The sequence below is a fragment of the Caloenas nicobarica genome, chromosome 1 (assembly GCF_036013445.1).
Source record: "Caloenas nicobarica isolate bCalNic1 chromosome 1, bCalNic1.hap1, whole genome shotgun sequence".
Lineage (NCBI taxonomy): Eukaryota > Metazoa > Chordata > Aves > Columbiformes > Columbidae > Caloenas > Caloenas nicobarica.
The window spans coordinates 65,406,922-65,479,010 of record NC_088245.1 but is presented as its reverse complement, the minus strand read 5'-3'; the positions used below and the strand labels follow the sequence as shown (position 1 = coordinate 65,479,010).

The following is a 72,089-nucleotide window of genomic DNA, read 5'->3' as shown; positions in this document are numbered from 1 at the left end:
GCTGCCCCTCTTCCCAGAAGTCACTCACAGAGTCAACAAGCAGTTTACCCTCTAACTGTTTTGATGTTGGCCTGCCTTCCAGCAATTCTCAGTTGGCACATAGTCTCCTGCAGACTATAATCAGCTTGGCACATGTTAAAACAGTCATGCCAGGGCTATGGCCAGAACGAGTTGAGTCAACTGCTGTGTTGCAGTTACAGTTTGTCTTGTTACAGTTTCAGCAGGATGCTCAAGACCAGATTCTCTGGCTGCCCACATTGTCTAGCACTTTGAATCTCCTTTATGTCAAACTGAGAGCATTGCAGTTTTAATGTCAAGAAATAAACCTTAAGAGAGCTCTCCTGCAGAACACTCTGAATTCTTTACGCAGATTAGACGATCTGCACTCCTGCCAGCACACCCCAGTATTCCAAAACATCACGGCTAACACACCGTAGCCCATCTTGCCCCAATCTCATATCAGACTGCTAAATCCCCATGCCCCTACACAAGTTATGTTCCTTCAAAAGCCCTGCTGAACAGATCCAACTCATAAGGAAAGATTTTTTTTTCCTTTGGAGACAAGATAGTCACAACTGGTTGAAGGGTATGATCATGACCTCAAGGACAAGAAGGTCGACTACACCATTCCTTGAGAGGGGAAATGTAATGAGGCAGATACCCAGTTCTGCAGTTGTGAGGATGCAGATAAAGACAGTGGAACATCTCATCTGTTTTGCCACAGTCTCCTTCCAGCTAAGGCACAAGGATAGCCTTGCTAGGCAGGATCACCATTCGGCAGCAGTAAACAGCCAGTGCAGACTGAACTGTCCACTGTTAATAGGATTAAACACAGAGCAGCACTACTCCAGCACAGATCCCCTGTCTATTCACCACAGTTCTGTTCATATACAGCACTGGGGAGTCCAGGCAAGTGATTTTACCCACATGACCAAGAAAAGAGTACAGAGAGAGCATCCAGAATATCGTCGACACTGGACAGTAAAGTGACTGCTAAGTACAGGTTTCTCAAAGGATTATTGACAGATGTGGAGAAGAAGCTTGTCTTGACTCTTGATTTTGTTTTTTGTAAGGTAGGATGTCATATTTTCACTCATATACAGGAACTGGGATAATGGACATTTTTTAATTAATACTCAGTGGAGAATTCAAGAGTCTCTGTGACAGAGAAGTCTATTAGCACTTACTTTTTGCCCACTGTTCTTCCACAAACACATGTTGCTGTTTGAGGATGATTGTTTTTCTTAAATACTTTGAAAAAAACTTGTCACTACATGGCTTATATCTAAATTTTCTATTTTTTTCCTGACAAAACTGCAAAAAACCATTGACACTGTGAAAGCATCCAAATAAGGCAACCCATCAAGGGCATGACCATGTCACAGTGCTTCTGTAAAAAGTCAATGCTTAATCTGGCTGTTATTAATATGGGTATCTTTTTTAACATAGATTCTGTCTGCATTGGCAAAAAACATTTTCTGTCTTTTGGCAATGAGAGTGTTTGTGTTTAACAACAGAGAAAAAGAAGTTCTGTCTTTCAGGTTTAACTACGTTTAAAGACTTTTCTTCTCCATGTAAGGCTAATAAAAATCTGCATAAATTGGAAAGCAGGAATGACTTTTACGCTTAACCAAAAAACCTAATTTTGCTGTTTACAAAAAGACTCTATTATTTTTGGCCTAATGCCCAATATATGTTGATACAGATGGTGTATTTCCCTTACCTTGCAAGAGCAATATCTACCAAGGTCAAGGTCTTCACTGCTTTGGAATAAACAGTGACAGTCCATGGTGTCACTCCAGGCATTTTGAAGAACTCTACAGTCCCAAGTGATCGTTATAGACTTCTCCACACTGCCAAAGCACTTGCTTCATCTGCAATGCCTTTGTGCTTTGAGTGAAATGGAGGAAAACTCAGCAGATATGTGGCAGCTGTTCCATGTAGCTAAATTACTTGGTCTCATCATATGATAGTACTAAGGATGCTCACAATGTATGCCCAGAACGACCGAAACATAGTTGGCCAGAACTCAGTAAATGCTGTTTAAATATGTTCTTGGTGCAGAAAAGACAAACTCCGACTTGACTAGAACAAGCATTGTCCCAAAATGACACAGTCCTCAGGACACAGTGACCATATGTGCAGAGGGCAGAAGAATGTTTCTTTACTTCTGGGCAGTAGGTTTCATCTCCTTCCTTGGAACCTCCCGCTTCCTTCCTCACCCCTCACCAACGTTGTTAGTCATGGCTAATCAGCACATACGGTCACAGAAAAATCAATTACAATGTTGAAGAGAAACAGTGAGAAGGTTCCTTTATGAAAAGGAGCATGATGGGCCACAGAGTGTTTGTGGTATAGAGTGAAGAAGAAAGCAAATATCATTACAAAATGTGCTATAAGAGACTGTATCCCAAGGACATACAGTGAATATGAATGGTATGGTTGAAAACTATGGGATATTAATTATGGTCTTGTACATGTCCTCTGCCTGAGGTATTCCTATTGTGGAGATTCTCTGGAGCAATGTAGAGGAGCTACATAATTGCAGGATTCTAGGACTCATAAAAAAATTCCTTTCTTGAGTTTGTCCCAGTGTGAAAGAGTTTCTGGGTCATCAAACCTTTTCCTACTTTACTCAGGGAGGGAAAGTGCAAGAATAAGGAATTTCTTCCAGTCTATTATAATGATTAAAGAGGTTTTCCAGCTACTACTCAACATAGATATATACGTAATGTTTCAACACCTCCCAAGATCCTGATTCCTTTCTTTCCTGAAGTTATAACCCTTAAGATCAATGTTTATTTAATATTATGAACAAGCCTGGACATGTCTGTCTAGTAAAAAGTACCCACATTGTCAATGAGGCATTGAATGTCAAGTTTCCCTTGAAGGAACTTTTGAAATGTAAGCAACTAGTAAATAAATGCCTTTTTTGTTGTTGTTGTTAATATAGGTCACTTAATCTTTCAGTTTATCAAAAATCACTCATTTAATGGCATGCTCGAATCTGTGTGTGGTTTGTTTTCTTTTTTCCTTTTGATACTTTTGGTATTAGCTCAATTTCAGAGTTCCTACAAATTTACTGTAAAGGATCTGTTTGACAATGAGAGAAGAAGTTGCCAGCCATGCCAATTATAGTGATTTTGTGGTGTGGGACTTTGGGCCACTGGGAACTAAAGGCCCATGCCAGAAAAAGAAAATACTTTTCTAGGCATGTCTGTTTCTTTCACAATTGTATTCACATATCCAATTCAAGCTATGGCTTACTAGTACATTATCTAAAGAAACAGATTAGGTTTACATTAGGACTTTTCTGAGTAATTGATATTAAACAGGGATGTAGAAGAAGTTTGGGTTTTTTCCCCCCCTCAGGAAAGTAACATCTGGAACAAATAGAGTCTTTAACTGATTATCATTAACACAATTGTGTTGTGTTCTCAAAAAGCTATTAAAAAGTGTTAACATGGTTACATCATGAACTTCAGCTGGTTCTTGTAACACATGAGTCAACTAAAAACAGAAGTGTTCACATAATACATATTTAAAATACTGTATTGTAAACCATGATTTTGAGAATATTTTCATTAATATTAGGATGACTTGCCACTTCCAGCATTTATTTTGAGAATAGTGTTCGCTATCCAAATCACACTGAACAGGTTTTAAGCACAAATGTAAACATCTTTACAGTTCTGTAAGTAGTAAGTAAGCCACCAACTGGATGGAAAAAAACAAAAGCATTTTTCTTTTTATCAAACCATTCATTCTTACCCATTATTTAAACACTGCCTTGAAAAAAGTATCACACATGATCAAAATCAAATACAGACTTCCTTAATTTTGAAATAAATTAATAAATATTTGTAATCAGTCTTGAAGGGTCTATAAGCATGGTAAAAATCTCTCCCTGTATAGACCCCCAGTAGAACATGACAGATTGAGGTGTTGTTGTGTTTTTCTGTTAATTTATTTGGTTTTTTCACTATCCATAGCATGGTGTATCGGTGCAAGACAGGAAGGAAAGAAAACCATAACCATCTGTAACTGCAAGGATAAAATCAAGGACCTAGGACCTATCATTAACATCTGTTACAACCTTCTCTTTTGGCATCAGTGTATACCTTCACACCTTTGTGGAGAATAACAGTATCAGCTAAACCATTTCTTCTAGCAGACAGACCTTAACAGAGGTTCCCAACTAAATGATGAGAACATCTTGGTTAGGTTGACAAATACAGTAGTGGGAGAGCCAAAGGCCACATTCTTGCTGAGCTATGAAAGGATTTAATGTATTTGAAAAGAAGATTGCTCTCGACTTCTCAAGTCACCTGACAGCCATGAAAACTCAGTAGTAGTTAGCAAGTACAAGTAATTAGTACACAATGCATCTGGATCATGTCAGGTCTTTTTACACATGAGGTCATGTAATGGTTGCCTCCAGGAAGACTGAGCCACACTAAAATTATAGAAGGCTGTTTCCCAGGCAGTATTTAGTCAACAAGGTTCCTGTGATTGTACATGGACAGTGATACAGAGAAGCATTTCTAAGTTCCCCAGTCAAGGTGCACATCATGTCCATATCCTGAGCCTTGAGTCAAGACCTGAACACGCACTCTTCTTCGCTGTGGTTTCCAAAGAAAGGTGATGCCTAGGTTGCCTGCCCTGTGAAGTGCAGACAAAGCCTCCGAAAACAACATTGCTGGTATGGTAAGTATGGCACTGAACACAATAATATGGGCTGTTTTTCCTGTCTTTTGGCACTACATGCCATGCGCAGCCATGGAGAAGCAATAATAATTTTACTAAATGGTAATGAGATACTACTTTTGTGGCAGGAGGAGTAGAGCATGAGCAAAATGCGTGACTCTCATGCTAAAAGCCCAAGAAATGGCATGTTTGCTATTCAGATGGATGTTTTGCAAGACTGGAAAGTCATCTTGGAAATGCCAAACATGTGGCCACTCATGTAGCCTTGAGTCCATCCTCTTATTAACCTGTAATTACATAACCACAGAGTACTTCCCCAAATAATTTCTTCTTTCAGGGAAGAATCTGAATGTACAGTAGGGGCTTATGAAAGGGTCCAGGCGAAACTGTAATTTTTTTCTTCATATCATGTGCTTGATTTTTCAGACATAAAATACCCTTTTTTAATTTAGAGGGACAAGGATGTTATTTTTATATAGCAGCGATGTTATGTCTGTTTCTGATGGAAGAAATACTGGCAAAACAGACAAATTTTGTTCCAGTAAAGAACTGAACAGTAAGTTTACACATATTTCAGTGACTAGAATCATATCTATCTATGACAACAAAAAGTAGACAGAAAAGCACCTAACATATATTTTTTTCCATCTAAACAATATATGTTTATAGCATAGGAGTAGAAGAAAATGATAAAAATTACCAGTAAAGATCAGAATAAAAGAAACAGAAACCTAACATGCCTGTCAGAGCACTGTAATCTTCTACAAAAAGATTCAAAGATAATAATTAAAATTTTTTAAAAATGCAAAGGATTCTAAGCCAGTATGTTCCAATCTTGCCAGATTTCATGGTTCAATGGTTAGTACACTCAGTTTTAGGTCTTCTAATACTATATAAAAATATTGCAAGCATACATGACACCAAGCTTCAAATAAAACTCTCTGTACCTGTTAAAATGTGCTGAAGTTTTGACAGGTTAATTTTGTACCTGCAGTCTTTATGCCAGATCACATAACAATTGCCTGCACCCCTCTAATGCTATGAAGAATAAAATACCATGTCTCCTTCTGAAACCAGCATAAAACCACATCCATCCTGAATTCTGCTCTGCCTTGTTCAGCTGAAGTGTCATCATATGTTCACAGCTGATCTGGATCAGACTGTTTCTGAATGACCAGTTAGCTTACAGGTCTGGTGTTAATGATTATAGAAACATTTAAAAAGATTAAAAATCTGAATCATACATCAAAGACAGATAAGTTTAAAAAAAAAAAACGAACACAAAAACAAAACCACAAACATTGCAAAGGATCAGTACATACCATGCTTGTATGTATGCTTTTAGAAATTTATAAAGAGAAACCTTTTAAAATCAAACAATAAGCAAAGATTTTTGTTCCACTGATAAAAATCAGCTACACAGCCTGCCGCACTTTTCAAATCTTAAAGGAGTGTTTTGAAACAACAATGTTTGGAAGCATCTCAAAACTGCACCAATATTTAGTTCTTTACAATAATGATTATGATCTTGTCCATATAAAAAGAAATATTTTAAACAGTAATATTTTCTAAGGAAGCAATAATAATCTTTGATCTAGAAAATATCCTGTGTAACAAAGAAACATGAAAGAAAAATAAAGATTTAGCAAACTAAAGATGTGATAGCTGTAAAAGCAGACACTGAAACAGAAAAGTCCTGTTTAAATAGATAACATGTAATATGAAGTAAATGTGTTCTCCTTCTTTAAATCTTTTGTGAGAAAAGCTAAAATTCTAAACAATTAAATAATTTGGCTTAAGACTCATTTCTCCTCATCATCTAATCATCTAAACCATGATACTTCTCAAAGAACCTGCCCCTCTTTAACAAAGATAAAATATTTTCTTACTTCTTTGTGGGTTTTTATGTGATAAAACCTTTCATATCATGATTTTTTAATTTTGTTTTTCAAAAAAGATCTAGTATTCTACATAATACTGAAGGAAAAGAGGTTAAACTGTTGCAGAAAGGGTAGGTAAGATTCAAATAGATCTTACCAATCTTAAATGGTAACTGCTTATTAGCATCAAAAGAAGTCAAATTAGTGCTGCAGATCCTTATTACAACCAAAAAGCAACCCGGACAGTAGCCTCTTTGCCAGAAGGGTTTTTTTTCTGCACAGGGGCATGGTCAACCCATAGGCAGGTTCAGAGACTGGAAAAAAGCTTCACACTGATGAGTCTACTTGTAGAATCAGGTCGCTATTGTATAAATCAGCCATGTGTACATATTTAGACTTAGGATTATTTACTAAATTGTTCCCTATATATCCCATGTAATACATAGGTAGCCATTGCTGTCTACCATCTTACAGGATGCAATTCCCTTTCCAGTTGTATTTCATTGTTTTCAGATATATTACTCCTCACTTCCATAAGTTTAAATAATAACATTCTCTTCTGAAACAGTAGAGTACTGAAGCATAAACTTTCATCATATTTTATTATTAGTATTGGATAAAGAACAGTCATTCCAAAAGCAGTTTTGCAAAAAAGGTTTTTGACGAGAACACTTGTGAATAGTGTAAGAGCAAAAAATAAGAAAGTAAGTAAAAGAAAGCATTTATTGGGAATTCTTCCAGTTATGCTTAACACTTTCGGAAGATGACAGAGACACAATATGTGCAGGGCTAACAAAGTAACTTGTCACTTCCTATAAACATATAGAGGTGGTTTTTGGTCACAGTGATGTTTTCAAAAAAATACATAATGTGGCTTGCTCTGCTTTCCCTCTATGAGTCTCAAAGTACATTACAAAACATTTCAAAATTATTATTGCTGTCTCACAGACAGGAAAATATGAAACTGATAGGAGAAATGGCTCAAGTGGTTCAAGGAAATACAGTAATTCAGAAGTAGAAATGATAATAAGAGCCAAGTTCTAGACAATCATATTTACGATCTGTTAGAGATCAAAGATGCATTTTTGTTTGTTTCAATGCATTCACATATAGGGTGTCCTGAAATCCAAAACCACAGATTTGCAAAATCAGTCTCAGTGGTTTAAGCCACTGTTGCCTTTCAGAAAACCTAAAAACATACTCGATGAAAAAATAACATTATCAAAGACAAAGCAGATGAAAATAAAAGTTTAAAAATACATCAAGCTTACTAAGCTGATATCCATGCAGGAGTTAAGATAGATTCAATCCTCCTATTTTGCTAAATGCAGACCCTCATTCTGCTACAGGCCAACATACTTCAGATTTTAAGACGGGAAAAGGGAAAGGAATTCTATTTGGTCATTCAATCAGACAATACTTACTGTTTAAGATGGCAGTTGAAGAGAAGGATGCTGTATCCTAGGGTTACAGTATAGATTGAGGCCTGAGCTTTAAATGACATTGGTTAAGTCATCATTACAGAGAAGCACTAGTGAATCAGAATCAATATAGCTTTTATTTGGGGCAACTTTGCTATTCCATGAGTTTAGTAGTTAAACAAATTATTCAGTAGTTTCTTAACGAAAGCATAGTAGACCAAAATCTAAAAATCATGAATAGGTGAGGTTGTTTATGGGTTTGGGTTACTTTTTCGTTACTCTTTAATGTTTTGATCAAAATAACCAGAGTATCACTGTAACTAAAAGGCCAAACTCGAGGCGAGCAATGTATCTGTAAGCTGTATTTGAAGAAAATAGAAATGAAAATGTCAGTGAGGGGGCTTAGTCTTTGAAGGTGCAGAACATACTGGCTTCATCCCACAAAACACTATAAATTTCATGAGATAAGCCCCTTCTGTGTAGTAAATCATGGGAGTGAAGAGAAATGAACCCAGAAGAAAGAGTCCTAAGCAATGCAGCAGGAGACAGATTAATTGTAAATTAAAGAAATTTTAAATTAACTAAGCAGACGTTCTTTTTGTTTAGAGATATCTTATTTTGTCTTGAAAAAGTGTTCATTTCTAAGTACAGATTTCGGAAAGTATTTCTTATTGTAACTCATGCAAAAAGTCTTCCAGGCAAGATAAAATAAATAGGCATTTTTGCCATGTGTTCATACTCTTTGCTTTGTATGGAAATATGCAACCTGCTTGTGATAAAGTTTACAGTATTCATTTGGTTCTCTTTTATAATTCTTTCTGAGTCAGAAAACAAACCAAAAAAAAAAAAATCACACATAGGCATTAACATTCATGTGTCTAACTTACGGAAAAAGCAAAATACCATTAAATATATCTGCTAGACCATATATATACATATATCTGTTATCTATAATAACAGATTAAGTCCTGGGCTGTCTCAGCAAATCAATATGACTCTACATTTCATCTACATGTGGAGGTAAAATTCTAGCAAACGAAAGGAGTATCTAAGGCCATGAATTTTTCTTCCTGTGATGTTTAAGTGACTCATGGCAATTATCCTACATGTATGTAAACCCCAGCCTACCACATTCCCGCTTGTTTTGCGTGCAAGCTTGTTTAGTGCGTGCAAGCATAGAGCTTATTCAGTCATATTTTCCGTTTTCTTTCTTTGTTGATTCTGACTTTTTGCTTCTTTTGGGAAAAAGAAAGCAAGCAACTTTTTGGAGCAAAGATGATCTATTCAGTGCTTAACATTGGGAAAGGGAGAGCAAGACTACAGACAGCTGAAACTGGGAATTTCCAGTTTAATGGAAAATTCTGGTATTCTGATTATTCTGAATCAGAACAAACTATTTCAAAATTTCCCACAAAACAGAAATTAAAAAAAACAAAAAAACCCAAACAAAACAAAACCTACAAAAATGCTTTCAAAAATGTTGAAACACATTTTGCTTGAGCTTTTTAGTTTTGTTTTTTTAATATTAGTTTCATAGTTTGTATTTTTGTTTTACCAGTCATAACTACATGTCATCTCATGCCACTTAATTAATAGTCCAATAGTTGATGTATATTTCATTTGAGTAGGGAAATAAGGTAAATATTCAGCTTTATATTATTTTAGTGGCAATTTTTTCTAAAACCTAAGGGGAAAAAAGTACTAATACAAGGATATTCAAAACAGTGACTACTTTAACTTATACCATAAATTGAAATTATACAATACTTCATTTTGTTCATCACAGCATTCTAACTACACACTTTCTCTGCATCCTAGTTGCAAGCAATTAAGTCCTTGCCTTCTTGTGATCTTAGCGAACATATTATTCTTACTCCAGACAATGCAAAGTACTCAGTACTTTCAGTTTGCAAGTCCATGGATTACTTCTGAACTGTTATTAACACCAATTGTTTCTACCTCTACTACCTGTAAACAGCAATTCTAGACTGAGATTCTCATGAAGCCATCCTGCTTTTGAAACACTCGTGTTTTTCTTGATCAACAAATATGACAGGTTTCGAGTTACTTGATCCTTATTTAATCGTGAAACTTGTACTTTCCTTGTTTTGCCCAAGTGAGAAACTGCTTTTCATGGCACTGCTCTCTCCTTGGTGTCTCTTCAATATTGCCAGCATAACGACAGCTCAAAATGCATGCCCTCACCCTCCCTATCAATTTTGTTATTTGTTTTTCGTGTAGTGATGATGCTACTTGGGCTACCATGAGAAAAGGTGTTTTGGGGATTTTTTTTAATCAGTTCATTAGTGCAAATGGATTAGTAAAATAATTTGTTTCTTGATTTCCCAGCTTTTAACTTGATGAAATGAGTTTTCCACCATGTATTTGACTTATCACTAACTTCACCACAACATTCCATATTAATAAAATACTCCCTTTCACCCCTTTCTCCAAAGTTGTTTCCTAAAAAGAAAGCCAAACTTCTCCAATAGTAAACACATAATATTTCACAAATAATTCACTAGAGACTATAAGAGCTAAACAATAATTTGTGTGTTTCAGGAAATAATACTAACATTGTAAATAACATTTTACCGTATCCAAAAGTAAGCAAGATGATTTATGAAGCAAATAAAAAGAGGCAGCTCCAAACCAAGAGAGCTTAAGCTGGAGGCTAAGAAAAGGAGAATAAGGAAAATATACGCTCGGATTATGCTGAAATTCAATTAAAATTGATGTGTTCTCCACTTTAAAACCTCTTCACAAATGGATCACAAAAATAGTAAATGACAGAAGACAGAGTATCTCTATTTATGAAGAAGCCAAAGGTAATACTGAGGCCAAAGGCTGCACTTACAAGAATTCCAGATCAGCATGCCAGAAGAAGGCCTTATGGTGGGGTTCAGTTACCTGCAGGTGCTGAAGGCCATTTGAGATGCCCTTAAGTATGCAAGCAATCTATATGAGGTCAGCAGATAGGATACAGAGACTTATGAGATATAAGTATCACTCTATAGCGGAACCTGGGGGCATGCTGGATATCCAACAGCACTAAGAATGATGCTAGATGCCTAGATTTAGGCAAATGCATGATGTCTTTAATGTCTGATGTCATGATTGGGACCTCAAAAAAAAAAAAAAAAAAAAAGACAAAAAATACAGTTCCCATTGGCCTAGTGAACTGAATTTGGTAACCAGTCAGTAATCTGAGAGACCAATAAGACTTCATGCCCTCAAAAGGCTCCTCTGCTTTTTGGTGGGGGGTACAGAAAATAGGGGACACATTACCCTTGTCATTCAAGATAATTCAATTGTATTTTCACAGTATATGAGTCTAACTGCATCTGTGTATGTTCCATGCAGGATGAATGCCCTTAAAAAACATAATAAAAGATGATCTTGTCTCTGCTATTTTCATATAATGAAGAACAGCTGTTCACCAGCCACTGTGTTTATTGTCTTCTTCCATCCTCTCTTCTGCAGTGCTCTCAGCTCTCTTACACTCTCAGGTGATATCTATTATACTCGTTCTATCTTGGTTCCAGAAAACTTGTAATCCCAATGTCAGAAAAGAAACAACAGTTACAGGTAAGAAATAACTGAATATAGGTAACAGTGATACAATATAGAATGCAAGAGGATGGCATATTTGTTGCCTTACTAGAGTTCAGATTTTTTCAGGCATTGTGGCAACATTCCTACCTTTTAAGGAAGGATTTAAGGAGGGGTGATATGTTAATTAGGATAATTAATTAATTGTAGTTTTGTTAACTGTCTTCTATAAAATGGAGTTCTTCCCAGAAAAACTGGCAAATAAGCACTACAGTATCATAGCAGTATTAAAGTGCAAAAGATGAGAATCAGAACACATGAGTTCCTTAATATCTGATTACCTCACACATTTAATGTATCTTTGTGGATATTATATCACTCCAGATTATACTTAAGCAGCCAAATGAAGATATCTGTGCTATTGCATTTTAATGTAGAATAGCTATGCACATTCAAACTAAATACTTTTTTTTTTGACCTGAACATCTTTTGTGAGTATTTTGATGACTACCATACAGTCTGTAGTTTACAGGTGCATTTTATTCAATGGTACGTAAGTAACTGCATAAGCACCCCATCATAAAGTAATGTCATGGAGGCGTCCCAAATATAAGTTTAGGTGGACTAGCACTCCGATAACATAAGATAAAGGTTCGGATATTAGGTTAGGAAATTATTTGGGTTGCAGTGAAATAAGAATGAGGATCCACAGCCTGCATATACGCACTCACAAGAAAAACAAACCAGAGCCCTCTCTGCCCCGTTTCGCCCATAAAAGATAAACACTAGCCTATTGAGGCCAGGACTTACACTCATAGCACTAGATGTTTTATAAAGTAAAAGCTATCATATTCAACACGGGAGAAATGAACAAATCTCCATTATTTAACAGACTACTATACTGACTATAATTTTATAATCGGAGTAGAAGCTGTATTTTAGGACAGTGGTGATGCCCGGATCAATACTTCCTGAGGATGGTTCAATTCTCTAAACAAAAAAATAGAATTACTTGTGAGGAAAATCACTGCACTGTCTCACAGTAAGTCTAAAATTTACTATCAAAAACCTCTCTTGAGCCTATACAGTTTTCCTGCCTTTTCACAATACCGCTTTAAAACAAGAACTAAAAGAAATAAGTAAAGTACATTATAAAATTAGGCTGGTTGGGTGGAATAAGGATAGGAGTTCAGAATGGCTCCCTGGAAAGAAACAGGATTGGCAGTTGTGTAGAAACACCACGATTTTCTGGCTACCCTGAAATCCAATAGTTGCATCTTCTATTGCATGCAACTCTCATGATCAGGAGAGACCTAGGGAAACCTAGGAGAAAGAAAGCAGTGAGGAGTGAAACTAAGGTTTGAAGCTCAGGCAGTGGAGAAGTGATGAATGAGTGGATTCCTTCTGTTATTTAGGAAGAAAAAGGCAGAAGTATGTGTACCCATCTGTAGTACTGTAGAAGTTAAAAATAAAGAATATCGAAGTTTAATAATTCATTTTCCCACATTCTTCTATTAGGCTGGTGAAATAAGTGAAACACGTGCTATGGGTTGCAGCAGGCTACATCAAGTTGTGTGCAGAATGGTACCACTATCCAATGACCTCTGAAATACAGAGGGAAAAATAAAACAGACCAGAATATTAAAATACAGTGCCTGCAGTACCAATATGTATTAGAATATTTGAAATATTGGTATCACCTGACCTAAACAAACTTACCCCAAAGCCCCCCGTTATTCTGCCTTTATGCTACATTAGAAGAAATCCTTTCCAAAGATTAATCAGCTTAGCTAACCATACACCATTTAAAACTACACAGAGTATTAGCCATTCATAGAGGATACAATTAACTAAATGTGTCCTTTCTGCCTGGCAAGCACAATATAGCTCAAGGTGGATCTGAAAACTGAGAATGGACCCGGGCCAACATGATCTCAACTGTTATTTTCAATAATAAAATACAGCTAGCACCTCAGTATGCAGCTCTCACTTGAGTGCAAGCGGACAGGGACAAAATGCAGTGTTCTGAAACAGCTTCTATGGAAATCATGCATTGTTTGTGACATGTATTCGGTCTCTGGAGCTCCAGTCTTATTTAATCCTTTAGTTTTAAATGCCATCTTCCAAAACCAAAGGGTAACAAGTACAAACTGTGTCTATAAAACAGCATCACAACTTTATTCTCAATAGCTAAGTATTGAAATGCAAGCATACATTATAAATAGAAAAACAGCTGGCTTGGAGCACATTGCAAGCCACTAGCACAGTTGAGGGATTTGAATGACATCATAACCCGTGAGAGCATGTTGCTGGCCAGCTGGTGTTATTTATAATATACTCATAATTGAGGAAAAATAAAAAGGCAAAAGTTAGGTATTGCAGAACCAACAAAGTTGAATTCTCTCCTTCCCAGCGTCATTTAAATTGTTATCAAGACTAATTATGAAGATTACTACTAAAAAGGGGAAAAATCACTTAATAGTTACAACAGCACATTTAAGGTAAAAGTCATGGAAGCCCTGTCCAAACTGGGCTACTTGTTACCATCTTCACAGAATTGTAAATTCTAGGAAATGATACAACTTCTCCTGCGTGGTTGCTAAAAGATCACAAAGCTATTTTGCCCTATTTCCAAGTAGTGCTCAACAATTCTGTTATTTTTAGTAAATTACAAACTGCTATTTTAGGGTTAATAACACAGAGAGTTGGAGGTTTTAATTGTTACTCAGCCTATAGGCATGCCCAGTTTAGTAACATAAAGATGCATTAAGTAGATAATAGACTGCCTGTCTTTCTCTACTATATGAATAGAATACTTGTGTCTCTATGCATAAATAAGATGTGTACATATATACAAAGGTATGCATATATACAAACAATGCTCTTACTTATATAAGTTTTTATATATTTGAAACACAGACACACACACATACAGACAAATGCACACATAGCTATCTGAAAGTTAACCAGAATACATTTTCTTATTCTTCATTGCAGCACAAGCTTTTTTTGCCTGCTAACCCCTCAGTCACTAATTCACATTCTTTTAGAGGGAAAAAAAAATATGCTTCTGTGCTCTAGTTTTAAAATGCAAAGGTATGATGTTATTTGTCACCATGCCCAAAAAAGTCCTTACTCGGTAACTTTGCCAGAAGAGGGAGAGAGAGAGAAGGCAAATGCTCCCCCAGCTGTTTCCTGTCTACAGTGTCTGTGTAATGTAGATAAATGTGAGGATTTTCTCTAAATCCCTCTTCTGTTTGCTAAATCTCACTGTCACTGCTAAAATCAGAGCAGATAGAGCCTGCGCAATGGAATAAAGTCCTCAATATTGAAATGTGACATTGCTCTCAACATCTCACATCTCTCTGGATTTCTTTTTTCTCATCATTACTGCTAACAAATTCATTTCCAGACTTTGCACTTTTAAGAAGCAATGGAAAAAATCAACAGTCTTTCAACACAATTAGTTAAGTGCTGCTTTTGTGATTTCTTGAAGGTAAATCTTTATTACTATTTCAAATAATTTTTTAGTTTTATTTTACTGTGTATTTTCTGCTTCTGGTTTGAAGAGTATTGTGCACTTTTCAATAACATTATTTTAGAACTAAGAATTATTTATAAATTGCTGAACATGCAATTTTATCTGATCTGGAAAATGGCTGTATGTAATAGTTGCAATTACATAGATAACTGTATGGGTAAACTATTGCAGATACATGTCTTAAATCTCACTTCTATTCAGAGAACTTTGCAATATTTCAGTTATGTCATTATTAAAGGGTCCAATTACGTCATTGTCTAGATTGTTAATTAATGCTTCTGAAAACAAGAACTTTTAGCTATTTTCTGCAGGTGCAGGGTTTTATAGGAAAAAAGGTATTATTCACATGTTAAGTTTCTGCAGTTTTGTTATACACAATTATAGATAAAATGTTCATGCTTTCACAGGGAAACTTTTAAGGGATGTTGTCACTGCAGCAATTTTCTGGCAGCATTGTAGCATTAACTTGGTTTTTTGCTTTCATAAATTAAAAGTAAATGTGAAGTTCAGTTTGTTTCCTATGTTAGAAACCAGCTGCGACTCTTGCTGACCTTGCATATTTCTGTAGCTTAAGAAACTGTACATAAGGAAAATGGAAATTCCCCTACATGTTCATCTCCAAGTTTTCCCTTGTAGGGAGGGCTGTTTCAGGAAAGTTTGCATGTGAAGTTTCATGTTACGACCCTATGATTTCTACACATTAGTATAAACTGTCTTTAAGTAAATTTGGCTTCAGTAGGTACATTGACCTCTGTTTCTGTCAATTGGCTCTAGTTCAACTTTCCATTATCAGCAAATTTATATCCTTCGATGACTTTGTGGGTTTTTTAAATATTTTGCAAGGACACTTATGCAATTCACAGAATTCTCCTGTTTTAATTGTTTAGGGCCTAATTATTTTTTTAGAGTGTATTACACTTAAAACACACTTATCTCATTCCTTAATGTGATTCAAAAGAGCAAGGCTGTAATTGCAATGGATGAAACCATTCTCTTAATGTACAAAAGGCCATCATTTCCAATATGCTTGAAGGTAGTTTTTTTTTTAAGTATTAAGAGACATAAAAGTAATGTGCTGGCTCCTCAGCTGGTGCATCCTGCCAAGCTTCCTTGGAATCAATGGGACATATTGATTTAGGTAACTATGTAGCCCAGATTCTTTAATCAAAGTTATAATAGCAGTATTTAAACCTTGATCTATTCTAGAGTATATATGCTTTATTTATGAAATAATTACTAATTAGTACTGTTATTACATACTAATTTCATACTTCTCTATGGCTTGGTAATCAGGTCCAACCTCTATGTAACTAACGTAATTTTGAGTATAACTCTTGATTTATTTTTGATAACATATACTATCTACAAAAGTGTTGCCTCCTTCAAGATATTTATAATTATTGTAGATGTTCTTATATGTTATTAAAATGGTGAAACGTGAAGAATTCTTATGTACAACTTGTGCCAACTGATAGTTTGTTACATGAAGAGGACATACATAGAAGTATTGAGCAGTACAAGAGATGTAGGCTGTTAATATTCCTCTGTGGTGCCATTCTTCTGGACTATTAAAAGAGGAATGCAGCAAAAGCTGGTTGTTTTACTGAAAAAAGAGGAAATTCCAGCTGTGAAAATATGGTCAGTCATTCTATGCAACTAAAAGAAGTGCTTAACCAGGCTCATCCTGAACCTGTATTCAATTTCCAACTGTAATACGATGCTTCAATAAACTCCACCCACATGCCAATGCATTTTCTTTTACGCTCTCAACTTTCTACTCAAATTGGGGACATTGCAAGCACTCTGCCTGTTTCTAAAGAACCTGAAGCAATATTGGATTACAGCTTTGTATTTTCTTAAGAATATTCCTCTCACAAACATATCGAATCAACTAATGTTATGTTTAATTAAAATGATGAAGTAAAGTTAAAGTTATAAACTATGTTTTGGAGTTAGCTTTGATGAAACAGTGCCTAATTTAACAAGTAATTGACTGAGCCCTAGAAACATGTGAGTCTGTTTTCTTTTCCCAAAGTTTTGACTTGTTTGAAAGTTCTTGACTGTTTTTAAATTTGGAGATAAAGTTAGAAAATCTCTGTGGTTTATACTGTGCAGCCTTTTTGGCTTCCACTAAAGGAAAAACAGTAGATAATCTGTTTTGTTGTAGTTCAGTGCTGATATTTATCTGACAATGCAACACAGCTGAAAAGTCTTGAAAAATACAAAATTGTTAAATGGCTAAGTTTTATGTTTGTTTCTGGCCCAAATGTTACACAGGAACAAACTGTTAAATACATAATGTTCTTGTATGTGTAATGTCTTTCAGCCTTCTGAGGTGGTGTGCTAAACAGCTTTCTGCTTTACCTCCTCAGAACTGGGAACCATCTTAAACTGCAGGTGCATCACATTTATCTTAGAAATGGAAAATTATGGCAAAGGAAGAAAGGAAATTTATGTGGTTAAGATATAGAATCATTACAGGAAATAATGGCTTGTGTTATCATCATTCATTTATAATCTGGTCTTCCTCCATCTGCCATTGAAGTCATGTCCATGCATTAAAGCTGCTTGTTTTTTTCATGGCAAATTTGGCTAAAGAGTCCTGTGAATGCGAAAATAATTATTCTTTTTATGATATAATATGGGATTTAGATTTGTTCATTATTTTCACAGTGGAAATATCAGGAAAAAAAGGGGGGATAAATTCTGGCTTATTTATAGATTTGTCTATTATTCAGCTTTGACTTAAAGTTGAAATAGGGGACTCCTCCAGCAAAGTGCTAAGATCCCTTGCCAAGAAAATAAGAATTCTTAAAAATTATTGACTAGAGAAGCCTCAATATCCCACTGGATCTGATCCCATATGAGGAGACAATGGATAATTTCATCAGTTTTTCAAAAGTTCAGTGAAAAAATAAGATTAAATGGTCCCTGAAACCCTGAAAGAAACTTTAAGGAAGATTAATCATTTCACTCCGACTACTTTGCACTAGTCTGTTAATACAAAGCAGCTTTAAGCCAAGGTTAACTGTATGTGAAAGAAAGATTTGTAACTTCTTCCTTGACTGCAATACTAACATTAACCTTGAAAGACAATGAAATTAAATGCAGATTTACACCTTTCAAAACTCAAATATTTGGCAAGTGATCTAATTCAGTTCAGAATATGCATTAAGAACATTCTTCACTGTCCTGCTACTAAATACAAATAGATTTTCCTAGTATTTAAAAAAAAAATAATGCTATCATCTTTGAGTTGTTGTGTAAGATGTTTGGTTGATACAAATTGATATAAAAGGAAGTGGATAAATGGAATGGTGCAAATTTATGCCCATTGAGGACTGGCTTTTCTTCAATCATAAGTCCAGGAAAAAGGTAGTTTGTAAGCAAATGTAAATGAGAAAAGAATTATCACATCTGTGTATACCTTGTACCCAAACCTGACTAAGAGGATATAATGGAGGTCAGTGAAATTATAGCTGCTTCCATCAAGTAAAAATACAAACCCTTAATACTCCCACTAGTGCTCCTCTTAATTTCTTGAATGTTTCCACATGTTAACTTGCTAGGAGCAGAGGACTGATAAGGGTCACTGGATGTGGTCCCCTAATATGGAATGTCTCACATCAGCTCTTCTGTAACTTTGGCAAGCTCTACCTTGAAACTTCTTCTGTTCTGTCCTGGTATTTCCCTTTTTAAGGTGGTGGGAGAACCATGGAGTACTAATTATGAACCCTTTTCCTACTGAGCCAAATTTCCTTCCATCCAGTTTACAGCCATTTATTCTTGTGCCAGTGCTGTTCTCTAGTTTAAGTAGCTCTTCTCTGTCATATGTCACCTCTGTCTCCCACAGTACATTATTCTGGGTTTCCCTTTGCCTGTCTATTGCCCTCTTCCACATCCTCCCTTTGCAGGAGCAACTGTAAATCATGGTTACTGCAAGTTTCTCTAACTACATATGCATGTGAACCAAGAATATTCACCAGAGGAAGTAACCAGTTTACAAAACAAATGGACTAGAATATGTAGGCAGTTGCAAAATTATGGTGACGCACTTCCTGATACTGTGTTTATTGTCTAACAAATTATAGTACATATGCACTCTCATCTCACAAGGGTGCAAGAGTCATTTTCTTTGGGAGTCTGTTGGGAAACTCTAATACTGCTTTTACTTCTTTGGCAGGTGAAGATGCACACTGTGTCCTACATTCATTTCTTCTACCTTGGCCTGTGTTTGCTTACCTTAACCAATTCTGCTGCTGCTGGCCCAGAAACACTCTGTGGTGCTGAGCTGGTTGATGCTCTTCAGTTCGTATGTGGAGACAGAGGCTTTTACTTCAGTAAGTCAAACCTTCATTTCATTCAGCTGCTAAACTTTTCCATGTAATCCATTGGAGTTTGCAACTGGTCTAAGCAAGCTTAGAAATGATCAAACCAAGCTGCAGAGCATGACTAGTAGCCTCTATCTTGGAGATGCCCAAGTCTTCAATGACCTTAATTCTCAGTAAAGGTAGAGCTGTGCCTGTATTCAGCCTCTCTGAGTTTCTGAGAAATTTTCGTTTTCAGACACGTTACTGTTTTTAACCACTTTCCAGCTGCTGCTATTCCACCTGCTATATTACTGCTTTCTGCTGACCTGTCGCTGAAATTAAATGAATGAAAGTACATGTTAAACCCAAGATATTCACGAGACAGAACTGCATGTACCTGTTATGTCAGACGACTTGTAAACAGTTTAAGTACACATTGTGTCATATTAAAAACACACTAAGCTTCAACATCTGGTTTGAAAAAAAGAAAAGCTGGAAGGCAGAAAGCAGAAAGTTACCACATCCAAGTACCCACATGCTTTATCAGTTAAACTGAGGTGAAGATAAATTCATGCATGGTGAGATAATAAAGATTAACACCAGTACTGACAACAGACAAAATTAAGTCTGCAATAGTGTGAATATATTATTTCCTACACTTTAGAACTGAACATCACAATATTTTTACTTTGTTGTGTCTTAGATTGTGCAAAGCTGAAGTAGTTAAATGAGTAACTCTTTTATCTTAGTACCTTCTTACAAATGCTGTCAAGATCAGGAAATACACAACTTGTAAATAATAGAAATCTATTACTAATTTTCAGCTATTTGCTACCCAAACAACATAAAGTTAACCATAGAATCAGAGTCATTTTCATTGGAAGAGACCCTCAAGATCGTCAAGTCCAACCATAACCTAACTCTGGCACTAAAAACCATGTCGCTAAAACCTCATCTGCATGTCTTTTAAACACCTCCAGGGATGGTGACTCAACCACTTCCCAGGGCAGCCTGTTCCAGTGTTTGACGACACTTTCTGTGAAGAAATTTTTCCTAATATCCAATCTGAACCTTCCCTGGTGCAACTTGAGGCCATTTCCAATGAAAATTTAGCTAGGAATGTATTAATTCGGAAATAATTAATTATTTATTCAAAACATGCAATAATTTGTGCTTTTAGAACCTCCAAAGCTAGTGTTTACTTTTAATGATAATATGTGCTTGTCTGAAGTTCCTGTCTGAAGTTACCTTTTCTTCAGGGTCTCAGTTACCTTTCCAAACATGAATATAGCTAAGAAAAGGAAATATGGGGTTATTAGGCTATAAAGACATGAAATTAATGGAAGGATTTTTTTTCTATTTATTTTTATATTATTTATGAGGTCCAGCTTTTTTTATTATTATTTTTACAATTCTCATTTTATCCTAAGAATTCTAAGCTATCATTTTTGTTTTTCTGATCTTCTCTACCCTATTTCTATTCATTTCTGTTCATGAAGTTATTGCTTTCAATATTTTTCTTCTTGCTTGCAATAAAAGTAGAATCAGGAAAATCCAGATTCTTGCACCTTAAATTTACAGAAAAATCTGATTTCCTCAATATACAAACAACAAATATTTTCATTGTCTTCTTGGCACTTTCTATTAAAGTTTAGGTTTGAAACTGGGAGCCTTAGTTTCATATATGTAAAGTATTTCACTAAAGTGCCCTTCTTTTCTATGTTTAACAATTATAGGTATTGTTAATGAGCATCTACTCAAGGGGGCTGTTTAACTTAGTAACCTGGTGTTAAACACAATATGAAAAACACTGGAATATCTTATAAAGGAATTTACATTTCTCTACCAACACTTTATGTGTTCATTTGAACACCAAAACCTGTTACATTTATCAGTAGCTGAGTTACACTTAAGGGGTGATTCACGTGTCCTACATATACTTTCTCTTGGTGGTTGGAAGGAATGTAAAAGAAGACTTGCATCTCCCCCTCTTGTTTCTGCACCAGAAAATGAGACAATATGTTGTGTCCTTAGAACAGCATAGCATTTTTTATTTTTTTTTACAGTGCATGTATCTTAGGCATTTTCCCAGTCCTGGAAAAATGTTTGTGCTTGTTCAGACAACTATCACACCTGCTTACCACAAGGGAGGATGCTATGGCCAAGCAATCAGACATACTCTTACATGTACTCTTTGTGTCCCTTAAGGTAAGAGGACATGTGAAATGCTAATTATCAGCAATAACTCTCTTCATTTTCAATATCAGTTATTCTAAGGTCACACAATCTGTTTCAAATTGCTACATTCCCTAAGCTAGATGATCTTTACTTTAAAATACCTGGATGGGTCTGACATTTTAAAGGAGATCCTTGCCCTTGCAATTTTGAGTTTTACCTGCTGTCAGTAAAGACTTTCTCTCTAGTTTTTCTTGTTGTTTTCTTACGTTCTGAGTTTTCACTTGAAGTTAATGTAACCTTTGACAGCATAAAGGTCTACCGTGTTTTCTATGGAAGACCGTGGAATGTTTTACTAATGAATGACCATCCTGGTTTAGGAAAGGCTTGCAATTTTGTAATCAACAGACTGCAACTGCAACATTAAAGAGGAATTTTATGAAGTTGATATGTGGCCCTTTGATGCTAAGCAATGTGTGTCCTCCACCTGGCTATTTCTGATTCATGAAGCAGCAACTTAATCCGTTTTATCTTCTCCCTATTGTTAGTGTTTAATCTAAAATATAAAACTATAGAAAAACAAGTTCAGTAACACTGGTGAAAAAGCTGGAGATCCTTATATCAAATGTACTACAGAATGCAGCACATTATTGGAAGTTTATAATGTTGCTCCATTTCATTGAACTTTTTAAAAATGCTACATCATTTGCAAAAGTGAAAAAAAAAAAGTGACCTTTTTTATTTTATTGTGAAGCGAATGTAAATTTAAATTGTATTCTAAGCCTTCTATTCTCATACTCTGGTTCATTTATATAAAGTATAATCAACAGTAACGTTTGCCTTTAACTTGCACAGGAAATAGCTGTGAGGGAAGGTTTTTCTTCCATCATTCTGTATTTCACTAGAGACTCCAAATATAAAGAATACCTTTTGGCTGAGGTGGAACTCCTGGTTCAGATTCAAGGTCAAAGCTTCTGACTATTCCTTGGGAGTTGTGGGTGGAAATAAAGATAGAAATAATTGAGTTACTTTCTGTGGAAACTGTACTCCACAAGTACAAGGCTATATCTATGGCTAGGACTGGAAGAAAAGAATTTCCTTTATATAGACTACTCTGCCCAACTTCTTAGCTATAAAAGGAAATTCTTTACAGTTCCTGAAGAGATGCCCCAGCTGCTTACCACACACAAAGTATTGTTCTTCAAAAGGAAGTCAAATGTGGTTTCTACCACTCCCTTTTTTCATGAGGTAGGCTGGCAAGGAACATTTTTTAAAGACTTTTAGGGGAGGACACTGCACAAACCCCAAAACAGAGCATCTGCTTTTTCTCTTGGTCACATTTAACCCCAGTCAGCACTGGCTATTTCTTGGACAGCTTTTTCTCTCCCATGATTCACAAATGAAGAGCACTTTTTTACTACATTTTATCTACACCTATAAACACCTCTCCAGTAGAACTGCCACTGAAGCTTCTGTGTGCTAGTTTATGTTAGAAGAAGCCAACAAACAGATCCTGGCCACAGCTACACAAGTGGCTACACTTAGACACAACTCTTCTCAATCAATATTTCTCTAGTCTCAAAAACTCTGGATTCAATAGTCATGAAGAAAAGGGGGATTGCTGCAATGTTCATTAGAAATTTAATGCCTTGGAAGTTCTACCATGCCACTATTATTACAAAACGATATTGAGGGCAGAGAATGTTGGAAAAACTGAAAGGACAAATAACAGCAAACTTACAGAAGTGATATCCCAGGAGAGGGAAAATTTTGCTCGAAATAATCTAGTCTTATCACAGGACTTTACTTTGTAGATTAATCAAAAAAGAGATTATTTTCTTTCTTCATATAAATCGAATTTGATGAACAATCGCTCATTCTTGCTCATGTTGTTTCCTCAGGACTACAAATACCATGAGAAAGGAAAGCAAATGTAGTTTGCTATAAGGAGCAAGTGCTATATTCTTTTTTATCTAGCCTCTTCTCCTTTGAAAATATACCTTTTCCTCTTCCAATAAATGGATACCAGTTTGGCTAACAGTACACATGAGTGCCAATAAATAAGTAGCTTTCTTATTTCCTTGGACACTTTTGGTCGCCCTAATTTCTAAAGCCCAAGTTAGATGACAATACTTATTTGAAACCATGGCAATCAGTTTCATGAAGTAAAAAAACCAACCAAACTAAACAACAAACAGACAAAAAACCAACTTTTTTTTCTGTTAAATAAACCTACTTTGGGCTTGTGGTGAATCTTCTGAAACACCATTTGCTTCAGAAAAGAAGGAGCTGAATTAGATACCTGATACAATGGTGTTTCTCTGATATTCTTCAGAGTATGAAGAGTGACCTGGCACATGCTTCCACACATAAAAGAGTCAATCCCATAAAAGACAGGCTTTTCTGGTATCCAGCCTAATGGACCCTGTGTCAACTGCTTTGTGAACAATCATTACAGTTTTTTTACTCCTTTTTTTTTTTGCACTAAGACAATCAGAATTGTGTATTGTCTTCGGGCATATCCCTAGTTGTGCGCAACATAAGATTACTGGTTTTTAATAATCAGAAAATTGGGATAAGACAGTGAAAATAATTTTGGGTAATTAGAGCTGTCGTCAGATCTCATTGCTTTGTAGAACTAAGGTATAGATCAAGGAATTGCTGCCTTACAGAGGAGAAAACAGGGGGCATAGTAATAGGCAATTACATTTTGCTTCTTCCATTTCCCTTTAGTTAACAGCTTCTTGTTTACTTCAGGAAGGCTGCTTTTAAGATGTTATTAAAGTTTCTAGGCCTGTCAAACCTATCAACATAATTACAAGAGATGGCATGGCACTCAGTTCTTTAAGTACTCCATACCTGTAGGAGCTATGAGTCATTAGCTCCTCTCTGTGTCCCTGATTGAAAGGAATGCTAATGTTACAAGCCCAGGAGGGGCATGCTGAAAACCTGCGGTGGACACACACACATCCTGTGGTTTCAGTGACAGTCTTACAAATCTTTGCAAAGAAATGCTGGTCAACTTGGCTATGTTCACACAGAAAGATCTGAGAGTGTAAGTTCCTTGGTTTGGCTATGTGCCCCGTTCACATCCAAATCCTTTATCCATGGGAGATGTGACTGTATTCCTCAATCTTTATCCTCAGGTTCTTCACTTCTTACAGGAAAGTTAGCCTGGAAAGGAGCTAAGATGTGCTTTAGCCAGGTCTGCAGGGTCAGTGCTCAGGGAACCAGGACTATAGGCACAATTACTGATATACTTCTGTAAGAAGAAAAAGAAGAAAAAAAAACCCCACAAAACACACACAAAACCAAAACAAACAAACAAACAAACAAACAAAATAACCACAGAAAACAAACAAACAAAAAAACCCCACACCAGCTCTGATTTCTGGAATGGTATCACTGTATAGTCAAATAACTGATATATAAATTTGGTATCTGCTCTGTTGCCCCTGGTAGTAATCATTGCATAAGTTCTCTGAAGTTCTCTGAAGTTCTCTGTCCTTTTTTATCACATTAAGAAAGGCTAGCCAGTGTTCATAAAGGCTGACCTTAGTTTAGTGAGGTTAATCTCTAGTTACCTCTTTAATAACAGAGAGAGAGGTTCTGCCTTCTTTCTCCACGGATCACACAGTGAATCTAGGAGGATTTAGCCTCTAAACCACACTAAATTTAGACTCTGCAAACATTTTTCCTCAACAGCTAGTTCTCACATTGCCAAGCATTTAATAATTTTTCAACCTTTTCATTAAGAGGGACTCTAGTAGTAATTATAATTTTAATGAGGTGAAACCATTGATCAAAATTTCAGCAAGAAACACCTCTGCAAAGAGTCTCTACTACCAAAACCAAATGAGTACAGTTTCTCCAGAAGTTCAATTTGTATGTGTCCTTATTAGCCGTTAGATGTTAGAGATGATAATGCTTTTTATGATGTTTGTCTTTATCTATGCACTAGACCAAGTTTCAAATTTGGTCTCAGATAGCAGAAAGCTGTTATTTGACATTTGATTCCCTAACTGCTATATGTATATCTAATGCATTGTTTAGTCTCATGTTGGATAAAGTCACCCAAAGAAGCATTGGGCAAGATCAGCATTAATTCTTGGCAGAGCTGCCCCTCTTACTTTTCCACTGAATCTTAAATACCAAGAAAAACCCTTCAGTAACTTAAATTCTGGCATATGCTTTATACAATTGGCCAAAACATTTGCATATGGACCTCTTCATTTGTTCTGGTATTAATAATGTATTTGCAATAATTGATCAACAGCAGCAAGAGTTGCAAAGCAAATTATTCAGTTTGCCAGAACCACACAGTCTCTTAATTAAAACCTTTTACATTAACTACTTTAGCATCTGGGACAATTTATACAGAGTGCTCATTCAGTGAAGGAAGTTCATACAGCCACTTCTCTAGACCTTGTTCAGCACTTCAGCTGTTATGCCTATTTCAAACCCTCTCCCATCACTGACAATCAAGCAGAGACTTAAAGCCATTTTCATTTCCGAGCTTTGCTAAAAAATGAGAGATCTGAACTTGTTTATTAAACCATGCCCAGATGTCAATATTTCCCTATGATACAAGCCTAATTGTTCAAAAATCTGACAACAAATGAAGGAGGTAACCAACAGTTAAGTCATTTCTCAGTCTAGAAATCAAGACAAAAGAAATACCACAAATGTATGCTTATTGAAGAATTTATGCTAAATTTATCTCTGGTAACAACCACAGGAACTTCCATGTCAAAAAGAAGAAGAAGCCATTAATTCATACTTTCTTTGTGGTGCATTTAATGCAAAATCACTATGCAAGATATAGCCCGAGTACTGGGTCTAAATACTAAGCAATCATAGGCATATTTCATGTTTGCATCAGTGAATGAGGTCCTGAGAACAGGAATTTTAACATCCACACATTACAACATCCACAGCCTAGGGAGGAGCATAACATATACTGACCAGTGGGTCACTCCAGCTTACAGAAAATTTTGCATTGTCATTGTAAGTAAAAGTTTAAAAACTCGAACCCGGTTAAATACTAAAAGCCTTTTTCAACGAAAAGGGTGTACCTTAGGCACTGTTTAACAAAAAGCTTTCAGAATAACAGGAAAAATGCTTTTCTTACTGTACCATGGCAAGAAAATCAAATGCTATCTTCTTTTCAGACTTTTAAAAGTATTAGACAGATCACATAGGTGAGCTTATCTTGTCAATTTTAACCTAGCAACTTTTTAGTTGAACCTCTTATTGCCTCTCCAATGCCAATTCCTGGTAAACTGGTTTTGAATTCCTTAGAAAACTGCTTTGAATTCCTTAGTAAACCTTAATTCCTACAAAATCAGACACAAGTCTGAGATACTTGCTGTATTTTCTGTTTGAGTCCAACATACAGTCAAATGTAATGTTTTCAATGTTCTTGCTCTTAAAAGACAGAGTGGAAGCTGTTTGCTTACCTTGTGTTAAATCCTTTGCTAGTGAAACTGGAATAGCTTCCTTTCATCAAATAAACAATTTAGAGGCCATCTCTCTCTCTTTTTTCTTTTTTTTTTCCCTGAGTCTACAGCATATTTATATATTTCCCATACTTCGAAATTCAGCTGTGATCCCAGTTTTCCCATCTATGTAATATAACTGTTCTAGAGTAAGAACATGCCTCCAGACGACAGACCCTTCTGCTTCCTTCTGTACCCATATAAGTGTGGAAGTAGGGAAAGTGTGTCCTGTTCAAGCATTTCCATTAGGAAATTATGGCTCATGCCCAAACCTGAAATTCTATGATTTTTTTTTATATATAGAGAACAATTTGTTTATAGTGTTTGTGTCTTCGTGTGTTGGGCAGAAATTTACACAAAGCTGAGTATGCAGAAAAAAGGCGGCTTTGGCTCAGACCATTCTGACTCAATCCAGCTCAGTGAACAAAACAGTTTTCTTTCTGAAAATAAATATTCTGGCAATGCTTATTGACTCTTTCTATTTCCAAACAAGTAAACACTTAAGTAACACCCACAGCTCCTATAAACAGCAACTTCTAAGGAAAGTAAATACTACTGAAAATTGTTTTGACTTCAAAAGAATGTTAATTAACAGCTATATCCTACTAAGGCAATGGATAAAAGCTTAAATTACGCATACAAACTCTGTTTTTCACAACGAGTCTGTATTCCAAAGAATATTTTTAAACTTATGTCTTATGCAAAGGTAGAAAAAGTATAAGTGGTGTGAGGAAAATAGTAGAGAAGATGTCATTACGGTTGTAGATCTGAAAAAGATGAGTACATTCCTCATTAGCTTTGATGTCTGCATGGTACTGTGTATAATAAATCAGTTTTACAACAGAGAGATTTTTTTCAGACTTGCATTAGCTAAACCGAAGGTTTCTTTTAACTCAGCCCCATCAAAATGACTGGTTAAGAGCTTCTATTATTATGACAAAATTTTTACAACTTTTGGTAAGTCTTCATTGATTACTTTAGGTCATGTGGAAGTTAATAAGGACATCTATTTTAGGCTAACATAGCAGGTTTAAATTGAACTTGCTTCATAGCTTGAAATTTCTGTAGACAAGTAAGATGTAATAATTTGTTTCTACATCCCCTGAATTCCTAAATTACTAGTCAACAGGTCTTCCATGAAAAAACTTAAGTTTTTCCTACGTATTTCAAGTTTTATGTTTCTTTCCATTAAAGTTTCCAGCCTTTCACAGACATATTTAGTTTGGCAGGAAGAATCTGGTGACTCATAGACTGAAGAGATTTGAGAGCAAGCTACTGAAAATGTATCTAATTTCTTCTTGTGTAATTTGGGAGCAAGCTACTGATAGTATGTCTAATTTTCCTAGTTTAATCAGATGTATTATTGGCAAATACATGTCCTGAATAAAGGTCATGTTTATTACTGAAATATATAGATAAGATTAAATGCAAAAAGACCATATATATTTGCTTTTAGAACACTTCTGTTTTTTCTAACTGTTTCTGGCATTTTACTCTAAATCAATGGGCACTGAATGAAAACAGAGGTACTACTGAAATAATTTGCATTATGACCCTACTTATATTTTGGAATTCAGTAACATCAAAGTATTCCTTACTGATGTTTTCTGGTGTTGTTTTTTGTTTGTGGGTTTTTTTTTTCTTTTTACAAGAGAGGATAGAGGTGTCTGAAGAATAGGCCATGTCAATATACCTTCACGATTCACATGGAGAAGGATAGATGTGTAAGAAAAGCTCTCTTTTGTATTTTATGTTGTTAACTGTACTGTTCCTTTCACCTCTTTTCAGAGAAAAAACAAACAAACAAACAAACTTTAGTTCTTTCTATGTGGACAATCTGTGACAAACATCAATTTCGTTTATCCACATACAGATTGAACCTTTTAAATGAGAAAAACTGAACAGAGCTTGATCCAATATACACAAGAAGATTTTGGTTCAAATTCAATCCATCTACTTTTGGGCACATAAATAAGGTATCTGAGTTAGGAGCCTACTCAATCTCATTCCACAGTCAGTGAGAGGAGTTAGAAACTTTCAGAGCTCTCATTAAGTTCTGAATATCCTGTAGGATATATTTCTCCTTCTCCACTAGGTTAAGAAAGGAAGCTATGGCAATTGTATGCTTAAGTTAGTCAAGTTAGTTGAGTAAGGACTCTCCATTAGGAGCCTAATTTTGGTGGGATGAATCTGTTTAAAACCACACAGTGAACTTCAATGTGGAGACGAGGATGCACTCCTATGGACCACACTTCAGATCAAAGGAAATCCAAGCTTTTTTTAGCTGCCATGGTATAATACAGTTTAGCAAAGACCCAGAACATGCCTTATGAGTGTAACAGCAGTTAGAGTTGCTCCTTTGGGCTTTAAGAGCTCCCAGGCCTTAGTCTGACTAAATGTGAACCCCATGAGAGAAAGCACTCTACTCTGAGACAGAAGTTTGTCTCATCTTTCTTGACATAATAGATAGAATATACTCTTAGATGCCATAATAAGTAACACTCCTTCATGTTTTATTCCTGCATAATGAGACAAGGTGCACTTATCCATGCATAAATAATGAAGAAGTTTTTTACACTCCTGTTCACACAGATTCTATTCCTATGAATATACATGGCCCAGCAGTTTTTTAAGAATTTGAGACAATAATAATATTTAAAACATGGAGCAGACATCTAAATACCAGACATCATTAAAGAAGCATTTTCTCCAATAGAAAGCTGTGCCATAAAGTGTCATCATGGAGAAAAGACACAGAATGATGTTCAAGAACAGTTTTGAGATACTCAGGCAATTTGAAGACTTAAAAAATAGCTACTGCTGACCTAATGAGTTAATCTATAAAATCAATAATATGACTAAGACAGAGCCCCACATGAGGTTGTTAGCCATTCAATGAGTTGAATTAACAGCACAAAAATCCCTCTACCTTCCTCGCTTCAGTTCCTCTCCTCATCCAAGGCAATACAGAAAGAGTACAGAACCACTTCAAAGACAACCATATTCCATGATCTTCTCTAAAGTGATCCCTTTGCAGGAAAGAGTAATTGCAGTAGCTGAAGTTTCCAAACCAGATATGGGGACATGAACTTTAGGTTGTTCCTATCCTGACAAACCTTTTTCAGTTACTGTTTGTTTTGGTTTTTGTTTTGTTTTGTTTTGTTGTTGTTCTTTTAAGCAGAGTACAGCACTAAAAACCAGAAAGGATTCTTTATATTTGCTGACAATAAATGTGTATACAGTTTAGCTTATTTCAGGCTATTCTTAATTTTGTGCATCATACCATTCCCAGTTGGTCTGGCTTGAGGGAAATGGAGTATAAATTAGCGTAGTGTTTTCACCACGTTCTCGCACTTCACTGTTACGTATTGACTTCTGCTTTTAAAGACATGAAGAGTGATCTTGTATGAGGTACTCACATGAATGATTTTCATACATTTCTAGTCTCCACACCGCTATTTCAGGAATTAGATACAGTAGATTTAATATAGCTTTCCCAAGATAAAATAATTTCAGAAACTGGAGTGGTCAAGATAATATGGTCATTCAAAAAATAATAGGAAGATCTTTTTGTAAAATTTGACCTTATCTTCTTTTTTTGCAAACAATGGAATTAAATTCTACAACTGCAGCTCTAATGGCTTTAGGTCAACTACCATAATATTTGTTAGTCATGTTATTTTAGTTTTTGAAAGCAGTAGGAGTTGATCCAATAAAAGACAACTATTTCCTGTTATCGCTCAGATGAAGACTGATAAAATGAGCAGATTTTATAAGTGGTGTTATTCTTATTGTTTGCTCTTTTTTTCAAATACAAGCTTATACTCTGATATGAGAGACATAAAGCTCAGATCTGTGGAAAAAAAATAACACTTTTTTTAAATAAATGAGGCTTGAACCCTCTATCAGGAATCAAATAACTTACAACAGATTTTGAATGCAAAATTACCATCTTTGATTTATGAAACAGGTGGGAGTGGCCTTGTTGGGTGTTTTTAGGATATCATATAAAAGCAAATGTATACCTACAATTTCACATGGCAAAAAAAACAGAGACTTTGTCAAGGAAAAGCTGATATATAGTATAATAAAGAAGAGACAAAGATTATACCAAAGAAGGGCAAATAGTGATGTTAATAACCCATGCTGGACCTGGCTAGGAGTTTCTTCACTCCATAATCCACAATCAGGAGTCCATGGATACTTAGTCAAGGTTATCTGTTAACTTCTTGACTTTGGCACTGAGGATAGTGTGAGTTAATTCGAGGAATTCTCTATACTCACTAAAGAAAACATTGATCATTGATTTTCCTACGTCTTTTGGCCATAAGTATTATTGCGCCACAAATATTTTCCCTTGACTGGATTCCCACTGGTTTCTAACTAGTCATCTGTTTTTCCTAAGAACTACCAGCTGAACTTCTGACATTTTTCCTTCTGTATTATAAACATAGCAAATAGAGGCTCTTTTGAACAATCAAGAGATACTACTTGTACCTGATTGGAAAAGGGTACATGCACGTCAAAAACCTCCTCATTCTTAACATGCATTCAACTTGAAAGTTTTGTAGTGTGATATTAAAGTTCATCTACCATTCATGGTACAAACTATTAAAAAGTATAAATTCTTCATACATAAGTGTTTGGTTTTGATTGTGTGCCAGGTAGATAGCTACATCTAAAAGACTGAACTGAACTTTTAAAAAGTGTTAATCTATTTCAAAACATTAGTATGAGTCTTGTGAAAAGTCAGTGAGACTTTGGAGGCTCCTAGAAGCATAGGAGGCAGATTTTCAGTGGTTTTAGGCTCAAGAGATTTTTCAAAAACAGTCATGTATCTAATTTCCACTGTTATCATGAACTCAATGACAGGCGGCCCTAGGCAGTTGTGGTTTTGGTGGGGTTTTTTTGTTTGTTTGGGGTTTGGGTTTTTGTTGGTTTTTTTTTGTTTGGTCAGTTGGGTTTGGGGTGCTTTTGTTTGTTTGTTTGTGGTTTTTAATCTTTCTAGGTGTATGCCTGTGGTTTTAGCTGCCTCAGTATCTTGGAAAATACCAGTCGGGGTCCTTCGCTACTTGTCTAAATTTTGTTTATTGACTACTTGTGAAAAATCTATCACCATTAAAAGCTCTTTAAAATAAGAATTGGCATTATGACTTGGCTTCCTCTCTGACGTTAAACATACTAATACGCTTAGTATGAAATCTTCTTATTTCTCGCATAAATATGCGAGCCATCAGATGAAAGCTAAGAATTTCCCAAGTGAGCTAAAAATAATGAAGGCTGAATTTGAATAAATATTCTAAGAGGCATTCTGGAACAAACAGTGGTTAATAAGTACTATAAATGCTACCCTTCTACTTAACTCATTTGCAAGATGCCAAAGCCTAAACATGGACCACAAACAATATGAGACAAAGATCGAACACGAGAAAAATTATAATCATTGCAGGAAGTTGGAGACAATGCATGTTTTGTTGTTTTCTTTGTCTTCTGACCTGAAAAAATATAATAATCTCTCAAACTTCTTTAGGATGTCTTGTTTTGGAGTTTCATGTACTTGGGACTCAGTCCTAGTCTCCACTCTGATGTGAGCATCTGACAGCACATAGATTTACTGCAATAATTCTAAATGCATGGTAATACAAGGAGTAAGAGAGTCTGCAGGATTTATTAAAATATTTAGTTTGAATAACCACAAATAATGCAGGAATGTATGAATTAAACGTATTATTAAACACGCTGCAACTCAAACAGAAAAGCTTAATGAAAGAACTAGTGACTTAAGCTGCAGTTTTAAGAATCCCATAAAATCAGGGAATGTTAGCCTTAATTTTGGTCACAGGCCAATCATTTTTACATTATGATACAGGCCATCATTAAATGACTACAGTCTTTAACAAAAAAAAAATGTATCCATAATTATGCAGTTTGCACACTTCTTGGGAGAAGGAAAAAAATCATTCAAATATTTAGTCTTCACTATGTAATGGATGTCTTCATAGCCTATTGAATTCCAAGATCCAAATGCTGCAGACAATAAGAATTCCTGTCTTCCTCATAAACTCCTCTAGAGTGTTCATCATATAAGTATTTGATTGCAGCACTCAAACAAGTGCATTATATCCCACAGTTTCCCAGGAAATTATATGTTTCTCTGAGCATTTGTAAGTTTTTTTGCCCTGGTAATTGTATATCCAACTGGAGATGGCAAGAATTAATTTTGCAAAGTAATTTTAACATTTGTGCTAATACTTTGTATCTTCAAAACAGAAGAAAAATGTCAATGAATTTAACTTAGAGACATAGTGTAGTAGTCCCTTCCCTTCACACAGGGCAAACTGAAGCAAAAAGGCAAAAACAGATCTTAAAACAGGCAGCTGCAATTGTGCCACTTGCTCAAAAGCAGCTTCAGCAAATACCCTGTCCTACCTGAGCTAACAAAGAAATTTTGGCAAACAGTTTTTGGGAACAAAGCAATGTAATCTTCCTCTCTTTTTGTCCAAATTTAAGCACCTTTCCAAAGGATAATTATGCTCTTTCTGCTCTCATGACAGTGACAGAAATTGCCTCATTCTTGTGAGCTGCAGAAATTGCAGAGCAGCTGCTGTGCAAGGCAGCAGCAAAGCACTGACCAGGAATAGTTCTTGTTCCAAGTGGCTGTTGATAAACAGAATTCAGTGCAGAAAAATTTAAAATTTTAAACTATTGAAATCTCTTGGTCAAGAGATCTGATTTTAGATTAAAAGTTTAAAAATAATTAAGAAAGAACATAAAAACATTAATTTTCCTTTTCAGCTAACACAGGAGCTTACAAAAGGTGGTACAGAAAAGCCCTATATCGGCTCACAAAAAGTTCATGAATTGCTACAGTGGTTCAAATACCTCTCAGAGTTGCATGCTAAACCTTCAGCTGTAATAAGTAATTTCTTATCTTCAGTAACAACAACATAAATTAGGCTTATCCTTTAATGGGTAGTCAATTGACTACCAACTGGACAAAAATTCATTCAAGTAATTTTATGATGTGTTAGCAGAGACCACCAGTGCATTTCTCAACAGTCACTGTACATCAGCATAATGTTTTTTACATACCAAGCTCTGTTGGCAATGGACAGTAAGATACTAACTAAAATCCACTTTATTTGTCAATTTGTTTTTTGCTTTGGTTTGGTTTGCTTTTTTTCCTGCTTTCCCCATATTGTATGCAACACTTGGAAAACTGTTTGTTCTGAACAACCTAAACAGATTAATATAATTTTGTTGTTCAAGTCTGTCCTAACTGTCCTTAATTTGACTTTTTTTAGACAAAAAAACTGATAGGCTACATATTGCCAGTATAGCTTAATAATATTTTGATAAAGCTTTCATTTTGCTGTTTCCCTGTAGTCTCAGGAGGTGGAGAGATGTCTTGGAAAACTGAGACCTAATTTGTATCAACAGTCAATTGTTTTCTTGCTGTAACAACTATAATCACAGAAAACTTGTGGCTGAAGTAAGCAGTTGAAATCTGAAAGTCCCATTATTTCTTATTTTGAGCCAGTACACACACACACAAAAAACCCACACAAAAAAAAAGCACACAACTTTACTTTGAACCACCTCTACCTCTTCAGTTTGCCCTACGTCCTTGTGCCGTGTTAAAAGCAGAGTCATAATCCTGCTTTAAAGTACTGCTTTGAACTTGTTTTAGACACATTTAAACTACAGTAATTTAGCTGATGGCTGCTTGATCTCAGTGCAGCCAGTGAGAAAGCAAGCAATCCAATGACCCCAAGTTCACTGAGATTGCTGGAAAATAAAAACAAGGGCTCAGAAGGCCAGTGCTTTAACACATAAAGAAATATATTGAATACTTCAAAAGATATAAAATTCTTAGAACTGTTGGACAGGATTCTGTGCGTGAACTTTCCTGTCCAAGTGGCATTGCTAAATATCATGACACCAATCAGAGGGCTGACATCATGTTATTGTGTAACTCATAACCAGAGAAATGTGATTTTTTTAAATGCATTATACGTGCATTCAGCGTCTTAAAATCTCAGCTGTGTCAGATGCTAAATAAAGTACAATTCAGGAGATTTATTCTGAAATATGAGCTCTTTTTGTGTTTTTTCTTTTTTTTCTTTTTTTTCCTCTTTCCTTTTCTTTTTTTTTTTTTTTTAATAATAATAAGGGGAAAAGAAAGTGCAATTGCTGAGTGAATGGTCTATCTATCAGTCCAAATTAACTTTGTGCAGGTTAGGCCAGACAACTATAAGCAATGGAGAACAGCATGTAACAGAAACTGGGAATGTAATCCTCCTCTCTTTTTCTTCAGACCTAAGCACCCTTCCAAAGAATCATTACACTCTTTGTGCTCTCACAGGGGTGACAGAAATTGCCTCATTCTTGTGAGCTGCAGAAATTCCAGAGCAGCTGCTGTGCAGGGCAGCAGCAAAGCACTGACCAGGAATAGTTTGTGTTCCAAGTGGCTGGTGATAAACAGAATTCAGTATTGCCAGGTACTAGTAAAGGGAATGACACGTACTCTTTGCTTGAGGTGACATGTGGTAGGGAGTATCTGGTGTTATCTGTTACCTGTCGTTTTAGAATATCAGTATACTAGGGCTGTAAATTAGAGGCACTATGTTGGACTGATTCTCCCGTTATGTGATCAAAGTCATCAGCAGTGGTGTAATGTAGCCATTGCCCTCTTGATGATTCACTGAGGAAACCACTAACACCGTCTTTATGATGCATAAAAATATGAAATAAGTCTCACAATAGCCCACAGGCTGCATACTATTCAATGAGTTTTGAGGCTATGCTTTCACAAGATAAGGGATGATATATCCCACATAACACCATCATCTGGGGTACACTGAATTACACCTTCTTTGGCAAAGATAAAAGGATCTGAATTTTTCTGAAAACAAATAACAAGACCACCATCTGGTCTTTCAACACTTAAAGCACACAAGAATTCTGGACACAGATTACTTCCAGTGTCAAATCCACAGTCATTGTTTTTTTGATATGCTGCATATGATGATCTAGTTGCTAATCCATTTTTCATATGTACAGAAAATTTATTTATGAATTTTGCCCTAATAAACAGAAATGGTGACATGTGGAAAAGCCTGAGCCCAGCAGTACACAATTATGGCTAACACAGTCCCTTTCTGTGCAATCCACGAATCCAGAAACAAGACTTCAGAATATAAGAAGCCTAATTGGTTTAAACTCTCTCACATCTTTTCTATTTCAGAGGACAGAGCAAGTGCTTCTGTAGATAGGCAATGGATAAAGAACAAAACAGCTGGGAGTGCTATGGCTATTTCTAGCTCAGGGACTAACTAGCTTACGTAACCTTGAACAAACGAATTTTATCTGTATTTGTCGTACTTTCACCATGTGTGAAAATGAGGCAATGATGTTTATTCACTTTTTAAATGCTTTTGAAATCCTTCGATTCACGTAACCATTCAAATTCATCCAAATATTTTTTAGAAGCTCACCCATATATAACTCAACCACTGGAAGGGTTAAAGTTTTAAGCAAAATGCCACATTGCAGTATGGATGATAAATTACAGGTAATAGTCTAAGGCTTAGGAAGACAGTTCAGTAAACGCAATAAAAATAGTTCTGTTTATATAAGGGATAAAAATTGGCTACTGCTTTCAAACTAGAAGTTAATGTAACCATATTACTGCAGAGAGTCCCTCAAACCATTTTCAAACAATACTATAACAGTTACATAAAACTTAACGGCAAGTTAAGTAGATCACCCCAGCAGGCCCTCTGCTTACTGCAAGTATATGGCACAGAGTTCACAAGTTACTTGAGACTCACTCTCCCAGCCAAACGAGTCAAACAATAACACTTCTAGGCGCTGAAACACTTTTCCTTGGATTTCAGCAGAAGCAGATGTGAGGCCGACTACACACTGAACAAAAAGAATATTTTGAAAAGAGAATGGCAGCAAAAACAAGCTCAGCTTGCAGTTTTTTCTGTAATCATTCCTGCCTTTCACCTTGACACTAGCTTTCTAATATTACCCTCTTCATCTGGAGATCAGTGCAAAGCTTCAATAAATTGGAAGCTCATTTCTTCATGTGTGCTTCGGATTCCTCTGCTAAACAAATCGGTGCAGTGTTTCAATCTTCATTTTACTTTGGGATGTAAGTTCTGAGTCATCATCATTTAATTTTCTCCAAGCCTCCAGCTCGTGTTTTCTGTTTTTCTTCCTGGATGTGTCATAACAACTGAATTGTACCACCCCAGTAAAATGGTAAAGCCCAGCAGACATCTGCCAGCAACAAAATACTGTTCTCTCACTCTGCTTCCCCACACATTCCACTTTTCACACCACTTTCCTTGCATCCTCTCAATAAAGCCGTAGAGCCTAGTAAGCAATTTCTTTTCATTCTACACAACATTCTGCCAATGCTAACAGAGGGATGAGGCAATAAATCAAAAGAATCGCCTCAGAGAAAAGTGCACTTGCCTTGCATGCTCTTTTCCCAGCCCTATTTCTATCAGTATTCCCATGAGGTTAACTTCCCTGAAGTCAGTGACTTCCCTCTAGGTAGGATATCTCTCAGTTCTGGGTCAATACTGTGTTAATGCACTGTGAAAGTGTTATTTTTCAGAATCGCTAAGTAATTTTGATTTGGGAAAATCAGTTAAGTTTTACTCATTCAAATTTAATAGAAATTCTGTTCAGAAGTTTACAGCATTCTTAAGGCAGTAATAATAGAAAACAAAATCCCTTCATCTGAGCTTTGAGATACTCATCACTAATTTAAAGGAGTCGATACTCTAGTATATTTCTTTTAAAAACAATCATTATACATCAGAATTGCTTGCAGAAGAAAAGAAGGTGAGAATTAGCAGTAAGAGAAAGGTGTTAAAAGCAAGGCAGAAAAATTTCATCTGGAAAGAGGTAAAAACAATGAATCAGAAGAAAACATCATTTAAGACAGAGGTGCCTTTAAAAGTTGCTAATAAAATTCTGTATTTGGCAGCTACCTTACCTGAACTAGGACTTTGATTCCTTTGACGGTGATTCATGTTTGAACCCGATTTCAAGGACAGTTCTCCTCTCAGAAATGCACAGCACATGCAACTGCATCCCATTTTTCTTACCAGCTCTGGGTTGGGCAGTGACTGCACCGTGTACTAGCAATTGCATGTCAGTGGATTGCTACATAAGTACCAATCTTGCAGTCTTGGTTAGTGCAGACTGTGGAGTATCTCTATAGAAATACCCATACCAGATCATCTAACCACAAAGTAGTCACATGTAATTTAACTTCAGTCTCAGTAGAGTCCCAGAAAAAAAAAAAAAATTAAGAGAAACTTCACCTCCATGTTCAGATGGGGAAATGTCAATATCAGAAGCAGATTCAGTTGTGGTAGCAGTAACAGATGATATCAGCCATTCTAAAGAGCAGGAGAGTTGCCAGATGGCAACTCCTTGAAATTGTCATGAGGGGTATAAAAAGAAAAACACTTGTGGCAGCCCAACACTTCAGAGAACTGAACTGATAAATACTTATACTGGACTGATAAATACCTACACCTGCCTTTACTGGCAAATATCTCAGAACCTTGGAAACTGGCAATTTCTGCGTGCAGGACACAAGTGCACATATCTGAAAGAAAGTAATTTCCTTTTTGCCTCCTCCCTGAATTCTACCTTCACATCATGGAAGCACAAGGGTTATTCAAGAAAACAGCCATACGCTTCAGAGAAGAGGGCCTTACGTTTTAATAGGAGCAAAACCACGTGACTTCTAATCTTGTTGTCAGAAATGACTCAACAGTTTTAGCTGCACCTTTCTCTCTCACATTACTTTACAAGAGGAAAACAAAAAAACCTCCAAAACTTATCAAAGATGCACAGTGCACAAAACCTGAAATGCAGATACTTAAGGTTTACTTAAGTTATAACAATGTTAAGGCAGATATTAATATTAGAAATTGTCAGGAAATCAGAAGTTCAGGTGTTGTTACCTGTTCCAACTATTAGTGTCAATGGCAATATTATGGTCCCAAAAAATTATAATGTATATGTATGATTACCAAACTGTGTTCTGCTGCTCAGCTGGTGGTACTGTTACAGGATATTTAGTTTGCTTTAGCAGGAGTATTTAGTTTTCAGACACTTACATGCACTTTGTACAATAATATTGGATTAATTGCTCTTTAGGGACTGGGCTGCCCCTCACTGATTCCAGCTTGAGCTATACCAGATGCCATATAGCCCATCCAGAAAAGCTAACTCTTAATCTTTCTTCTTCTACATCCACTAAATAAAACCTTGTATAATTGTGCCAGAGCACTGAGACCATAATGAATGAATGGTCCATGAAGAACTCTGGAGAGGTTTTGGCAATTTCTGTAAGGAAATGAGTCAAAATGAATTTAAGCAAGATACAGAACATGGTGCAATAATGTCTGGTTTCTTCTGAACAAAAAGAAAGAACAAGTGCCCTATCACTGATGTTTTATCTTGAGCCATCATGGTGTCTAATGTGAAAAATTACAATGTGAAATATTAAATTAAGAACGTCTGTTCTATTAGGAAACAAATATAGTACTCAATAATTACTACCAGCTCCAACACTAAGATGTTAACAATATGTTTGAATTTTTAAGGACAGCATTTCTTAGCAATTTCACAGCATATCACTTTGAAAGACCTTGTAGATACTTGCCAGATGTGATACTGTGGTAGAGGAACACTACGGCAAACAGCTTATTTATCCTTGGATCACCCCACTCTTTTTCTCTCAAAACAGAGAAATGATTTCTAAATTTCCTAATGATCTTGCAAGATAAACATTGAAAATTAGTAGAGCTAGAAATTACTATATTAAAAGGAGTATTATATTCTTTAATTCTGGTGCTAAGAACATAAACCTTTCCTAAGTCCTACTTATCAGTACAATGACGTCATCCTGGAGTAGGCGAAAGGATAATCTTCCCTGTTGCTGCTTTATTGAAGAATGGCAAGTAGTTCTGATAAATACACTGCTTATCATGCATATAGGTTTAATTACAACTTATACTAAACAGTCTTTTATATAGTATGGAACATGTTGTGGATATTAAAAGCCATTTATTGCTTTCTATATTTCTAGTGTCTTTTCTCCCTACAATACAGCACATGTTCCAAGAATTTTTCAGTGCTTCCTCTCTGCTCTTTGCCTTCACTCCACCAGCTGTCATTCCAGTGACGTTTCCCAAGCATGAAGCTGACAAAGAGCAGGGTAGGGCTTAAGCGCTTATGCTCTGGAGATCAGTAGCAATATTTTAAAATATCAACATAACTCAGTGTTTTGGGAACAATTTCTGATATTGTTACTTGAACAGACAATAGTGTTTACTATACAACCCATTGCACTGAATACGGTTCTGTTATTTTAGAAACTTAAAAGGTTACTGAACTACAGCACACAGTCATTTTGACTGCAAATTTTCTACCATAATACTTCATTTAAATTAGAAATTAAGTCTAACCTGATTAATTCTAAGAAATTTCTGTATAGACAATTAAGAAAACTATTAATAATGCAGAAAAGAGGCCAAAGGATAGAGTACAGGACAGATATTTGAGAAGTGTTTTACTTCCTGATTTGCACATCTTTGTTACTAATTCATTTTTCAAATTCCAGAACTGCATTTACAGGTCACAACTATCTTAAATTCTGGTCTAAAAAAGGTCAGGAGGAGTTATCACATAGGGGTTACCTTCCTCCAATAGTTAAGGGTTCTTCTCCCTTTCGAGTTCTTGTCTGTTACTTGGGCCAGTGTAGTCAAAGATCCAAGTACTGACAGGAAAAACTACTGCAACATGCAGACCTAGCATCAGCATTTTCTTCAACCTGTAAAAATACTGGTCCCACTGCTGAAATTAACTCAGCCACTCCGACAACAAAAAGAAGAGTCAGTGAGTTTTTTTCAATGCCTCCCAAAATCTTACCTAGTGACCATAATTTTAGGACACATTCAAGATAAGGTTTCCAGTTTGCCAGCTGGCGTGATTATGGCTTTTACCATTCTCAGGTGTACGTATAAACTGAACAGGGAGCAAATCTTAACTTCTCTTTGTTCAGAAACTGTTCCACAGCGTTTCTGTTCTTCGCACATTATGTGGGAAGAAGGGGGGAAAACTATCACAAGCCTCCCTGATTCTGCTCATGAGGTGACAGCATCGTGATCTGCAGCAGCAGTTCCTGTGGAGACATGGTGAGCTTGTTACGTACTAGAGTGCAGACATACCCTTACACTGCAGCATGTTTTCACTGCTCTGACTTGTAGGCGCTAACCAAGGGCGCAGGAGCCCTCTAGTGTGAAAAATAAAATGAACCTACAGCCCATATTTGCACACAAATTAAGACAGCAAAACAATGACTGCAATGCCACTGTGAGTCTCCAGGCATTCCAGCAACTGGCCAGAAGATATAACCATTATAAAAACTCCTGGATCTCAACACTGAGGTGAAAAAGGCATATATACTTACAGTTAGTCTTAATGGGTGTTCTGAATAATGCAGTTTCAAGATTAATGTGTGACTGGCCATAAAACTGGTCTTTATTGAAAAAGAAATCCAAAAACTTGAGAATGATGCAGAAATAAACTGCAGTCCCTGGCAGCTAAATATTTTCAGGTCAGTAGACCTTGACTTTAAGAACAATTGTTAAAGAGCATTTAAAGGACAGAAAGCCTGTTTGTGGACCCTGAATACTAGGGTAAATCTTATCTATTCTGTGCTGATCACTCAAATCTTCCAGAGGTGTAGCCAGTTTGCTCTATAATGTAAGTAATACCCAGGAAATTCCAGTTCTTGGATCTATTTGCTAGTGATACAGCTTCATTCTAACAGTTCCATTTCTTTATCTCGTATGACGGAGAAAAAAATTCCTATATATATCACTAAAGCATGTCATTCATGAAATATTCTCATAACATATACAGCTGAAGACACAAGAAACCATTGGAGAGGCAGCATGTGCCTCCATGGTACTTGTAGTATTCTATGAAGATGCTGCATAGTAGCTGTTCGCAAAAGATCACAGTCAGGCAAGTAGAGAGAGACAGACACACAATGAGGGAAAATAGGAGATTCAGTCACACGCAGGTCAATAATATGCAGCTATTTCCTGCGTCAAAACATTTGTCTTACATTTCGTATCACTAAGATTATAAAAAATAGCAATGATGACGCCTATATTGATTGTATTTTATTGTCATTAATTCGAAAAGGGATACAAGTTAAATTTATCTGGTCTACAAACAATATTGTTCTGAAGATGTATAGAGAAAACCATAAGCAATAGTTTACTTTTGTGTTTTTAGTCTTTAGAGTGATCACTGTTGATTGCATAGCAGTTTTATGATGCTGGATGGAAAGGGAAAACAATTATGAAGTTTAAATTGATAACAACTTATGTAATGCTCTGCTGTCTAACTGCTAGAGGGATAAACAAAGAATACCTAGATGCTGGAATGACTTTAGGAAATTACTTAGAAAAGTTATGAAGTGATTTTAGAAGAAGACAAAAAGTCATCGTGAAAGGCATAAGTAACTGACAGATGAGGAGAGATTGCAAATAATTAAGCAAAATCACAAAAGATGCAGTTTAGATAATCATTTAGAAACAAAGAATAGAAAACTCATACTCATTTTAGATGAACAGAATTGTCCAAGTGACTTCATTTTACTTCCATTTAGGATTTTATCCTGGATGCTGACATGAAACTTTTCTGAATTTCACAAATGGGGAAAATTAGTTCTGCAAAATCAAAACGTTGTCCTGGTTAAGGCTGGAGATCTTATGTGAACAACCACTCTCACTAAACTTTGCTGAACTTCTCACTTCCAGACAGGCTGCACAGCCTCCTTGGGTTATTTTGGCACCTCCTTTTCTGGACAGCAAAGAGGAGTTCAGAGGAATTCAAAACTAAAAACAAGGGGAAAAAAACTAACCCAACCTTCCCAAACCACAGAAAACTTTCATTTGGTATACATTTTGACTAAAGATTCAGTGAGAGCAATGGTCATGTTTTATACGAAAATCACTGTCAATGAAAAGAACCCTAAAAAGCTTTGGTACAGAAGGGCTAAGAGAAGGAAATATTGTACTGTGTGCATCTACTTCCACACTCAAAGTGTATAAAAACTAAAAGTGGAGGAGGTTGCAAGTATTCTTACAATTATGCAATGGTACTTTTAAGAGGCAGAGCAAGAGGAAGTTGTATAGATTATTCCACTTTTTAATGACATTTGAGTGGCTAATGACAAGGTTAAAACAAACAAATAAATAAAACAACACAAAACCAAACACAAGTAAAACAACAAAACCAAAACCAAACCAAACAAACCCCAACACTTTTTGACTGCACACCTATAATATCTAAAAATGGCTTAACCTCCCCTGTACATTTGTCCATTCCTTTAGACTCACAACAAAAATATTTGAAAAGGCCTTAATAGTGATGCCTATGTCCAAGAAATATCTTCATACACAACTCAGAATCCATACTTTCAGATGATCAAAAGATTTCTTGAGAGTCCTCCGGGCCTTGAGATTTATTAGCATTTAAAGGAATAACATTGGAGTGACAGGTGTTGAAGGCTTGAGAATTACAAATGGCTGTGATTTCTAATGACCAATATAGGAATAAAAGAGATTCTTTAGAAATGCACTTCATAGTTGTACTTTCTCATTTTCTGTGATATTGCATAAGCCTTCCACTGGCCAAGTATGTTTAAGACAAGTATTTTTTACATTTTTCCACAATACTTTTCCTTTTTTTTTTTTTTAACATAACAGAATCACAGAATCACTGAATGGTTGGGGTTGGAAGGGACCTCTCGAGATCATCGAGTCCAACCCATCTGCTAAAACAGGTTCACCTAGAGTAGATTCCTCAGGAATATATCCAGGTGGGTTTTGAATGTCTCCAGAGAAGGAGACTCCACAGCCTCTCTGGGCAGCCTTTTCCAATGCTTCGGCACCCTCCAAGTAAATAAGTTTCTCCTCATGTTTAGATGGAACCTCCTGCGTTTCAGTCTGTGTCCATTGCCCCTCATCCTATCATTGGGCACCACTGAAAAGAGTCCAATCATCTTGACAACCACCCTTGAGACATTTATAAGCATTGATGAGATCCCCTCTCAGCCTTCTCTTCTCCAGGCTGAACAGACCCAGATGTCTTTATCTTTTCTCATAAGAAGGATGCTCCAGACCCCTCATCGTCTTTGTAGGTCTCCTCTGGACCGTCTCCAGTAATTCCTTGTCCTTCTTAAACTGGGGAGCCCAGAACTGGAAACACTACTCCAGATGCAGCCTCACAGGGGCAGAGTAGAAGGGGAGGAACACTTCCCTCAACCTACTGGTCCAGTGGCAGAGATGAGGCACCTGCTGATAGGAGGCTGAACCTTTTGCTGCATCCCCAGGGAGAACATGGGAATGAGGGCCCATGGTTGCCCCATGCTGGGAGCTGCCTGAATTGTGCTTTTCTTTGTCTGTATTTGTTTTGGTTTATTGTCATACCAATAGACAGGGGAAAGAAAAGGTAGAGCACTTCTTAACATCAACTGCTGTGGCTGAAGTTCAAGAGGGAAATAACACAGAGGAATCAGTTTTAAGGTGTGTCCATCCACCAACCATCTCCAACCACCATAGCTCCTGAGCAGAGATAGGCTCAGCCTGATGCAGTGAATATCATGGTACACAAAAACACTGGCCCAGCATTGGGTAGAATTATTTTGTAAACTGAAGCACATCTAACAGAGTTAGAATTTACAGAGTCACCATCAGGCTTACACATTAGTACACAAATAAGATAAATGAAAAAGGCTACATCATTGTAGGCATACTTATTCAACCTATTCTTTTCTGCTCAGCTGGATTCTCTTGCTCAAATGATTGTGGATGCACAAAGTTGTGGCTCAAAAGAAGTCAGTGAGCGCGTGGAATTTAAAAGTCAGATCAACTTCAACATTGCCACAACCTTTTTGAAGTTTATAATATTCGTGTATGACCCACAGAACAAACCTAGAAAAACAAAAGGACAGCAAGATTGCCAAATAAGAGAAGCCATTGAAAAACATCTTTAACTGATGCAGAGATTCCAGTCATTAATCAAGTCAAAATAAGTTGGAAAGGAAATAGTAAAAGAAAGGCACAATTCTGGTTACTTAGAAAAATTTCTCTCTAAATGGAAATGAACTTTTTAAAACTTTAAACTTCCCTGAGAAGGTCATGGAAACTTAGCAAGTGAGAACTTAAAAATATCTACTCAGAAACCGCATTCCCTTTTAAAAACTGTGACTGGAGAGAGCATTGTCAGCCCCGTAAAGAGTTGCTTCCTATTTGATTCACAAACGAACTTTACTGCCTATAAGCACTTCCATTTTCAATGATCCTACAGAAACTGTAGTTTTGGTATTTAAGATGTTATATGGGAAACAGTTTCTCCCTGCACTATACCACTGCTCCTTTATAATCTCCCTGCATATCTTCAGGAAGAACAAGGTGAGCTGGATGGTCAAGGAGAACACGAGTAGTTTCATTTATTATTTAGCAGCGATTTCTTTTTCTTTATGTTCCCATCACTAGAACTGATTCTCCTGGCCCCTATTGCAGTATTAAATCACTATAAGATGGAGCTACAACTGGTAGATAACCAGTGCGAGTGAAAGGTGAATCAAGCATAACAGCATATTTTATTTTGTTTCCAGACACAACTCACTGTCCTTTTCTCATCCCAATGACTTCATCCTCCCTAATGACTATATACTCCACTGGAAAGTTTCACTTTTTATTTTATCTCATTAGACAAGTTTAACAGGAGCATTGTGACCTCAAAAAAAGTGTTTTACTTCAAGATTAGATTTTTACATACCCTATTGACTCAAAAATAAGGTCAAAGCATTGGCCTCATGCTTATGCTAATGTAGGTTCAGATCCTGGCATTGCCACAGCCTTCTCCTGTGCAAATATTTCATAGGTATATTCTATAATTATTACTCAAATTAAGTACTATCTTTCTCTGCAAAGACCTCTCTTAATTTAGGATAAAGTACAGTTTAACATCAGTGAAGACAGAAGAATCTGGCTCTTAATCTTTCTGTCCTAATTCCCTTTCTGAAAGTAGTTGTTAATTTTTCCTTGCTAATTAGGAATCTTGTAAGTCAATCTTCACATGTAAAAGTATTCCAGTACCTAAAAGTAGCAGATAATAAAAAATAAGGTTTCTGGAAAATAATTCACATTTTAAATGTTGGCCATGAGAAAACTACATGCTGGACTTTTATCAAAAGCATTAAGTCATCTTACCACACTTAAAGTAATTTTTAATGTAATTAGAGTAATGTAAATTGGACTTGTACAGAAAGGTTCAGTAACTGAAAGTCTAAGCAAGATGTGATTCTATTCTATGATTCTATAAGCCGGGCTCTTACTGTTATCTTCTCTCTCCCTTCTGCATTCTTTTCTGTTCACACTTGTTTCTAAAAAGGTAATGAAAATTCTCTCTCTATAGTAGATAAGACAATGGTCTGCTCTCAACTGCTTACCCTCTTGTAAGTGCTACTGCTTATAATTAGAAATAAAAATGGTAATGTGTGTCTATATTTGTAGTCCTGGATAGTGTGGAAGGTATTAGACTAAAATTACTTAATGCCACAGCAATTCACACTTTCTGCCCCTAACCAGATGACAATTCCAAAATGCAGCAAAGGTACTATGTTTATCAATTCTTATTGGCTTTAATTTCTCAGAATATAGCTGAGAAAGAGCATCTATAGACAAAAATATCTTGATTACACAGTGCAAAGGAATGGATTGCTTGTTATGTGGTCAGTAGCATTAACCACGTAACAGACATTCTGCTTCACATTGTACACTGTTATTCTTTTGTTCTTACCTTCTACAAGGAACACATCATATCCTTCCCTTGAAAATCTCTCTAGATGCCACCAAGACAGTATTTACTCACTGAACTGTAAGGTTGTTCATTATGAGCCTGATGCAAAGCCTACCTAAGGGCAATGGAAGTCTTTTCATTGATTTTAATGGACATTGGATCAAGTTATACATAACTCACTTCTGGCAGCTGATTCATCAGGACATAATCCCAACTGCACTAAAAGATTTTCAAGTGACTCCAGTGATGCTAGGATTTCACCCAATTATGGGTTTTGCATTGTTATTCATTTGGTAATCCAAACAAAAGGCACTTTTACATTGGCTCTGGGATAAGAAGGGTATGAAAGGTCACATCATGATTCATCGTCCTTCCACCACACACAAGGATAAGCAGTAATTATTTACTGTGAGAGCATATATAAGAAGAGGAGAGATTGTATTCTCATTATGGATGGATGACTGTATTACCATCTTCCTCCTTGATGCACTATGGGTGGGAATACTCAAATGTAACAACGACCTACTGGTTTCTAATTATCTTGTCCTAGACCCTGATAATCCTGCCTATTCTTGCAACAGTGAATTTCTTTCCAGTAAAGCATTTCCCTTGCCAAAGTATATATTTTTTGGCAGCATCTGGCACTTTCCAACCCTGGAATCTGACGTAGGCTTGTAAATTGTGCTAGGTTGGCAAGGTTTTCACCCTCTAGAGCACTGAATTGGTGTAAAATAATACATCATACTGTTTCCCACTCTTTCTGCTACTTTTTTTCCTCAAAAGAATTCTAAACGCTGAAATTTCCATTTCATAGCCCAGTGCAATACTCACAAAACTATAGGTCTTTCTCTTCACATGTTGCAGCTGGCTTAGGAACTACTGTGTGAAGCATAATGGCTCTATCACATGCTTAGTATAATTCATGTCCTCCAAAGCAGCCATTCCATAAAAAGGGCAGAGTACAGTGCTATATGTGAGAGGAAATTGTTACAAGTGCTGTACTTTGGAAATAGGTTTAGAGGAAGAGGAATTTTTTTCCAATTAAATGCACAAAGAAGAAAAAAAAAGCTTCTGAAAGCCTCTTTCTAGAGGAAAACATTACCTTCTTCAGCTGTGTGGCAGACTAAATAAACACAGACATATGAGTTAAAAATTAAGGCACCTTTTGGAATAAATCTACATTTGTCAGCTAACTGACTTTAAAGAAGTGAAACAGTTGTCTTGCTCTCTATTAGAAACATCAAAGAGTTTTCATTTCTTCATAAGGTGCAACTTACAAATCTTAATTATTCAAGCAAAAGTCTTTGTGAAGTCTTGATCGATTTCTTCTACAGATCAATACTGAATGCCTATGCTCTCCCAGTCTTACTCACCAAAAATTTCAGAGGAAAAAGTCCTTAACAATGAGCAAACATCTTCTTACCTTAAACTCAGTAATTAATGCAATCCGGTGTTCCACAAAGCAGGAGCTCTAGTACAGTATCTCAGTATTAACAAATGCATATGCTTTCATAAAGATTTTTCTTGTGCATACTGATAAAGCTTATCCTCTATTCTCATGCATATTAAATTAGACTTCAGAGCTAGAGCCTCCATTCATTGAGCATTTATAAATGCTAATATATGCTCATTTTGATGAATGCAAACAAAAATCAGTCTAAGCATAATTATTTATTGGCACTAACAAAACATTGAAGGAAAATAGAAGCTAAATATTAAATATTGTAGCTTCAAAATGCATGCAGCTTATTTACAAGAAAATCAGATTGCTTACTTTGCAACATTTAAACCCTGAGGTATTTCAGTAAAGGGACTTTACAATACTTCACAAGATTTGTTGTTTACTTGCTTGTTTGTTTGGTTTTTTAACAGTTCATAGAAGTATAAAAATACAGGCATTTCCTGCTGATTGAACGTTGACTCATAATTTTCCAAATACAGATTAGAAATTCCAGAGTACCCTCAAGAAGTATTACCAATATAACATTAAATCGTTTGTCTAATATCACAAGGAGATGAAAAGTGACATCAACAGTCCCTTATTTTGCATATGCATGTATTTATAATGCAAAAATAGACAAGAATACTAGTCTGATACACAGAACAAAGTCAAAGAGGTATGGAGATACACAATTAAACAGTTAACTGGCTAGTATGCTTCTTAGAACAATACGTGTCATTATATTTAATTGTTAAAATGGAAATCAAAGAGAATGGCGTTGTACTCCACCAGTGACATAAATTTTGAGATTTGGGACAAATGACTTTCAACGGAGTTCATTTTCTTTGACTTCAGTTATCTAGAAGAAGTCGTGCATATATTCTAAGACCAGATCAAGTAGCTTTATCTGTAGTCAATGAAAGAACACAGGCTCTTTAAGAGGACAAGGATTAATTTCATTTTAAGCAAAGCATTCAAAACCAGAATAAGTTACTGTCCAGACACACCTGCTTGTTGACTTCACTGTCTTAAACTAGATCCCTAATTTTCAGGTAGTAAAGCTGAGTAAGATGAATCTCACACTCAGCATCCCCAGTCTTCTGTGCCACCATAAGTTCATGCAACTAGAAAATACTCCAACTACCAGCTCCCAGCCTGGATCTAGTATACAGGACGTGCTTGTTCAGTTACTGCATTATAATACAGCACCACAGACTCTCAACCTTGTTGTTTTTGGCACATAAAAATTTTGTCTGACTGACCTACTGCCTCATAGTATGCTTACATACATTCAGACACTGTAAGCTACAAACTGGACACAGTGGTAAACAAGAAAAAGAAAAAAAGTTTGTCATCACACTTCTCTGGGATATCCCTCACAGAGGTACCCCAAAACTGCTATCAGTGCTTCAAAATTGTACAAATTAGATTACCTTGATGTTTTGATAGAAACATTTTGAGTTTCTTAGTACAAGATTATGGTACACTAATAGGTCCATTGCCTTTCACATTACTTCAAAAGTTGCAGTTATAGCTGAAGATTGACTCTGATAGTAGGGTAGCTCACTGTTCTTCAGATTTTTAATGTTTTTTCTGAATTAAAGTCTGAATTACATTCTCAGGTTCTACTAATGGGCTAAAAAAGACTCTACAGCAAATATAAATAGCCACATAAAAGCTCCAGAACACATTACCCCAGCTCTTCCTGGAGTCCTCTAAACAGTGATTAGATTTGTGTTTATCCTGGGCTATTTCTCATGTAATTTCCTAATGTTAATGCTACAACAGTAGATTAAAACTCTCCACAGAATGCCTCAATAGTTTGACAACTGAAAATTCCGTAGTCCACCTACACCAGTGCTTCTCACACTGAAACTGTCAGTAGAGCAGAACCAGGTACTTTGGAGGGAAGCAGGGGAAACAAAGAAATCAAGCGTAAACAAGCCCTACTGAAGTACTCCGTTGACTTTGCATTATTTAAAGGGAAGTGCTGTTAGTACAGAAGCCAGCTGTTTTAACTATTGGAATGCTGTACCTTGGCTTGCTGTCAGGCGACTTCAGAACAGTGTGACTAGACTTTGTATCTGCTTGTAGCACACAGAAAGAAACATTCACATACTTGGTACAGTAGATTAAACAAGAGCCAAAATTTCTATTAAGTAAACTTTGACCCACATGATATGAAACCCATTTTGAGCTAGCAACTGACAAAAAAGGAAAGAAACATCCAAGGAAATCAGTGTACGTCAGCAAAAAGGAATGCCTAGGGCTGTTATATGTCCACATGCAGCACTTTGAAGGCTGAGTAAATATAAGGAACTTTTTGATAACAGCTGGAAGACAGCACTCAAATGGTGCCAGAAAGGTCAGAAATATCTATATGAGTGCCCAGTACACTGACACAACAGAATCAGTCCATATTTTAAGACAATGCTATAAAAATATTAAGGAAAACAGAAAAATGGTATTAAATGTTCAGAACCATCAGTCATTTATTTACTAATATTGTCTAGGAATTAACTTAAGTGTTTAGTTATGTCAGTCCTTATGTAGGAGAGCACTCAGGCATTTGCTTACTGTTGAATATGTTATTTAGTCCAATAGACCGTGTAGGAGCTTGAACATTTGCTTAGACCTAAGCACATACTTTGGTAATCTGATGAACTGGGACCATCAGATCCTGCAGTCTTTCCAGAAGAAGATGGTCCAAATACTGATGATATCTGTAGAAGCGATAGTATCTCCTTGTAATTCTTTCTCTCATCTCTGGGATATCGTATTTTGTATACTGCAGCACTCAAGTGGACAGCAGCAATTTAAAATCTATTGGTTTAAAATTAATTTAGACGTCAGGTACTTCTCAAAAGTAGAGTCCAGAATCATGATTACTGAAAAAGAATCATTTTTCCTATTTTTTTCTATTCATTTTCTCTATGAATTGTGCAGTCCTTTGGGTAATATCACTTTCTATTTCATGTGAATTTTAAGTATACTTGATTGCTTACGTCTTTCAAAAACCTTGGGAAATCTTATTTAAAAGAAAAAAAAAGTAAAATAATTTGACTTCACAATACTAATGTTATCTTTTTATGAAGGATGAGCATCTAGTATGCCATGTAATACATTAACATAAAAGTCTTTAAATAAACATCAAATTTTATTGCTGACCACATCACTGATGAGTTGGTGATTCCATTCCAAACTAGTTACATGTACCATACAGGTTTTTTTAAAGAGCTATAAAACATTATATTTTCCTTCATAAAGTTGTTCTGTCAGAAAGAAAATCAAATCATAGATATCTTCGCTCTGGCTACAGTAAAAATAATTTTGAAGTACACTGAGATTTTAACACTTGAAATATTCCAGGATTCAGGATTTGTATTAACTATTTATGCAACTGTTAGTGCGGGAGAAATATTGCTACTGATTACTAAATAAGGCAGGTAATGCTTCATGGGTTATTCCAGATATATCCAGGTATATTATCAATTTTATAAATGGTTAAATTCAGACACTGAAGGGTAAAATAACTTCCATGGAATCACACAAAAAGATAGTAGCTAGATGAGAATAAAACTCAGAATTGACAACTTCTACCTAACAAAAAAAAAGTGTAAGTTCCTGCTTGACTTATTGGGAAGACATCATATAAAAATAAATGAGCGATGTTATTAAAAGTTAGAGTACGTGGCTGTAGTTCTTCTATTTATGCACTATCAAAGAAAAATCAAACATATTCCTATTGAAATGACTGTATATAACAAAAGGTCAGAAATTTAATACAAGAAATGTTACTGATAAACTGGTAGAAAACTATATAACCCTTTGCATGTCTCTGTTTTTCTTATGTCTTGAGTAAAAAATAATTAAGGAAAGAAAGCATCAGATTATATAATATAATTGAGCTAAATTTAAAATGGCAAAATACAAGCAGTGCTATATAAGTACAGGCTCAACACAGACAAATTGGAAAGAGCTATTGATTGTTTAAAGAGATGGAAGATTTAAAAAAAAAAATCACCTCTACCAACAACTTCATCTTTAGCTTTAATCATGATGAAGCTAAATGTTAATCATATTAAATGACAACACTTTGAGACCTTTCAAACTTTTCATTTCATTTGACTGTTTTCTTTATAACCCCTTCATATCCCCCAAAAAATGCTGATATGTGTCAGTAGACCATTCTTATAAAAACAAACCACTAAGAAAAAAATACCACAGGAAGTGTTCTGCAGAGTAGATAATTGGCTTCAGCAAAGAACAAACATACTTGTTTTGCTAATAGATTTTGCAAGTTAAAGACATTTATAGTCTTTCTACTCATGGAAGGAAGATTTCTTCTATCAAGTTCTGTTGTTAACTCATAGAAGTTCCCGGACAACACATTTCATCTTATTGATTCTAAATTTTGTCAGCTAAAGGTAATATTATCTACCTAGCATGAATACCATGAGCCATCAACATTTCTAAGATCCTTAGAAATGCAAAACATTACTGATTTTGAAATCTTCTACTGGATCAGTAGAATTTTTTTTTTAATAGGTAACTTCTTTTCTAGGTAGAAAGGTCATGATAAGCCAGATGAAACTACCCAATGAACTGTCTTTTACTTTTACTTACTTTACTTACTTTTACTATTACTTTTACTTTTACTTACTTTACTTACTTTTACTATTATCACTAGCCAGGGAATCAACCAAACTTCTATGCCATTAGCTGCTATGAAATATCACTTAAAGGAAAATCCTTGAATAGAAGCTTTTAGAGGCTGTTTGCTTATGAAAAATTTGCAGACTGACAAAAGAAAGGTAAGCTTAACCTTACTTACAGTTCATCTGGATCTATCATGAAGAGTTACACCTGCATATCCAGGAACAGAATTTGTCCTTCCATGTTTTAAATGGAAACAAGACAAAATGTGGAACAGCTCTGTGTATCACACAGTAATGACACTCCACATTTTATCATTACTACTAAATTTTAAAAGTATGTGTCTAAGACAATCTGATTAACAGACTTCAGAAGAATCTCCAGGGAAAAGCTGATACTTTATAGTATAACTCAGTGAGTGAAAATAGTCTGGAAAAAAACCTCAAAACTCTGTGTCTTAATATATATAATACTTTTCAGTGATACACAGAAAACAACACAAACACACACACAGACAAATCAAAATATTACTGTAATCTACTCCTGGCTTTCTGTTCCATTTAGTCTTATGAAACAAATCATTTAGCAGGCAATGTACAGTATAGAGGCCCTCAGTGGATTTCAATATACTAAGTAAGCATGTTTTTCTTTTGTTTAATTTATAGTCCCTGGAAAAAAGGACATTTAAAAACCCATTGTCTGGGTTTACAAAGCTCATAGGGATAGTTCTTAGCTGACTGTATTGCTGGCTAAAATGTTAGATCTACTTTACCACTAGAGGTCTTTTCATTTACGGATATACTAAGGCCTCAAGGGTTCTTCGTCAGTGGACATACGTTTTAATCACAGAGAACCGCGAAATACAGTTTTGTCTTCAAGTTGACAACTGCAGGACAAGTATATGAATATTAACCTAGAATTTGCTGTATAAGCATTGAAGGCAATAACTTCCCAAAGAGAAATTGAATTTTCTTCTTTTTTTATACCTCTAGCCTTTGTCTATCTTGAGTAATTCCTTAAAATGTAAACTCCTGCCAAACTCTGTGAATAACAGATTTTTGGTCTCAGTGATAAAACTGACAGGGGGAAAAAGAAAAAAAAAAAACAACTAGAAAAATAATTGGTAGAGCTGACTGAATTCAGTTGCTTCATTTTTTGGCTTTTGGTGCCATTTTCTTTCTTTTTTTTCCATATTTTTGGGTTCTTAACCAATGTGGATCATTCTGTAAATGGAAATATTTAATGCTGAAAATGTCAAAACAAAACATTTAATCTTTTCAGAATTTTACTGTCTGAAACCAAATTCTACCAGAATTTTAAAATAGATGTAGTGAGTAAGCAACTACCTCTGCCTTTTTTTGGTGGTGGTGGTGGTGTGTGAATTTATTGTTCCTTCACTTTTAGTTAGTCATAACAGGGCAGCTGCACATCTATCCGCATTGCATGCAAACAAGCCCAGGAAAGAATGGGTCTGTATTATTCACACATTATAGCAGAGAAATCATCAGTTAATAAAGAAATCATAAATCACTTAAAAAGAAAAAAAAGAGAGAGAGAGAGAAAGAAGAGTGTAAGAGTTCTATGAATGAAAATGTTTCCCTTTATTGGAGCTGAGTGAAAAAATGCAGAATATTTGCCAATCAGGTAGTTTCTACAGGTGCCCAGTGCAAACACAAAACACAGGAAAGACCATGTTATATCAGTCCCACTTCCTATCTTGTGCAAAACTACAGAATAGAAAATCTTCTGCTTTTATCTGTTCCATCAGACATCTTCCTATTTTTGCTGCATTTCATTGGTTACTTTGTTAGCTTATTTCCTGCTTCTCACTAGTTTTCGAGCTTGCGGATCACACAGCCTGTGCAGTAGTATACAATATTTCATTCCCCTTTGGAACACACTCTGACTTCACATAGTGCCTCAGTGTAGCCTTTTTCATTAGAAAATACTTGTCTACAACATAGGCATGATCTCTGATCCCTAAACACCAGTACCTCAGTCAGCTCAGCAATCGGTTTTCATCCAAAAGCTAAAGGGCAAATTTCCTTTGCAAGGCTTCGAAATGTCAGATTTTAGCTTCCCGCCCTCTCCATTTTAAATGCCAAGACAGTTCAAGAAAATCTTTTAATAATACTTTTCCAACAAGATATAGTTTTGCTCAGATGCTTAAACAACCACCACCCATAGACAGAGATTGAAGCTGGCCATTTCCAGGAACGTCTTTCAAAGCTGTACCTGAGAGCAGGTTCTTAGAACAGATACACGCAGGAAGCCTCTGCAACTGCCATGGGTGATTCAGTTAAAATAATGCAACTTAATATCATTGCTGCTGAGATCTTTGCGTTTTCTTTCTAACATAAAAACTTTCCATTTGTGTTTTGAATAGGTAAGCCTACAGGGTATGGATCCAGCAGTAGACGCTTACACCACAAGGGAATAGTGGATGAATGCTGCTTCCAGAGTTGTGACCTGAGGAGGCTGGAGATGTATTGTGCTCCAATAAAGCCACCTAAATCTGCACGCTCTGTACGTGCTCAGCGCCACACTGATATGCCAAAAGCACAAAAGGTAGGCCAGGCTGAAAAACAAAAAAAACAAACACAAATAAGCCCTACCTATTTTAGGGAAGGAAAATTCTGTCAAGGCTGGTAACATAGCAAACAACTGATGTGTTCTGCCTGCTTGGAACACTGAGATTTAGTGGGGCTTGGGAAAACAGTGTCTGTGGCAGAAAATAAGTAGGAAATGGTGTGTTCTATCTCATCTCTTAGAACACTGAATACAACACAGAATTGCTAACCTAGTAGTTGTGAGGCTTTATCCTGCTACTGGGTAGTAAATGACAAGTACTCACCTCATCTTATCATAAATAGCACCTAAGACTCCTTTCAAAAGAGCAACCAAACACTGAATGTTTAACAACTGATCTATCCAGAACCTCCTCACTCATCCTTCCCTATCAGGAAGAGGTTCAGTGAGTGATCAAGAGGGAAAACACAGCTCTTCTGCTATCTATTTTACATGTAAATGAACAATTTTTTTTTCTTTCTTCATTATTTTGGCTTATTTTTGTATTTATCAGAATGAAATTAGCCAGATAGTTACTGCAATCATTTCATACTTCATTTTAACTGTTTAATATGTGTATTTTCCAAGCACTTAAAATATTCATGGTATTATTTGTATAGTTGTGGGTTTCAAAGTATCCAGATTTTTGTTCCTGTCATACTAGATATACTATACATACATGTAGTTAAGTTTCATCTCTCCTCAACAGAGCCTAAAGTTCAGAAAACTCATCTTAGTCTAGCCTACCATTAAGCTCATGCCCAACCGTCGCTCCTGTTTGAGTTCTGAACATCTGTTTGACATGTTATTTGTCATCTGCTGTAAGCCTCTAGCGAAATATTTTATTGCTGTCGACCCTGTTCATCTTACACATATGTTGGCCCCCCTCCTGCAGTTACCTGAAAATTTTTTCTAATAAGAAATGAAACTGCATGAAATCCTAAGCTTTCATAGGAAGTCAGGAAACCAGCACTGTATACTAATTTCCTTGATATCATCTTTATGAAAAGAACAATTGTAATAGTTCCAGCATCCATTTCTTTTCCATAGGACAATCGATAGAACAGAATCCTTTCACCTCTTCCTCAGGAGTTTTCAACCAGTTAAAGTAATGGCTGTATGATACTTCCTGGGAAGTGTCACCTTAACCATGAATACCTCAAAAGGCACAAATGACAAAAAGTGAAGACTTCTTCAGGTAGAGCTCAACTATAGACAAGTAAATCCTGCGGTTTATTCTTGTCTAGGCATACATATATTTAGGGCTTACAGGAAAATAAGAAAACAGGCTTGACCAGTAATCTGTGTGCTCCTTCCCATACTTGTTGCTAAGTTGATGACTAAAACATTCTGTAACTTCAAATAAAAGAAGATACCTGCCAGCTCTCTGATCGATCTCAACACCACCTTCCGTGGAGGGCTAAGGAATGATGTCGTTCTTTAGGCAGTTGTCCTCTTCCCAGTTAAAAAGATAGGCAGGAAAAGCCTTCTCTTGCAAACAGAAAGGAACAGAAAAAATCCCTTGCATCCTTCTGTAGCAATGTTCAAAAGGGGATACTGGAACAAGAAAAAAAAAAATAGAGAGAGTATGTAGTAATTGAGAGAATCTAGCTAGAGAAAAAATCATCCAGGAAATGAAAAAGAGTAAAATTCAAGAGGATAAAAGGGCATTAAAAGGACAATGAGGAACAGAGAAAGAAAGGAGGGGAAAAAAAGAAAAATATAAAAAAGAAAAAAAATGGAGGTAATTAGATCAAAGAGGTTGAGAAGATGAGAAATATTGAAGATCTGAATGAACCACGGTGCATCACACAGAAAAGACAGAATTTTGAGGAAATCAGAGAGAAAATAAAATTAGAGAAAAAATAATATTAAAGAAAACAACGCCTTAAAATAGAACGTATGAGAAAAAGAGGAGAGAGATGAACAGAAGCAGAAAAATCATAAATGCTTCTTGATGGGTATTTGGTGATGAAAGAACAGAAGTCTGATGGGAAAAACACACTGAAATTTTCATTAATGTTGTGGATGGAGAAAATTAGATTGAGGAAACAAAAATACAGGAGTAGGAGAAACTATTATTCAGAATTATGACAGATAAAAGGAAAATACAGAGAAAGGAAGAGAAGGGAAAGAGAAATCATTAAGAAAACCTCTATGTGACAAAGCTGTGGTACATATTCTCATGTAATTTTTTTTTTTCTTTCTTTTTTCTTTTTGCAATCAGCTATATATGCCTCCAATAAGAAAGACGATGTTACATTCATACTTTCTTATTTGGATAGGCTCCCCCAACATAAAGAATTTGGCTAATTCATAGTGTTGATATGTTAGTGATTTTAATTAAACAATTAATTATACTGAAGTCATATTATTTTTCAGTTGAGCAATTTTTTTCTGCTTTAGAATGTTTCTCTCTCTTAATAGTACATGCTATAAATGAGATACATATATTATACATAGAAAGTGAGTATGTATGTAAGATAATATATATGACCTCTTTAATATTTTCTTATTCAGCTAAAAGATTTAAGGCAAGGTTAAGTGAAATATATAAGATGCTGTACAGTTACTCTCAGATTTCATACACAATCATTTTCTTATGCCTTTCATACTCCTAATGTAGTTTTTATTTGGCATCTCCTCATAACCTTTTTAACAGACAAATCCAGGTTTTGGGGTTTGGTCTAAGTGCTTTTCTGTAGGTGGTTAGCTTTCCCAGTTCCTTGAGCAAATCCTTCCTCCTATGCACAATTTCATAGAATAAGTTAATTCAATGGACCAGGGCTGTTCTGTTCATAGGTTATGTTTATGCTGATCTTTAGTTATTATGTTATAAACAAATGTTGTTACACTACACACACAAATCTGAATGATGAGGGCCCGACACTGAATTATTAATGTGGGCTGGTAACCCCCCAATTGGTGCTATAAGACCAATATCAAGAATTAGTATTAATCCAATTACAGTGACTGTATGTGTAGAATTTCATTTGTTTTCTACCTAATGAACAAAATATTTTATTTTTCTATAGGATCATTATTTGTCCTGTTCTAAGACCTTTACTCACAAATAAATATAAAAGTATATTAAAAAGTAAAAAATAAATACATTATTATTATATATTTAAGGGTTTTATACACACAGCACACTTCACATATTCACCAAAAAAAAAAAAAGGAAAAGACAGAAGGCAATTAGAAGCACTTTGTTATTGCCTCAGCTGCTGTATGCAATGGAACACATACCCAACCTTTACTCTACCCTAATTACCCTAATTTAGGTGCCCAGCTTTCAGCACGTCTTTCTTACTCAGCCCATGACAAAATTACCTTAAACTGGAGCAGCCAATTAATATAACAAACATGCATAACAGCTTGCAGAGAGCAGTGAGGTATGCATCAGAGCACGATGCAATTAGCTATGGACTAACTACCCCAGAGTATCATTCTACTTGGATTTCAGCACTATGGGCCTTGAGTAAGTTGTGAACTACAGTAAATTCATAGTTTCTCTTGGTGCTCAGCAGTCAAACATCCTCTCAGACGTCTATCTAAAGGATACCAAACTCTCACCAGAGTGTCCCCTCTACATAATGAGAAGTATCTCCCCTACTCCCTGAAATACTTTATATTTCTTGACCCAAAGCCTACAGAGGTCGTCCAACCTGTCTGGATCAGCAACTCTGCCTGGCATGAAAAAACTCTTTGTAGTTTGAGAGGCTTCTGGAGCATTCACATTGCTTTCTCCAGTGTGAAACAATAAATATATCCAAGCTGGGGTACATGAAAGATAGAGTGAAGCAGCAGTTCTGCTTTTAAATGTTCAAATCTGGCACAGAAGATAAGTCGTCTTCTTGGTGACAACTGGACAACACTTACTCAATGAGAAAATGCTTTAGTTTTATACAAATGTTTTTTTCAATAGCCTTCACATATTCCTGTAACAATCAATACAAAACCAACACAGCTGGCTAAGATTTAGGAAGCAATTTACTTCATATATACATATATATTTTTTCTTTTCCTCTCTGAATTTGATCTGCAAAGGTAAATTATTCCTTTAAAAGAGAGTAGGATCTATCCATATAATCTACCTTCAGTCAATCTGTGTTCTAGAATGTATTGCCCTGATAATTCAGATTCCTCAGTATAGAACTAGCTGACCAGAAATACAGAAATAACATAAAATATGCAAGAAATACAGGTAATGCAAGGTGATTAAATTTGATTTTCAGTTTATTATTGAGATTGAAGAAATAGAAAAAAAAAAAATTCAGGACAACTGTTCTGGACTATTTACTTAATGGAATAGAATAATTTTAGATCCTGTTGCAACACTAAGACCAAGGGTGATAAAGATTGGGGGTTTTTTTCAGTTTATTTAATTTACCTTTCTATTACTAATATTTATATCATTAACATGAATTAGTTCTCTGTATCTCTTTATTACATTGAATTTAAAAAATGATGTTTTGAAAAAGGAAAGTCAGAAGTTTCTCATTGGAATTGAATATTTCAGTATTTCTAAAGCAAAACACTTTATTCTCAAAATGTCAAAGCCTTTTGAGTCCTTGCAGCTCTTTTTTGTAGTTAAGCTAATCTTCATTAAGCTATTTTAATTCTCCTTGAAACTTCAGATTTCAAGGAGTTTAATATTACTCAAAACCCCCTTACTTTGCTTCTGATCATCTCAATTAAGATACTGAAATTAAGTATTTCACCTTTATTGCATTAGTTACATTATTTAAAACAAAATCCCAGTAAAAAAACCAGTTAAAATACTGTAAAAAATTAAATTTGATTAAAACACTTGTACATTCAAACAAATAATTTTTTTGCAGGATCACAATCTAGCAAATATCCCTATTAGTCTTGCAGTAATTTTCTTTCGTTATAAATTTTATTTGAAAATTAATGAGTAATCATAACTTTTTTATAGAATAATGAAACTCTAAACATTTGATCAAATACTCCAAACAATCTGCAGGATCTGTTGTTCACTCATTTACAGATCACTCATCAGTTAGGTTCATCCAAAGCCTGTTTTGTTTACTTGTTTGCTAGTTGAATACTCTGTTGAAAGCTTTCAGTATATTTATTATTTTTTAAAACTAAGAGATACTTAGGTATTTGTCTTGCTAGAACTGATAAAATTCAGGAAGTGATCAAGTGCATATCACAAATCCATTATGAAATTCTACCTCAGTTATGTATACAAACAGACATTATTAAAGAGGACACAACTTAATCATATGTCAGCATTTCTAAACCCAAGAAAGATGTCCCTGAATTTTTAAACAGAGAACTGGTGTGGGAAAAAAAAAGCACATCACAGATCGAGATTTTCTTTTTAACCTAAAACTATGGGAATAAGTGTTGACATTTCTTTCAGATTAAAATCTCATTAAATTATCAAATACATCAGATAGTAAGGTAGGAGTAAGGAACAGGGAGGAACTTCAGTATTTGTGTTGGAAAGCAAAGTAGTGGTTTCACCTACTTTTACACTAAGTTTATGTTCAGAGTTTAAAAGTGTGAAACAGGAGCAAGAAGGGGAACTAAAGTTCTATCTTCAGTATACATGCTTCCATCTAGCTTTTCTTTCATTCACTTCGTTCTCTTCTCAGAAATGCTAATAAAAGTTTAGTCTATTTACCCTGAATTGAATCAAGTTTCAACAGCAATTTGGAACACTGCTGAATAGAACTTTGAAAAACAACTGTTCTCTGTTCAAGCAGTGGAAATTGAGCTATTTCCACAACAATTGTGTACGTGAGGGAAGCCTGTGACCTTTTTGATTAAGCAGTGTCACCAAGTTATCAACTTAAAGCTATGAGGTACCTTGAAAATTATTACATGAATGTGAACACTGGTAAGGCTGATTTTAGAATCCAGTAAATAAAGAAGAGAGAAAGCAAAAAACCATAGTGCTATGCCATCCCCTTGCATCCTGAGCAAAAGGACCAAAGAGGTCTACATCCTGATATAATTTTGCGCTTCCTCAGATTTTTAGTCCTTGTTCTTCTTTAGGCTCCATATGTGCAAAATACGCATAAATATATGTACCAAAAAATATCAATAGGAAGCAGATTCTATCAATCATAATTTTCAGATTTTATCTATCCTTCAAAATTTAAATAAATACTAAATGAGACTAAGATAGAGAGAGAAAATATGTTAATATTTTTAGTTTAGGAAAATGCCATCAAGAAAACAGAAAAGTATTGCATTATTGCTCATTAATCTTTGTAACAATGGTGAATTCTTTTGTAATTGCCTCAGTATCAACTCACAGATACATTTACAGGCCAAAATACGCACAATGGCACTAATCCTAATTTTTATTACAGCTGTGCCACATTACCAAGCCAATGAGGAAAACTTTAGGTGTAACAGATAGAAGAACTTGGCCTCTTCGCTTCAGAAAACTATTTTCTCCCATTGCTTACTTCCCAGCCTTGTTATTATGTTCCTGATCACACTGCCCACAGAACTAAAGAGCTTTCAAAGAGACTCTAGAGAGTTTGTAGCTAAGACATCATGCTTCTTACAACAAACATTAGACTTTCCACTTCTTACCAATAAAGCAAGAGATATTTTAATGCCAAAAAGAGGTTTGAATGTCCATCCTAAGAGGACAGGACTGCTGCTGCATGCTTCCCAATACCATTCCATCTTTGTTAAATGGCCTTTACTATCACTACAGTAGTTGTTATCCTTATGTTAATGCTGCCCGATCTCCAAAGATCCGTGCTCGAGGTGACAGAACTCTGAGCTTCTCTATTCATGAACTGACCTATGCAAAGTTGGCATTTTGCATCTGTCATATTAAAATGTTTACTGTCTTTGTCTGGGTCTGAATATCAGCTCAGAAGATCTGATAATGAAAGAAGTATCACAGATAATTTTATTTCTAACTTCTTAAAAAAAAACCAAAAAACCAAAAAAACAAACCAAAACCATAACACAACAACAACATGAGAAAAAAGGCAAGCTTTTCTATACCCTCACACTTTTTTTTTTTTAATGGTCTCAACATTTCATACTTGAAAAAACGTGCTATGTGGGTCAAAGCATTTTCTGGCATGCATGTTACTGCTGCCACCACCAGTGCTGCTTCTTTGTAGTTATGAATCAAAATGCTGATTCCAGAGGAGAAACTGTTTTAAAAGTAACCTGTCATCTTCCCTCAATTTCAAGACTAGCTCGTGTATCATGATGTCTCTTTTTCCATCTATGCATCAGTATTAAAAGCTGTAACTGAAACTCTACTGCATCTTAGCATTTGCTTTGTTTGGATTATAAAGCCATTTCAAAGTCAGGCAACAACAGTAGTGGAGAGAATTTATATTTTCGTTTAGGAAACATATAGTTAATTTTCAATCTAAGTATACTTTGAAAGCCACTGCAATGCAAAATGGCTGTTGCTTTATAATAAGGATGTCACTGTCCATTTTATAGATCAGAGTGTGCAGCCGTTAATATACAACTTTCTGCAAATAAAATGTAACATATAACTTTTCCTACATTGGTAAACTCTTTTCAAAAGGAGAACCTAGAGGCAGCATTGATGAGGATGTTTTCCTTTGTTGCCATGAGGAAAAAAGCAGGGCAGATGAGTCAAGGAATTCCTGGGTTTTTAGTTCATTGTTACCAATATAAGCATTTGTAGCATAAGGCAGGATTCTTAACAGTGGCAGACTCCTATGAAGTTTTGCAATTATGATTTTAGTGAAAATCAGTGAAAACCTAAATGTCCATCCAGAATGAGTACTTCAAGGTGAAAAATAAGATACAACTTAGGGAAAACTGAAGACAGAAAAGGTGCTTTTGGAAAAGTTGGAAGAGAAAAAGGTGACAAACCAGCAAAAATTGGTTTAGTTTATGGATAAGCAGAATTCTGTTGACATTTCTATTTCTGTATTTGATCCCTGCTAATGAATCCATTCTATAGTGGTATTAGCAAAATTTTATTAAAACAAGCCAGTACCCTACTGAAGTCATCATGGGAATAGTGACTAGATGATTAATCTCTTCTTCCTCATTTAGTATTGCATTTCAGACTTCGAATGTCTAGAATGTCAGATTCCTAACAAAGGTATTTACTTCATTATGAATACTTTGCTATTAACAAATTTGGCTAGTCAGTGATCATAAATCTTAGTTTGACTCAATGTTCTTACTTGGTGGTGGTGCAATTAATTTAACAATTACTAGCACTGCTTGGGTTTTTTTCTATATTTTGAAAATAATTCAACTCATATCCATCAGAACCTGATCCAAAACCCATGAAAATGAATAAGTGTAAGTTCAAGTTTTGAGATCTTTTTCCATTTTCTGATTTTTTAAATGTTTAACAGATACTGGAGGCAAATGGAAAAATTATATCAGAATAGTATTTTATATAGGAAATAGTTTTTTAAAATCTCATAAAACTATTGTAATTCACCAAATCATCTTCCATTTTCTTTCTGGCCATCAGAAAGGCAAGCAAAAGTTTCAGTACTTTTGAATTTTAGAGATTACATTTCCTTTGCCTTTTTTTTGCCTCACCTTTCCTGGAGAGTTTTTTTGGTTTTGGTATTTCTTAGGAGAACAGAAATGATTTCATTTAACTAAGAATTTTACTTCTGATGAAGGTCATAAACATGGAGAATCATTTAACAGTTCTACCTCTAGACCGGCACAGATATATATGCAAATATATAGGCCCTGATAACGTTCATCAGCATGATAAATTGGGAAATCAGACCGAAAGATACATGCCACACCCATCAATGCTGCTGGAAACTGGCCTGTGCATGGAAAGGCATTGAACTGAGGTCATTATTCATTCCAAAGCCCTCTTGATTTGCCTGGCACATCACTCTGTCTCTTTTTGAAAATACAAATTATTTGGCTGCAGCTCCTGCAGTGAACCCACAATTTTTATCCTCTTAAAGGCCTTATCCAGCAAAAGCCTTACACATCTAATATGCCATTTATGGAAAATGTAGGTAACAGAGTCCCACTCAGCAATTTTGAAAACCTCTGAGCACTGAGTACCCAAAGCCCAGGAGGCTCCATAAATCCTGCAGTTGCAGCTCTGAAGTTCCTGGCCCCTATACATCTTGCTTTTGCAAATGTCCGTGTTCTGAAAGAAAATCTTTGGTACCTACTGTATGTCTAAGACCATCTAGGTTCCACTAAGAAGATCTGCCAAGATCAACAATGGGAGCAATAAAGGTGCTTATGCCTACGAGAACAGGGAATTTAGTGTACAGAAATTTTGTATGGTTAAGTTCTCTGTGAACTGGCAGAAGGGCTGTAACAATTCCAGCATTCAGGATAACTGTTTTCCCATTAATATAAGTCTTGTAGTCGTACAGAATATTAAAACCTATCTGGAATAATTATTTTTTTTCTACTCCTTCAGGAAGTGCATTTGAAGAATACAAGTAGAGGGAACACAGGAAACAGAAACTACAGAATGTAAGAACATGCCATCCACAAGAACGAAGAATGAATGTGCCATCTGCAGGATACTTTGCTGTAAATAAATTATTTGTTAAACATTGGAAGACTTAAAAAAACCTATGATTTAATAAGCTTGATGCAATCTCAACCAATGGGCATTCTCCCAGTGAACAATGCAACTAAACATTCCAATATTAAGTCTTTAAAGAACAGAACATTTTAACCAGCCCAGAGCTAAAAAATTCTGTGGTTGATGTATTACTGTTTGTTAACCTGTTTTAAATGTCCTGCACAAAATCTCTTAAAGTCCTGTGCCCCTCAAAAGCCTGCAAATTTACGGGCCTTTGATGGATCCAATTGCACTAAATTAACCTATGAACATTGGCTGCTGGAGTCATTCATCAGCCTTGTCTAAGTGGTCGTTTTTTATTTGCACTTCTATACAAGCAACAGGCTGTTTGTTTTACAGTGTCTGATAACATTGTTTTTCTACCCCTTCATATTTGCACAGTTTGACATTTCCAGTAAAAGCAGCAGTAAGGTAACATATACAGTTTTAAACATCCATTAATTCCATCTGTGGCATTTTGACAGTATATGGGTTATAGATGAATTTGTTTTAAGACAGGTTTATTTTTCCTTCTCTTGCAAAGATGCAGTTTATTGCAATTTGTGAGACAAAAGATTTTTAAAAGCAGTTAAAGTATACATAGGCTCTCAAATCATTAATGATTCTTCCAGGTAATTATTTTGCAACAGTATAGGTAACTTCTTTCTTCCTCCATATAATGCAGTATGTAAAATTTAGCATATCAATAATTCACATATATCAAACAGTATGTAAAAATCTCTGTTTTATAGTACAACGGTGCTATTTTATAGTTTGTTACATGAAAGGGTCTGGCCAAAATGGTAATAGGTAAAAGCAAATATGAAAAGATCAAGCCAAAGATTAAATAACAAAATAGTTTTTAAAATATTCAGTTTAAATGAACTAAAATGGCTTCAGATTCCAACATGGGAACAACTTTCCCATCTTCAAAAGAAAATTCAGACATTCATTTCCTTTTAGATGTTTGAATGGTGGTGTTTTCACTTCCAGCTATGCGGAACACAAATTCATAGATGCCTAGGCCCAAAGAAGACAATTTGGAAAACAGCCCTCAAATGACTTGAAAGGGTAGAGCATCAGGGACTAAATCTTTTGGGAAATATCAGCATTCTATTCAAATGTAAGTGTGTTATGTTACTCAAGTTCTCTGCCAGTTGAATTCTTCCCTCAATCAGATGTGACTTCACAGCAACTAGGGAGATGTTTGATTAGATCTGCAAAGGAAGTATCTCTTTCTAAAGGCTCAAATCTGCCTTACTTTCTACCACATCCATGGGAGTAGATGACTGAACTATTGACTAAAACACGAGAGAAGAATGTCTGCAGATTGCATACTGTACAGCTCCTCAGCAGTATCTTGTAAAACAGACATGAAAGGGAGGTCTTTAAAGTCTAACGAATTATTATAGTTACTTTTTATTCTCATAAAAAAATTGGGGCTTGTATTTTTTCCAAGGAAAGCATAATGTATATGCAATTCTTTATACCCTCCACTTCCTGTGAGATGCATGTTTACATGCACAATAGGCTGCCATCACAATGTGAAAGCAGAACAGTGAATGAATAAAAAGAATATGTCACAGCTGTCACTGACTGAGATCATTGTGTTGAAAGAAGAAGGATGTACAGAGAACCAGATGGGGAAATTAACTTAAATTATTTACCACCAATTCAAGAAACAAAGGTAGCAATTCTGATATTTATATTACAGCTCTTACAGGTCTTTTTTGGCAGAAGGGATGGAGAGGGAAGTATTTTTACCTCTGTGGCTGTTAAGAATTTTGAAAGGTATTCTAAGAATAAGCCATTATTCTGGTGTCACAGACATAATGCATATTTCCATTTCATGTCATGTGACTCTTTCTGTCCCCTTCTTCCTCTGAAGTTCTAAAGGAAGGAGGGAGGAAAGGTGTGAGCTCAAAAAGCAATTTGCAGATCTCTGTGGTGGCAAGTTTCTTTGTAGATAACATTTTAATGATGTACTATTAACATAACTGAATAACCATACATCATTGTGCTGTTTTAATGCCTGTAAATTAATTCAAATTTTGGTCTTATCTTGGGATTCATGCATTCACATTCATACCACCATATTTCTCCTGTTGAGAAATCATAATTAGAAAATGTCACTCATAGACAGCAATATCTAACATTAGATCTTGAGAACTGCCCAAACAGATTAGAACAATTCTTGAAAGAAACTACAATAAATAATGAATAGCTATAAGATTCAAAGGCAACACTTTGCTTCACTAGAGAATAAATGATATCACAAAATGGAGAATAGCTCCACCACCTTAGAGGTAAGAAGTGCATGGATGGGAAATGCACACTTGCATAAGAAATCTCCAGTCACAGGGCAGGGAGCACACGATATAACAGTCAGTATGACAGGTAAGGGGCTGCATTAGCTTAATAATCTCAATAAATCCACTACTTAAATAGGTTGAAGCATGAGCCAAAACGTCTCTCCCGAAACTACAAAGTAGCCTGACTTGAAAAACTTCTAATTAGAGAAACTGAAGGGTTCAGCTGGATTTTCAAAAGCACTCCAGATATTTAGGAACAGGGCCCCTTGGATAGCATTGGTTCTCATAAATCACTTACATAGTGAAGCAAATCCTACTCCCCATCCCTCCATATCATGTAAATCACATGACAGAAGTAATAAATTTTTGCATTCTAAAATAGACATAAGATTCCAGTTATTACACAGAATGTCGCTGAAGCACTGAAGTGAAAAAGTGAAATAAGCCTCATTATTTTCAGGTAGCTCAAAAAGGACTGCAGATCTAGACACATGGAACTTAATATATCTCTTTCACCAAGGTAGCAAAATCTGAGCCTCGTGTCCATAGTAACCATAATTAATCATTAAGAGTTTAAATGTAAAATGAATAAATTCAATATTCTGCTCAAAATGTAGTTACAAACATAGACTTAGACTTGTGTGAAAGACTTGTAGAGGCACATTGGCACCATTCAGTCAAGAGACAAAAGAAAGTCAAATAACGGGATACTGCATTCAGTCCCTTAAAGTAGCCACCTTTTGCCCAAGACAGATTACAGTGTCAGTTCCTTTTTTAAGATTAAAGGGTAAGTTAGTGGTGGGCTTCCTTTACAGAAGTGACTTCCATACACAACTAGTAGATATGTTTAGTTGCCCCATGAGCTGGTTGCTGAATTATTATCAATGGTTGATTAATGAAGACTCTAGGCCGAGCACTGTGTCTTCTTGGCTGTCCATTTTAACAAGCAAGTGCATGATAAGACAAGGTCAGAAAAGTGTGTGCATATTTGCTTTACCTTTTACTGGTTTGGCCAACAATGCCAAAGTGGTGCTATTGTTTTGTTTAAGAAAGTACTTGACTAAAATATAAAAGAAAGCATAAATATTTTTTTAATGTATGAAAATGACAATTATATAGGTATGGTTATTAAAATAGAAATACTACTAGCCATAATTTTCAACTTTTTTTCACTCAGCAATGGCAGAGGAATCTTAAATCAATGGAGATGGGGCAGGAATTAAAGTCAAAATGCCACAAAAATTCATAGACTTGAAACACAATTCTGAATCTTTACTCCAAATTAGAAATATAGATGTGAAAAAGCAATTAAAGTCAGAGAACAATGGATATGACTGAAAGCCTGTTCAGATTAATTCAAGTTCTTTATCTTATCAAAGATCTTTAAGCCATACTCTAGCCTGAAATCAGTGAAGAGTATGACTTAAAGTCAGTGGCATGATATGATTGAGATTTTCGTTGAGCATATATTTTTATTTTTAGCTGCTTACCTTCTCACTCATGGCATGCCCCCCAAATGTCAATATTCTTTGAAAAACAAATAGCACAAAGAAATGCACCTGATTTTAACAAATAATGAAAAAAAAAATATTCCTAACATGAAACTGTTGCTATTTTTAATTCTTACCAGTTTCAAACTGTGAGAAAAAGTTGAACTATATGGCTAACAGTCTGTGAATTTTTTTTTTTTAACTTTATGTCATCACTATGAACATCCTAACATGCAAAATTTCAGATTTCATTGTTTTGTTTTGAAATAACGGCAAGTTAAGCCCAAATAGAGATTCTTGGAACCTATAGGCTAGATAGAATACTTATGTTCTGATGAAGGTATAATCAATATATTTAAAATGTTTTATTTTTAGTCTGAAAAGGAATAGTAATAATTTATTTGGGGACTCAACCTATACTGGTCCCTCTTTTAAGGATACTGTTCAGTGCAAGCAAGTCTTCCAAATGCCAAACTTCTATTCAAAACCAACACTCACTCCTCCCACACCCTCTCCCCAGCAAACCTAGCTAAAACATTATTGCAACGTAATTTTATTATTTGTCTATTTGTTTTGTGGGGTGTTTGTTTTGGTTCACTTTGTCTTGATTTGGGGAGGCAGGGGTAGGGAGGAAGAGATGAGGCTTTCAAGTGATTAATAGTTTTTCTTCTTGAGTACAATCCACAAAAAATGAAGAATTTGCCTTGATGAGATTACTAATTATCTAATTCATGTGTGGAAGTAGCATTAAGTAAAACAACTAGCTTAAAGTTGTCTTGAAAGAAGAAAAAGTTATTAACACAAACTTCTTACTCATTCTAATCCTACACTATACATTTTGCTTCTCATAGCATTGGAATATTCTACTGGACTATAATTGTCCCAACACAGTATCTGATATATATAAATCTTCTTTGATTATTTACATGAAGGGTGTTATGGGAATATCTGAAAACTTGATTACATATAGTACAGTATAGAGATACCAGTCTAGCAGAGACCAAAACAAGAAGGACCTCCCTGATGCTTACATTAGGAAATCTTATATTAGTTGCATAAAGGGTGTGAGGGTATGTATATATAGATATATACATATATATAGGCATATGTATGTATATGTGTATATATATGAAATGTTATAATGTGTGTATGTACGTGTGTGTGTGCATGTGTATATTATGCTTTTCTTATTTTTCCTCTCAAGCAAAATTTGAATTTCTTGCTTTTTAAATGTTTCGCATGGTTTACTTTCAATAATCCAATTGGAATCTAATTTTAGAAGAACATTGTATAACATGGGTGCCACAAGTTAGATCCTACCTTTGTTTTTCACACTTAAAGAAATTACCTGATTTTTAAATCATAAGACACTTCTTCACTGTAATCAGGCAAATCTATTTATCTGTACAGATATAAAATAGTAACTCTGAGGGCCTTATTATGAAAACATTGATTTAAAAAACTTCTTTTATTTCATTCTGCTCCAGATAATTTCTGTTAAGTGAGGCTTTTTAAAGTGTAACATCCCTTCAAAGTAAGAATAATGCTTAATATAAACAGAGAAGAATGAAAATTTCTGACATTTAATAATATCACCTAAATTATACATTTGTCAATTAGATGTTTTTTGTAAGAATAATTCATACCTCTCTATAGTACCCTTAACTATTTCAGAAGTTGAAAAGACTTAGCACTGAAAATTTCTATATGCCAAATTATAATAATTTTTGATTTCTCTGTATTCTTCAGTAACTTTTTATTTTGCCAACTTGGCTCACAAAAGCCATAAAAAGCATCAACATGAGACTTCTGCTGCTAAACATTCTTTCCCACACATATTTAACATACTGACAACCACCTAGAAGATTCACATATTCACACTTGATTTAAATTCTTAAAAAACAGTAAAAATATAGTTGAGAGGGTTTTTTCACATTTTAAAGTTATGAACCATTTTTTAACTAAATCAAAGACATTCCATCTTATTGTATTTTACATGCATTAGTATAATCTCATTCCTCTAAAGCAACAACAAAATACCTGCAAAACAAAAAAATACTCTATCTTGACAAATAGGATCATTCCTCGTATACTCGTGATAAAGAAAAAGGTTTAACCAGATAACTATATTTACAACCAATTCAATGAAATTCATGTTTTGTACTGAAATATTTAACTTTGTAAATTTTAAAAATCAAGTGAATGTGCCACACTTCCTGGTTTACTGGCATTAACCTGGTTTATTGTATGAAAAAGCCCATTTTAACAGCTATCAAAGACAAAGGATCCAAGACCAATAGACTAAAATGCTACCAATGAAAGAGGTAAATTGCCCTTGTTTTGTGCGCAGGGATGAATTCTATCTTAATTTTTTTATTATTAGAACTGCAAATCAAATTTATATAAATACTGCATAAGAATTATAATATTCTTCATTATTTCCACTTAGAGACAAGTTTTAATATAATAACGCACATGCAAGTTACAATGTATGATACAGTATTTAAATCTTACCTATTCATTTATTACCATTTCTAAGGAATTAGTTTGACTGAATTCTATAAAAATCCTGTGATGAAAAACAACTGTTAAAAGTGTAAAATGATAATAGTTGCCTGATTAAACTAAGTCTCATCAAACATGAGTCATAAAGTGTTCCATTGAAACCATACAGGAACTTGATAATGTTCTGAACAGCTTCACCTGTAGTCTGATACTTCGCGTTGCTTTTATCAGAATGTAATGGTTCTGGTTTATAATTTCTTAATCCTTGGAGTCTTTGGGTTGAATATTAAACACGTTTAGCAAGCCTCAGGATTTTAGGAAACAAAGTTAAAGTAGAAGAAGCAGCAGCACCTGTTGCTGATAATCAAATCTTACATGAGCTTTCTCTACTCCCAAATTATCTGCAAAGCTACTCAGAAGTGCTAAATGAAGAGATCAATAGCACTTGGTTTTCAGGAGGACACCCTTCCCAAAAGGAATATTAACTATCTTCCCTTTCTTCAGTGCTGGACTTCAATTGGTATCCTGATTAAATCTGG

General features: G+C 35.5%; 1 protein-coding gene across 1 annotated transcript; it reads left to right on the top strand.

The window, feature by feature from the left end:
- The first annotated feature begins 14,878 nt into the window (after positions 1-14,878).
- Positions 14,879-65,756, top strand: IGF1 (insulin like growth factor 1). The gene is made up of 4 exons (XM_065648992.1): positions 14,879-15,056; positions 19,285-19,441; positions 55,494-55,675; positions 65,094-65,756. The coding sequence occupies exons 1-4, from the start codon at positions 14,994-14,996 to the stop codon at positions 65,151-65,153; spliced, it is 462 nt and encodes a 153-aa protein (XP_065505064.1). The 5' UTR covers positions 14,879-14,993; the 3' UTR covers positions 65,154-65,756.
- The last annotated feature ends 6,333 nt before the right edge of the window (positions 65,757-72,089 follow it).

Excerpts from the sequence above, each read along its gene's own strand:
- IGF1 (XM_065648992.1), top strand. The coding sequence starts at position 14,994 with ATGGAAAAAATCAACAGTCTTTCAACACAATTAGTTAAGTGCTGCTTT. Across the intron at positions 19,442-55,493 it reads AGACAGAGGCTTTTACTTCA|GTAAGCCTACAGGGTATGGA; the intron begins GTAAGTCAAACC and ends TGTTTTGAATAG. Across the intron at positions 55,676-65,093 it reads ATATGCCAAAAGCACAAAAG|GAAGTGCATTTGAAGAATAC; the intron begins GTAGGCCAGGCT and ends CTACTCCTTCAG.